This window comes from Gopherus flavomarginatus, chromosome 20 (assembly GCF_025201925.1).
Source record: "Gopherus flavomarginatus isolate rGopFla2 chromosome 20, rGopFla2.mat.asm, whole genome shotgun sequence".
Lineage (NCBI taxonomy): Eukaryota > Metazoa > Chordata > Testudines > Testudinidae > Gopherus > Gopherus flavomarginatus.
This window is the reverse complement of record NC_066636.1, coordinates 20,342,833-20,405,555: the sequence shown is the minus strand read 5'-3', so window position 1 is coordinate 20,405,555 and position 62,723 is coordinate 20,342,833. Positions and strand designations below refer to the sequence as shown.

The window sequence follows — 62,723 nt, the reverse complement described above, 5'->3', positions numbered from 1 at the left end:
GGACCTAGGGGTTACAGTGGAGTCAGTAGTGTGCCCTTGTTGCCAAGCAGGCTAACGGCATATTGGGCTACATTAGTAACAGCATTGCCAGCAGATGGAGGGAAGTGATTATTCCCCTCTATTCAACATTGGTAAGGCCTCATCTGGAGTACTGTGTCCAATTTTGGGCCCCACACTACAAGGAGGGTGTGGAAAAATTGGAAAGAGTCCAGCAGAGGGCAACAAAAATGATTAGTGGGCTGGAGCACATGACTTACGAGGAGAGGTTGAGGGAACTGGGATTGTTTAGCAGAAGAGAAGAATGAGAGGTGATTTGATAGCTGCTTTCAACTACCTGAAAGGGAGTTCCAGAGAGGCTGGATCTAGACTGTTCTCAGTGGTGGCAGATGACAGAACAAGGAGTAATGGTCTCAAGTTGCAGTGGGGGAGATTTAGGTTGGATATTATGAAAAACTTTTTCTCTAGGAGGATGGAGAAGCACTGGAATGGGTTCCCTAGGGAGGTGGTGGAATCTCCTTCCTTAGAGGTTTTTAAGGTCAGGCTTGACAAAGCCCTGGCTGGGATGATTTAGTTGGGGATTGGTCCTGCTTTGAGCAGGGGGTTGGACTAGATACCTCCTGAGGTCCCTTCCAACCCTGATATTCTATTCCTTGTCGAAGAGTCTCACAGCTCTATTAACATTAATGAATTAACATGCTCACAGCCTCCCTGGAAAGGGGGTCAGTATCACTGTCCCTATTTCACAGAGGGGAAAAGTGAGCCACTGGAAGAGGGGAAGTGATTTGGGTTAGGGTTACACAGCAAGCCAATGGCAGAACTGGAAATAGAACCCAGGAGTTCTGAGTCCCAGTCCCCTGCTTGCACAACTAGACAGACTCCCCCCTCAAACTGGGAATAGGAATCCCGATTCACAGACCCTTTGCTTTAACCACTACACAATGTTCCTTCCCTAAAGGAGTATGTTTTCAGGGCTGTCTGTCCAGTTGCCACCTGTCTTCAGTAGTCATGTAAAGCCAACCATAATAAAACCTGCGTGTTACTCTACTGATCATCTTCCGCCATTTCACACAAGGTCTCCTTCTGATACTTTCATGCTGCTGCAGAAAGGGTCTAATTTAAAAATGTGCTGAGTAACCATTCATGGTGGTGAGAACATAGGAGAGCCAGTGGGTGCCCTTGCTTGCGTCAACTGTCAACTCTTGCCAAACAAAAGGGATAGCCAGAGCATAGTGCAGAGGGACAACAATTCTTAATTCTTTCTGCTCATTCCACTGAACTATATCTAATTACAAGCCCTGAATAAAGGCTATTTGTTCCAGATCCTCTCTCTCTGCAACTCCATGGGCCCCTTTTACTATACTTCACTAAAAGACCATTTTATTTTCTACAGTGTCTTTCATATAAATCGTATCCCAGCACGCTTCACAGAGTTAAATAAATAACAGCAGAAAGATGTGAGAAAAGAGACATTTTCAGCTGAGATCAGAAAGCAAAATCGATGAAGCAGAAAGATACGGGTGGGGCTGTTCCAGATTGCGGGAGCTGTAAAGAAGGAGGGTCTTGCCCAGCATAAGAGAAGACAGAAATGGACACAGGTACTCAGGCGATAGGCATGGTATAAAGATCTAGACATATAAATTTTAGATAGCAGACTAAATACAATTTGGTTTGATTTGATTCTTAGATTCCTGTAAAATGTTCAGATACTTGATAGAACAAACACAAATGCAAACCCTATCCTGGGCACATGATTAATATATCACAACTTCTGCCACATACCCGAGCTCTCTATCTTTTCCCACACATTGACAACACTTCTGTTAGCTTGTCCTGTGGATGACATATTTTAAATGGCATCAACAGAAAAAAAAAAGAAAAGAGAACATGGCCCTCCTGCTGATTCAGCATAATCCAAATACAAGTTCATCTGTAATAATAAGAACGAGGAGTACTTGTGGCACCTTAGAGACTAACAAATATATTTGGGCATAAGCTTTCGTAGGCTAACACCGACTTCGTCGGATGCATGCAGTGCAAAATACAGTAGGAATATATATATATATATACAGAGAACATGAAAAAATGGGTGTTGCCATACCAACTATAATGAGACTAATCAATTAAGGTGGGCTATTACCAGCAGGAGAAAAAAACTTTTGTAGTGATAATTAAGATGGCATAAGTACTCCTTGTTCTTTTTGCTGATACAGACTAACATGGCTACCACTCTGTAATAATAATGATATTAATAGCATCTAGTGATGCTGCTTTCCCACTCAGCCCCACCTCTAGGGGACCCATGGCTCGTGAGGGTGTTGGAGGGTTTGGATGCTTGCGAATGAGAAAGGAGTCATTTGCTGGGGATTGATCATGGGGAGGGTAGGTCTAAATTAAGGGGGGCAGATGAAGTGGCAGATAGTGAGGGAGGTTAAGTGGGAAGAATGGAAGATCCCATGAGTGCTCCCTGCCATGATGCAGTGGGGACCAGCCTAATCATCCCCTCTCCACAGCCAAAGACTGGAATAGAACCCAGGAGTCCTGGCTGCTTGAACCCCTTGCCCTGTGCCACACTTTTCCAGAATACGTGGCCACACTACCAAAATCCTTACCCCTTGGCCAAACTCCCAGAATTCCTTGCACTTGCCCACACTCCCAAGATCCACTGCGCTAGAACAGGACTGTCCTTCTCTAGCAGGAGATATGCGGGTTCTAATTGGTTAAATCCCATAGTCCCCTCCCCTTGACAACACAACCTGGGCTGTGATTGGAGTATTATCATGTTTCTCGTCTTTTTTCCAGTGAGGCGTAATTTAACTGTCTAGATTTTTCGTTCCCCGCCCACTTTCTTCCAGACAGGCCGCTGGTTGGGCAACTAGAGAAGTCCCCGCCACCTCAATTGATAAGATGCCTTTTGATTCGTTCGCTCTTCAGTCATCATTAGCGATAAGAGTTGTGATTGGGTATAAATCTTCAAACCCCGCCCTCTCTTGGGAATACTCTCTTTTGATTCGGCTACCCTCTCATATTCTTCAACTCTCGGTAGACGAGCTTTGATTGGACCGATCACTTTCAGCCCCCGCCCACTCCTTTGGTAATCAGCTCTGTGATTGGTCAAAGTCTTCTCATTCTCCGCCTCTTCCCCGGAGCTCTGCGCTGCGATTGGCTTCTCCATCCTGCAGGGCCCGCCCTCCTCCCCAGCCCGCCCGGTGAGTGGCAGCCCTGGAGCTGCGCAGCCCCCTCCTCGGCTCAGTCGGGGCAGGCTACGGAGGCCGACAGGCGGCGGCGATGATGATGGAGTCGGTGCGCGCCCAGCGGCTGCAGCCCGGGGTGGGGACGCTGCGCTCCCTGCGCCCCGGGGTGACCGGGGCCCCCGCGGCGGCAGCCTCGGCCCCTCCGCCCCCCGCTCCTCCCCCGCTGCCGGCGGCGCCCCCGGCGCTGGTGCTGCCGCCGCCTCCTCCGGGGCTGCCGGGCCCGGGGGCCTCGCCGGGCGGAGCGGGGCCCCCGGCCGTGCTGCGCGAGGCGGTGGAGGCGGTGGTGCGCAGCTTCGCCAAGCACACGCAGGGCTACGGCCGAGGTGAGTGAGGGGAACCGGGGGTGGGGGTGCCCCGGTGTCCGCCAGCCCAGCTCGGGTGGGCAGGGCCCCTGGCACGTAGCGCTGCAGCCGGGCTGCGGGAGGGGGCTGGGACCCCCTGCCCTGGGGGAGTTAAACCCCTTGTACACAGCGCTAGGGCCCGGCTGGGTGAGGGGGGGGACTGTCCCGCTACCCCGAGCACTGGGATCCCTAATAGCTCCCCCCACACACATACAGTGGGGATCCCCAGTCCCATCACATGGATCAGGGAAGTGGATGGAGCCCCCCCACTGCAGGGCCGCCTTGTCCCTGGGTCCCGGCCCCCACAAGCAGTGTGACTGTTGAAGTGAGAAAGGGGAGCTGGGAGAGCCCCCCCACTCCGCTGTCCCTTCAGAGTGGGGACTCCCTGTGCTTGGGGATAGAGTGAAGGTGAGGAAAGAGACCCGCTGCTCCATCCTGACTTCTAACTGGGGGCTCCTGGCGCTGGGGATCCCCTTACACTTAGGGATGTATGTGGCAGAGGTGAACCAGGAGATTGGAAGTGACCAGAAGACATTGCTAATGTGTTTGCTCTTCTCTTATAATGTCTTTTTACAAAAAAAACAAAACAAAAACCACACAACTTGTTTCACTGAACTTAGGGGTCACTTGTAAGGGACAGCTCTTTTGGCAAACAGCTGATCGTTCTGTTTCACCACCTACAGTTGATAGTACTTTGCATCATGTCAGTTGCACTCTTCCCCGTTTGGTCCTTTGTTTTCGCCTGGGCTTTGCCTGGGTGCCCAGCCTGAGACACCTAAAAGGACCTGTATTTCACACCGCACTGAGTCATCTGCTGTCTGAAAATCAAGTCCCTTTAATGTGTCTCAGTTTGGTCAATTGAAATCACTAGTTTTTGAAAACGTAGGCCTGGAAAAAATAGGTACATGTCACTGTAAGACTGGCCGGGGGGCAGGAATGTTGGGGAAGGGGATTAGGTGTAGGCTCTAGAACAATTCTTTACTATGTTTGAAGATAGGTAGGTTTCAAACTCCTGGTGCTTCTGTAACTTGCTACGTAAATGTACGCCAGTTACTAATCTCCCTATCAGAGGAGTAAGGTTTTGTTTGACAGCTCTGTGTCTGTTAATGGTTGGGTCCTGAGAATGTGTAAGAGACCCTTGCTGTCTGGTTAGTGCCTGACAAAAGGCTCTTTCACACCCACAGGACAGCTATGATGGGTGTTTTGCTGGCCATACCGATGGTTTCCATTTTTCCCACCCCCTTGCTTGCATTCTAAGTGACGGTATTTTCCGTGAGAGCCCGCTCCCTGCTCAGCTTACCTGCAGCTACAGGCGATTCTTTTCACCACCACAGTGAGTGGAAGAAGTGACTAGCTGTATGTCTGCACTAAAGTGGGTTGCTGTGGGAGAGTTAACTACACCACACCCCAGCCTGAGGACGCCAAGTATTGCCTCAGATGCTCCCAATTCATATGAAAGCACTCCCAGGAAACCTCACAGCTGAGTCTCCTGCACATCCAACCTGATCCTCAAGAAATGTGGAAGCAGTAAAGATGATTCCACCTTTGTGCCAGTAAAATCTGAGGTTTAAGTATCCTTCTCCCTACCCATCTGGAGATGCTTTGCAACTGTTTTGAGTTCCCGAGTTCCGGTTATGGCGGCAGGTCCAGTAGATGCAGTTGTACACATCCTAACTGATAAATGCTTGGCAGACGTTATGTGAGTTGAATGCAATGGAACTGCTGCTATTCTGGCTCAGAAGCATTTCAGCACCATGTGGAATCACTTACTTTTCCTTATTTAATATGCGAGTCAGATATGCTATCATATACACAATACAGGGACCAGGGTCTACGCTCTACGGCAATAAACAATTGATATGACTGATGGCCAAAGCACTCTATATATGTGTGAGTGGGCTACATCTCTTCGTGTCCTGGCTTTAAGTAACAAAGCTAAGTGGGAACTGCTGCTTTTCTACTGGTTAAGTTTTGAAAAGGGAGAAAAGCTTTTGCTCCATGTAGTACTCTGTAGATTCAGTGCGTTTCTCTGGCTGGGGGGTATGTGCGCTTGGCATTTCCCATTCCCCCATGAGTGATGGTCATAAATGCTGAAAAGGGATTTTGACTGGACCTCTTGCTGCCAGTGTCAGTGTTAGAGCTTGTTGACCCAGTGTCTGCTGTTCTCAAATGTGTTAAAATTCCTTTGGCTAAGTACTGGTGTCTCTGTTCTGTCAAATCCTTTCCCAAATCCCAACAATCTTCTTCCTTTTTCATTTCAAGATGCTTGTATCTTCTCAGCCCCAAGTACTCTGCTTTGCTTCACATTCTCACTTATATGGTAAACTGTTCTGGGTGTGGGAACATGTCCTAAAGTTGTGAAGAGCCATGTATATACTCTATCACTACTAGTGCAATAGGATCTTAGGGCACTTTAAATATTAAAATAAACCTGGCAACCTCCTGGTGACATCCCTGGTTAGAGACAGGGAAACTGAGGCATAGATTGAAAACAACCCTCCAGGGTCCTACAGCAAGTCAGCAGCAAATATAACTGAGTTGTCCTAACATGATCCCTTGCTCTAATCACGACACATCATTTCTGCACTAAATTAATGTACCATTTGATTCAGTTGGCCCTCTCTCTCAGTCAAGCAGTGTCTCAAATGACTACTTTTTCTATAGTATTCTGGCTGCCACTAGGAGTCTTCAAAAAGCTGATCTTAATGATGCTTTTCACTGTCGAACCTAGTCATCAGATGTTGTGAGCGGGGCTGGGCCTGCTCATAAGTGTTAATATTTTAATGGAAAACTGGACAACTCAACATCTTCAGTTGTTTCTCTAAGGGTCACAGCCAAAATACGCATCCAACTTCTGGCTTGCAACACAGATGTTATTTTACATCCTCTTTGGATCAGAACCTCCAGTCATCACATCTTTCCTTGTGGCTTTTGATTTTTCCCGTCTGCCCACTTCTTCTCCTGTTAACTCACATGGCAGCAGCAGAACTCTGAATAGGGTGATCAGACAGGGTGAAAAATGAGAATGGGGTGGGGGGTAATAGGAGCCTATCTAAGAAAAAGACCCCAAAATCAGGACTATCCGTATAAAATCGGGACATCTGGTCACCCTAACTTTGAACAATATGAATCCACCCATTTCAAGCACGGCCTCTTAGGGGGTGAATCGGTGATGTGTTTTGAGAACTCTAGTCAGGCAAAGAGCTGAAGATTGCTACCCAGAACAAATACAAGATGGAAGTTGTCTCTCCCCCTCCTCCCCCAATCCGTATGCCACTGTAAACAAATGCGCTTGTCCGTCTGACTGGCTGAAAGATCACTCCGCTGGCTAAGCACTAATTACCTGATAAATATGCATGGTGGCGTGGCCTTCATAGCGCTGTTCAGCTGTAACTATGCTGAAAGGGAAAAGACAGATAGGAATATTCTCTGTGCATATTCAAGGAATACTGTAAGCTCTGATACTATTTTTTTTAAAAGTCTTTTTTTCCATTCACAGCAACCAGGCTTGCCGAGTTTCTCTTGCAGTTTTTTCTTGAAAGTATCTTTGCCGAGTTCCACTTATTTGTTTAACTCTCCCTTCTCTCTTTTTAAATCACCCCCATTCTCTGTTGGGCTGGAAGCACTGATTTCAGTCTGTGAGAGAGAACCTCTTGGATGCTCCTCAGCTGCCAGACCTAATGCACCAGTTGCTAACAAAGCACTCTGCAAAACAAATGAGCAGTGTGCAACATAGAAAGCAGCTTGTCTCACACTGAAAACTCAAGTCCCATGCACTGGCTAAACAGTATCTCCTTGTTACCTCCACTCAGGCGCTCAGCATCCAGTTTCTTGTCTTAACTAAATTAACAAACTTTTTATTGTTTTGAATGTTCCTAATAACAAGGGGGTGATTTCAGCCTTTCCATGATGCTTGAAGTGGCGTAATTTCAGTTTTTCATTTGTGAAGTTGCTGGTATTCGGTCATAGCTGCAAAGATTCAGTTGCCCTGTGCCAAACGGGGTGTCAAACTGTTTGTTGAATAAGGCATTGTCTCTGGCTCCCCATGGGAGATTATATGCATGATTTATCTTGTCAGTAGAAAGGGAGTCTGCTTGCCCATGTTTGAATTCCTTGCTCAGGCTGGTGTGCTGTCAGGGCTGGCCAGGAACCACATAGATTGTATATGTTTCCCTGTGACTCTCGGGTTTAAAACTGCCCCCATGTTGTGTATTTAAGGAAAAATCCATACTCCAACCTTGAAAGTGATCCAAGCCAAGTGCTCGTTATTAACTAACTCCCTGAAACACTGCATCTGAGGCAGGCGGGCAAAATGTTTTAGTAAGAAACTTTGGGTAACTATCCTGTTGGTTCCATTCTACAGGAAGCTAATGAAACTAATAACTTTAGAGGCAATAAGATAAAGTTAGTTCTCTTATCCTGAAAACTGCATGGCTGAAAACCTAAACTGTTACTCACAGCACAGTTTGTGGGCTAATAAAATGTTTAGCTGGACAGCTTGAAGTACCTAGCATGGTACTCTTTGTGTGTCACCAAACTGATCTTCCGTCTTGTCACATTCCCATGGGGGGATTTCTGTAACCAAGGGAGTCCTCTTGCTTGTTCTGTCTTTCTGTAAAAGAAACTGGAATAACTCTCTAGCAGGATTCCGCATGGAAGGGCCTAACTCTTCTTTCCAGTAGCATTTTTTGTGCACAAAATGTTGCTCTAATTCATTTTGTACATTGCTTCATTTCAAAGTGATAACTGAGGTTGGAAAAGGCCCAGAGAAGAGTAACGGAGATGGGTTAGGAGAGGATTTTCCTGCAGCTAGATTTCGCAAAACCTAGAATTATTTAGTGTAGAAAATAGCTTAGAGAGAATTTTCAGACTCAGGATTTTGATGGAAGCTGTGGGATCCCAGCAGTGGCAGGAGGAATTGCTCTAATGTTAAGGGCAGATACATTTAGAACAAATAAAAGGAAATGCTTCTTCCCTCTCAGCACCTGAAATTCAGAGCTGCAGAGAATCCTGGATAATGTTGATGACTGTAATTCCTGTGCGTATGCAAAGATAAGAGTAATTGACTCTTATGGTCCTGGCCACAAGTTTATCACCACAGAAGGTAGGAAGCAATTTTTCTGCATTGTGCAGCCCTGCACAGTTAGTTGGGTGCGTAGTGGGATTTTTGCCTTCTCTGAAGCATTGGGGTATTGTCCTTAGGCAGAGGCAGGATATCTGCTTGAATCTAGTATGGCAAATGTTCTGCTTGTTTAGGGAGTATCTAGAAGACTGTTAAAGACTGGCTCTTATCCTGAAAGGACCATAATTGCCAAAGTAAGCCAGGGTTAAAGCTTTAGACTCTGGTTTCCTGACATGAATGGAAAAAAAACAACAAAACACGTCTACTAAAAATGATATTCCTTATTTTAGTGTGTGATTCACCATTCAGTTATACCTCCTCCCATTCAGAAAGGCAGTCATGATTCTTAAATGAGGCCTCTCCATTCCCACCCAAATGTCAGTGGAATTAGGTAAGGATTGAATTGGGCAGCCCATGCCTTTTCTGAATGAGCCCTCTGTGCAGCTCCATAAAACAGTGACCACCTCAAACTGGACATGAAATGTCTGACTTAAGGGCAGGTGATTTCTTTTGGGCATCTTAGTGCTAGGGCAGGTCAGTCAGGTTATTACTGGCTCTCATTAGCCCTGCCATCTGTTTCACAGTGCCACTTAAACACTGCAGAATCTTTTGTGGTCTTAAATGTCTGAAGAATCGCATCCAGTCCGATTCCCAACACTGACAGCCCAGCTCCTTGGCCCAAGCAAGGGGCAAACACACCACTACCAATATAGATTGCCTTTAGGAAAAAGACATTGCTGATTTCTTCCCTTATTAACTCAGATCCCTTCTTTAAAATACTCTTCCAAGAGCCTTTCGGTCTTCTTACCCTACCAGCTTTCTCTGAGAGGAAAATTTCACTACCTAAAGCCTTGCCTTTTAACTCACTCACTCTATGTTTAGACTTTTGTGTCTCAAGATTAGAACCTGGGTCTAGAGGTGCTGAGCACATACAATTCTGCTTGAAGTTGACCATTCTCAGAATTGGGCTGTTAGCTCCGTGGGGAGGGACCCTGCTGTCATATTGGTACAGTTCAATGTGTGTTAATATGCAAGTGACTCTCCGTTTCTGTAGACCAGCAATCGCAAGTGGGGAGCAGTAAAACCAGTTTCTCAGGCTTAGTTTCCCGCCCTTGGTTTTTGTGGTATGAAAAGACCATTCCTTTCTCTGATATCCATCCTTAATGTTTTTTCCCCTGACTTCTATATCTTCAGTGAATGTTGTGGAAGCTCTTCAGGAGTTCTGGCAGATGAAGCAGTCACGTGGTGCTGATCTGAAAAACGGAGCCCTGGTGGTGTACGAGATGGTCCCTTCCAACAGCCCCCCTTATGTCTGCTATGTCACGTTGCCTGGGGGGAGCTGCTTTGGCAGCTTCCAGGTAGGACCACATGGCTACAGAGACTTGAGTGGCTCTAGCTACGGAGCTCGTTCTCTATAGAACTGACTGAGGGGAGTCTATCAATTCCCTCAAGTCCCCATTCTAATGGAATCGCTGTGGGGGGTGGGTGCTGGAGATTTTCTGGGAGCCCAAAACACAGAGGGATCCGGACCGATAGTAGAGGGATAAATCCAACCCAACTTAGTTCTACATGGTAAGTGCAGTGGTTGTCTTTAGCTTGAGATTTGCTTTAGCTATGTTACCCCAGGATTCCATACTCCCTACACTCACTGCAGGGAATTAATAGGGATTCTGCAAATAGTGAGGTTGCATACATGGCATCTAAGGCAATTGGCAAGTGTTAGCATAACTGTTGTATAGCAATATTTGCCTTAAGTTAAATGCCTTATTCTTTACAGGGTTAAGTAGTTGAGTACGGTTACAGTGTGAATTCTAGAGGCAATGAACTTCAGCAGAGTTTCAATCCCTAATACAGCTCTGAATTCGACCCAGTGTCTCCTCCCAAGATGCTCAGAAAAGTTTGGCAGCCAAACTAATAAGGCTTGATCAATAGCCGCTGCCTTTCCTTTGTTGCAAAGGAAAAGGTCCTATCCAAATACTTAACCAGAAAGATTAAAGTCCAAAAATCACACAGGGTTCTGATTGCGTTTCGGATTCCTTTCCTGACGTGGCTTAAGGCAGAGTTATGCTCTAGTCTTGGTTTGAAGAAGGCATCCAAAAGAAACAATTCCAGCAGCTGAGCTGCCTCCCCATCCCGCAGCATAGCCCTCGTGTTTAGAGAAGGATGGCTGTGTTTTGGTTTTAAGACAATTAATTTTGTTGGCAATCCAGCTGGTGGTATTTCCATGTCCACATAGTATGTGCTGACTTCAGTTTCCAGTTTAACTTTTTGCATTCAGTATGGCTGGGCTTGCTGTGGTTTAAAACACACTCCTAATGACTTCAGGATGTCTGAGAAAATAGCTTTCCAGCACTCCACAACAACTGCCGCTTAACAGCCATTTCGTATGTGTGGGGAGAACTTTGGAGTGTGTCGGCCTTAACTGATCTCAGCCGTCTCTGCTTTCCTGTTCTGATGGTATGTACATCTGTCCCCAGTTCTGTCCGACCAAGGCTGAAGCCAGGAGGAGCGCTGCGAAGATTGCACTAATGAATTCTGTCTTTAACGAGCACCCCTCCCGGAGGATCACTGATGAGTTCATTGAGAAGAGTGTCTCGGAAGCCTTGGCATCTTTCAACGTAAGGGCTTTGAATGTCTTGACTGTTGTAGTTGATAGGGACAGACTGGTTGGAAAGTCTCATAAATCTATGGGAAGGGAAATTTCTTTTGCATCTGGAAACCCTTATGACAGGTTTTCCAGTGATTCTTGGAATGATACAGAAATACTAAAAATAAAAATAAACTGTTACTCTAATTCTTGTTTTCTCTCAAACTGTTCCCTTCCTGGATTTAAACTCCCTTCTCCAGCTGTCCTCTCAGCCTTGCACTTGGAGTTAAATCTGCACCCAGTTAGAGCAGCAGACTTACTTTGGACTGGTGTATTGGAGAGCACCATTTAGCCCTTAATGTTTTCAGCATTCCCACTGTTGAGGGCCTGTTAACTCCAAACTTACTCTATTTCCAGGAGAAGCACTTCACGCCCTTTCCTACAATTCTGGCCAAGTTTCTTTTAAATATAAAAATGTGTCTCTTGTACAGAACTGCTTTTATTTGAGCTGAAATGAAAGACTGGCTTACTCAATGCCTGCCCATGTCTGGTACTACCAGTAACCCAAGAAAGATTGGCTCGATAGTCTCTTATTTTTCTTCTTCAGAAGATAAAGGTGAATAATAACTTGCTGGAGTATAGTGGGTTCCATGTAGTATTACTTGGAATGCCTGCAGGATGGAATTGTCAAAAGAGCCGAAGGGAACTAGGCACCAGCTCCATTGACTTTCAAGGTGATTTGTGCTCTGAATCCCATAGAGCTTTTGAAAATCTTTCCCAGATTCATGGTGATAGGGCTTGATGACAGAAAAGTGGAGCATGTGATTTAAAAACAGGAGCATTTTATTACATGGTGACTTCTCTGCCATAGATGTTACAATCAATGTAAGGTTGCCACCTATCTGGGATCCTGTGTACTTTTATAGGGATAGGCTCTGAAAAACAAGACTAACTAGGTCTGAAAGCATCAAAAAAGTTTCTCTAAGTGCATTGAGGGGGAGAGGAGGAAAATTGTTAGGGCTTTACAAGGCACTGCTCCTCCAAAATGTAACACATAACACCTTGCTGTTTCAAAAAAGGGGTCTGACTTCCTGGTGCTCACTGGGCCTGGAGCAAGATAACTCCTTTCCATTACTGAGCCTGCAGTGTTCAAGCCTGATGAACTCTTGGGGTGTGGAGCTTCTCTGATCAGCCTGTTATTGTGTGCAGCCTCATTATTTAAGCCAGGTACATTACAAAGCCGTACCTGTTTAAATACTTGGTGGTAGGCATGTTAAACTTCCTAGTGCCAAAATTATACTTTGTCAGAATGAGTTTTTACTGTGCGTTCAGACAGCACCTAATGGAACCCAAACTACTCTGTGAACCTTGAAACAATCTTACAATCCTAAATGTTACGGAAAGATAGCATCTGCTCATAGAAATGTAGCACTGGAAGGGACTTGGAAGTCAAATTCAGTCCCCTGTCTTGTGCCAAGAGCATGAAACAATTTGCAATGAAATCATGGTCAAAATTTGCATAGATTCTATGAGGCGACTGGCTAATATGCTATTCAACAAGTACAGGATACAACAGGCATGCACAATGTGAACTCTAAAACCTGTTACCTCATCAGCTACTGAAGCTAGGAAAATACTACAGAAGAACATAAGAATGGCTGTACTGGGTCAGATCAAAGGTCCATCTAGCCCAGTAACCTGTCTACCAACAGTGGCCAATGCCAGGTGCCCTAGAGGGAGTGAACCTAACACCTAACCTACTGCTGTATATCTCCTGGAAAGCTGGTATTGCTGGACTTCAGTGATGATCCTAGTGGTCCAAAAGACATTGAAATGGTCACTGGTCCCTCACACTAGATAAACATGAAGGCTTTTAAGAACTGGTTGGACAAACACCTATTAGAGATGGTCTAGGTCTGCTTAATCCTGCCTCAGCACAAGGGAATGAAGTGAATGGCCTCTTGAGGTCTCTTCCAGCCCTACATTTCTATGATTCTATAAGCCCTCATAGTTCACACACAAGTCTGTGGAAGTATGCATGAGGAAATCTGCCCAGAGTATCAGGTCACAAATACAACATTTTCTGGGTGTTCCAAGATTCCCTGCTCAAATCTCAGGTTTCGCATTGTCCACCTGAATCCAGTTAATTCCAGAGCACCTCTGAGTGCTCCTCATCTAGCTATGGTTGCTGTAAAGTATCATCATGTTTCTCCAAGATGGAGACAAGTCATTAGCTTTTGTCTTGTCCTGATCGCTTCAGTCCTGGGACGTCTCCTAGCAAGAGCACACTGTTTACTGAGAGTTGGAGGAGTTCAAAATCTCTTCCATGTTTGTAGAATCTGTGAAACATTCAAGGTGGTTAAAGTTTGCCTCCTCAAAGTACAAACAAACAAAGTCTGTGGAGCCTGAAAATGTCTGACTAATAGCAGCAGAGCCATGTGGGAACACCGCTTAGCAGCGTGCCAGCTCTATGGTTGCCTTGTTCTGTTTAGGGGTTGTAATTCTTTAATATTACTCTTTGTTGCAGGGTAATCGAGAAGAAGCCGATAACCCGAACACTGGAATTGGTGCTTTCCGTTTCATGCTGGAATCCAACAAGGGAAAATCAATGTTAGAGTTTCAGGTACTATTCATAACTTGATCCCCTGCTCCAGTCTTGATAAAAGTGTTTAAAAAAAAAAAAAATCTTCTAGTTACATCATTCAGTGCTACAGAATATACTAGGTCTGTGCATTCAGAAAGCATGTGCTGCTATGGCTTTTGTGTTGCTATACCCTTAGTGCTAGATAGGAGCTCCAGCCACAGAATCCAGACCAGGATTTTTCAAGCCTTCCAAAGTTCAACGATACCTGGATTATGCAGTGTTCTGTTTTGGGCTCCCCTTTGATTAAAACAGCTCTTGACACGCTCACATAGACCAGTATTGTGGAAGTGGTTGTGCATGCTTCATGTGCAGTGCCTTCGGTACTGGAATATATTGGTAGTGCAAGAAGCAACATGGTCTAGTGGTTAGAGGACTAGGAGTTCTGGGTTCTATTCCCAGCTCTTCCACTGATTTTCTGACCCACGTTGGGCAAGTCATTTCACCTGTTGTCATTTTCTCCTCTCTGAAGATAAATGGGCTAGCTATTTCCAATTCAAAGCACCTGAAGGTATTTGGATGAAAGGCACTATGTAAGTTTATAGAATTAGGCATACTGAAGTCTTGAAATCCTTGAGATCATCTTAGTGGATTACCTGGGGTACGTCTGAACTTGCAGATGTAATCTCCATCTTGGGTAGATATGTGCGTGCTAGCTTTGATCGAGTCAGCATGCTAAGAATAGCAATGTAGCCAATACGTCTGTTAGTCTATAAGGTGCCGCAGGACTCTGTCGCTTTTTACAGATCCAGACTAACACGGCTACCCCTCTGATAACATTGTAACCACAGTGGCACTGGTTGGTCAGGCTAGGTGCCCGAGTACGTATCTGGGGTCTTTGTTGGGACTGTAGCTTGTCCCACTGTCGTGGCTACGCTGCTGTGTGCTAGCTCAATCAGAGCTAGCGTAATGTACATTGCTTGAACTGGGAATTACATCTCCAGCTCCAGTGTAGACATCCCCTCATCTCAGTTACACCTTTAATCAATGTAGATGATGCTTTGGGAGCTGAGGCTTTTCTGGGGTTTATTCCTTGCCATTAGGAGGGAGGCTTGTGCAATGGCTCGAGCAGTGGGCATACAGAATTGGGACTCTGTTCCCAATTGTGCATCAGACTTGCTGCCACATCTTTCTGCATGTTCCCTTCTCTGTTTGATGGGGCCATCTACCTCTCAAGTATTCTGAGGTTTAATTGTTTTTTCAAGATCCTTGGGGGGGGAAGACCCTTTGTGGAAGTACAGATATTACTGTCACTGGAAACCTGAAACGGACTTTACACACTCCCCACTAGTAGCTGATTTGTCTGGATTCAGGAATATGATTCTCAGAAGGGGAGAAATAGACCCTACTTTCAGTTGCCAGATGCTCAAAGGAGCTTGCAGCTTCACGCATGTAGGCAGGCGCCTTAAGCCCGTAACTTATTTTTTATTTGGAACTCTCTGCTGTAGGGAGACTTTCCTGACACTGACTTTTTGCCCTGCTGCTCTCCCTTGAATGGTAACATTCTGTAGGCGGAGGATAAAAGTGTTTATATTAATAGCCCTGTTTACACAAACTGACGCCACATCCTGTCTAGTCCTCTGGCTGCATTGTCTGTGGGAAGCCTGACTTTCTGTGGGAGTTTATGGAATGGGGTTTGTGCGGCCATCAGAGAAACGTTTGTCCGGTTTCCATTACAACCAAGATCTGCACTATCACCAACCAGTGTCTGGTGCAATAGCTCCTGGGATGAAAATGGCATAGGAAAGCACCAACAGAGGATGTTACGGCTCAAGAGGTATCATAAAGATTTAGCAGTCTGAAGGATCTTTCCAGTCCCATCATTGGTAGTGGTCTTCTGTCTAGCTGTGCAAGGCATGGACATTGCCCTGGGCTGGTAGATCAGCCTATACAATAACATCTGTCCTTTTTAAATAGTTGTTCCATGAATGGCCCTTTTCATCTCTCGGTACTGTAGGACTTTATCAGCATGGCCTCAGCTTTAAATAAGCCTGCTGTGATCACTAATTATTTATATTGCAATAGTGCTGAAGGGCCCGGTCAGTCTGGCGTCCACTGTGGTAGGACTGGACAAATCCATAACTCGGTCCCTGCCCTGGGAAGCTTATTGTCTAAGTAGCAGTAATGGCTTCTAGGCTGTCTCACTCAAGGAGTTCAAAGCACTTCACAAACTTCCAGATGCTTCGGCTTCCTGTGAGGTGGTTAACTTATGGGTGAGGGAAAAGATCTAGAAAGATGAAGCCACTTGCCCAGGATTGCAGATAAGAGAATAGAACCGGTCTGTAAATGCCACATGGTGACCTGCAAATATAACCCTGGAGTCCTGGCTCCCAGTCGTCTGCTCTAACCACTAAGCCCTCCCTGCTGCGGGCTTAGTAACTAGATGGGCAACAATGTAAGTGGAAGGAAGGACTAATTCACTCCTGTGTATCTTCCCCAGCTTAGTCTGTCCTTTAATCATAGTCCGCCCCTCTTACCAGCCGTAGCCCTAGCACTTCTTAGCCGCTGATCTCTGAGCACTTTACGGAGGAGATCAGTATCATTATCCTTATTTTAGAGGGGGAAACTGAGGCAGCAGGAGGCAAAGTGACATGCTAGAGGTCACAGTAGGTCTCTTTTGTCCCAGTCCAGTGCCCTCCCCACTAGAGAGCACTGCCTCCTGAGGGCTCTGTAGTACAGAAAGCAGGCTTTCAGCTGTATGCTAGAGAAGCATTTTGCCTGTGTACATTGCGGTCCCTCCCTTGATTTGCCAGTTCCTTCCATTGACACTCTTGCCCTTCAAAGCTGACTGCCATTTCCCCTCACAGGAGCTGATGACCGTCTTCCAGCTGTTGCATTGGAATGGCAGCCTCAAAGCCATGCGAGAGAGGCAGTGCTCACGGCAGGTAAGGCTGGCCTGGGCACTGGCTGAGTGCTGCTTTGGTAGCAGCACTGCAGCAGCACTGCAAGTGCCTAAGGGATTCTTGGACCTTTTGCTTCGGTGCTCATCCAGACCTGTCATTCATTTCCCATTGTGTGCAACTGAGCCAGATGCTACTAACTAATGCGCATGTTCTTAGTGACTCGCCATTCATAAGCTCCCGTCATATTTCTTCCTACTAGGAGGTGCTGGCTCACTATTCGCACCGTGCTCTGGATGACGACATAAGGAACCAGATGGCCATGGACTGGGTGAACAGGGAGCAGAGCACCCCAGGAGTCCTTTCCAGAGAGCTGTCCTCGACGGAGAGGGAGCTGGATGAAGCCCGACTAGCTGGGAAAGAGCTGCGTTTCCACAAGGAGAAGAAAGACATCCTGATGCTGGCGGCTGGCCAGCTGGGGAGCATGCACTCCTCCAACTGCTAGACTCTGCACGCAAACTGTTCAGCTTCTCCATGCCTACTAACAATTCCACATTGAAGGGATCTGTACCGTATCACTTAGGGCACATAGCTGCCTCTTTTTCCAGAGTCGTGGCCCATTTGCACATTTTTTTAAGAAGATGTTTTTAAAAGTTTCTGTACAGATTTTTACCCTTTAGTATTAGCCTTTAGATTACTTTTCAGTTTTCGATCTGCTAAAGAATTCCTTCGCTTTAAAAGTGCATTTAAAAAAAAAATGCAGCCTTTCAGTGTTAACACTACTCTAAAGACCTCCGTTCAACCTAGGTACTCTACGGATGACCGTATTCAGTGGAAATGTAGCATTTCCCCAGGGAGATCTGGATTTGAAGAGATCCAGATGGCATGTTACGCAAAACTGCCTTTCCTTCTGCTTTTGCAGTCTGAGGGGTTTGGTCAAACCCCTCTTCTTTTTGAAAAGCACAGCACCTAGCAATATGTTCTGCTCCTTTGTACTAGAATTCATGCTCCAATGGAGAACACCTCAAAGCACATACATGGAGTTTCAGATCTGGGATTTTGATTTGCTCCATTATAGAAATATGGGGTCAGTCTGCAAAATTGCCATCTGCATCTGAGATCAGATTGAAAACTCCACGAAGTGTTACAGGATGGGAGGTTTAGATCTGTTTTTAGCTTCGATCTTTTCTCTCTTGTACAGAAAGAGAGTCAGCTGGCGACATATGTTCAAACTGCTTCCTTAATACCAAATTACAAGACTCTGGTGGTGTTTAAGGGATTGGCTTTGGTATTAAGGAATTGGGTTCAGCTTTTTAATTATGTCTGTACTAGAGAGAGCTCCCAGCCCTAAGAACTCTGCAGTCCCCCTCTTGAATCCCCTTTGAACTTTCATGGGATTTGCCCCTAGCCCCGCAGGAGTGGATGAGCTTGGAATGCCATTCCCTAGGCTGACTAGTAGGTGGTGCTATGAAGATGCTCGACTTCTAGGAAAGTGTACTGTCCACTTCATAAGTTACTTAGTCTCACCTAGGCTGGGGATGCCAGAGTTCTGAGGCTATCCTACCACTGTCTGGTGTCATGCTATTGCCTCCATGCTAGCAACCTGGCTTTGGGTTGCTTTTGAACACAATGTCGGACTAAACCTTTTTCAGGAAGACCTAATAAACACTTGCCAGATATTTAGAACTGGCTAACGGAAACATTGGGGGAACTGTTCCAGATGTAGCACCAAAGGCCCCGTGTTTACTACCTTGTTGACCAGAACTGTATTAACCTCTTGAAGCAGAACCTGGATCCAGCTGGTCCCCAGCAGTGAAAGGTCAGATCTGGATCCAAACCTTATGGTTCAGCCTCAACTACACTTGGTTTCTTTTGGCCAGCGTAGAGAGGTCTGAACCAAGTTATAAACAGGGCTGCACCTAGTCTATAGCACACTAACTTGTTTATAATATGGGTCAGATCCGTCTTGAGGATGCCAAGAACAGTCTCCCTACATGGTTTTCCTCCCCAAAAGGTTTAGATTACCCATGCAAAATAGTAGGCTGCAGAGGGCTGCATTTAATCTCCACTTTGGAACTTGCTCTGTTTGTTATAGTGTTGCTTGAACAAAAGATTCCTGACATGTAAATTTATATCTGCACTATTTTTTTAAACTGATAGAGCCCCGCACTTAGTATAAATATTAGCCCTGTAGTACAAGTAGCTTAAAAGCATCCTTTCAAATACCCAGATGTGTCTGTCATTCAGATTTATAGCAGAAAGGGGAAAAAATGCCAGCTGCAGAATAGCAGCACAAAAGGGAAATCCAATCGAGACAAAAACTGCATTCCCAACTCCTCTCTAGGGTCTGCTTATCCCAGGGATTGACACTGAGCTTTCCTAACAGGCTAGGCACTCAGTTGTGAACCATTTCTTAGTTACCTAACTGCCCTAAGAAAGTTGAAAGAAATCTACTGGGGTTAATCTATTTTGCCCAAGTAGAACCCTCATGGTCAGAAATAGTTTGTGGATGTCTATGTCATGGGCAGAAAAACTGCAGCTTTGTGGAGATGGGGGCAGTTGCGAGCACTGTTTTACTCAAGTCATATTTACTGAAGATGTAATCAAAGCACAACCATAGAACTGTTTGATCGTTGGCTTCTACACAGTTGTTTGGGGGGAGGGAGGCAGGGGAAGGAAGGAGTTAACACCTTGGGCACCCCTTACTTCTTCTTGGCCCTCAAATGATTCCAGTCTGCTAAATTCTCCTGTGCACACAGATGCCACTTCAATGCAAGCAGGTATTCATTGCTCTGGTTACAAACTGAAAACATTTCACTGCTTGCACCAGGGAAAAATAGGAAGTAATTGCAGCCCAGCCCATCCAAGTCCCTGGATTTCTGATCTTTGTGCATCTGTGACACATCTAATGGGCATTAGGGAGCCCATATTTCATATTTTGTTGTTTTGGGCCTTAGCCCAAACTTGCACTTTGATCAAAGATCCAGATCCATTTGGTTCTGCTGAGTTACAACTGAATATTAATGCTCAAAAAGCAAAATTGTAGCTTCTAATATTCTCAATAGAAAGTCATACTCTAGTGTTTCCCATTTATGGCAATAACTGATCTCTCAGATCATAACTACCAAACCTTTTTACCTTTTATCTACTGACTTGTTGATTTTGTAAGCCTGCTGTGCAAGGCATTTATTTGAAAGGATGTGGGACTCTTTAATCTCCTATCCTGCTTATGAGGGCTTGCTCGTGTCTGATTTTTGTAAAGGAAAAGTTTACAGTATTGGGCTCTCTCCATTAATAGCAAAGTCTGAATCTATTTTTGTGGTGACATAAATGGCACAGGAATTGATGGAGTAGGAAGCCATGGTACAGAAAGTATCTGTCAGCTATGCCCACACTGTAATGGGACTAGTTTTAAGCTTGCTCGTAGCTCAGTCATCCAAGGCCGTTGTCATTTTAGACTCTTCCTTTACAAAGTAGGGGGAAAACTGATGTTTTGTAAAACAGCCACATGGTACATTTCCAGTACTGTTTGATTTGCAACATGTAGTGTGCAATGCAATAGATTTGCTTGTAATTCAGACGAGATGTCAATCACGACCTCTTGGCTTTTCCTCTAATCAGCACTGAAGAGGTAGGAGGCCTCAGGTGGTGGGGAAGAATGGGGTAACAGTTGAGCACTTTGTGCAGTGTTTCATATTCTCAGTTCACTAGTGTAGTTCAGGTTAAATAGCCAGCTAGAGCACGACTCCTAGACAATGCAGTCTAACAAAGCAATGATTTGCTGGTGCACAAAATAATCTTCCTCATAACACTTTAAAGCCTTTTCAGTGTATAATCCAGAAGAGCTGATGGGCTCTCTTGTGGGATCTTGAGTCAAAGGCTGTCTTTTAAAAAAAACAAAAAAACAAAAATGTTCTACCACTTTGGGATCCTTGTGGATCTCTTCTCACGTTGGCTCTTGGTGTCTCACTAATTGAGACTAGTCTCTGAGGTCCCACTCTGAGAGCAGGAGCCTGCCACAGTTTTGGTATCTCCACAGAGATCACCTCTCAACTCCACTCCATCTTTCTAAGGAAGCCTCTTGCGGAGGATGTTTCAACTAGTGGCATGTGGATATTGAAGTAATGTTCTCACAAGAGGGAGATCAAGAAGCAACTGCATTATTCTTAGGCCTTCTAATGTTGTATTCTAGTCCTAACAAGCCTATGTCTGATGGTTTTTATATGTATATATATTTTTATATGCCACCTTTTTACCTGACAGTATTAATGTTTAATGCATTTATAAACTTGATTTGTAAATGGCATTTTTAGTTCTTGTGTTTTTGTTTTTGTTTTTTTCCAGGTTGGTTTTTTGGTTTCCAGACCATTACTAAGACACTTAATCATTTCCTTTCTCTAGAAACAGCAAATAGTCTTAACTTTCTGCTGACATTTCCACTTGTGTGTAGCGTTAAAATAAATCATGTGACACTGACTTGTCTAAGGATCTAATCCTGCAGATGCTTAAGACCTTGAGCACCTTCAAATGAGAGAGGTGGCGTTCACAGCGTTGGAACCTGAAGTGTGTATCTCCAGAAATGTTACTTCCAGTTTCTTCTTTATTTTAAGGCCATCTATATGTAAAATGCTACAGCGACAGTGCTTCAGTGGACACTTATTACAACAATGAGAGGGTTACTCCCATTCTGTAGGTAATCCACTTCCCTGAGCGGCAGTAGCTAGGTTGATGGAAGTATTTTTCTGTCAACCTCCCGGTGTCTACACCAGAGGTTAGGCTGCTTAACTGCATCACTCAGGGGTTTGGATTTTTCACACCCCTTACATGTAGTGATGCTGACCTAACTTTCCAGTACAGAGCAGCCCACAAATTTACTTTTTGAATAATGGACCAGATTGTACCACTTTGGCAGAGCAAGGTGGCCGAATCTAGCCCTAACTGAGAATTAACCTGTCATGGGGATGTTCTCACTTAGTCAGCTCTTGTGCTGACTGGCCACCACACTCCTTGTCCTGGTGTTGGTCAGGATGGAGTGCAGTTGTGTATAATCCATAAAGACCTCGGCCAATGGGCATAAATTAGAGTAGCCCCATAGCTGCTTTAATGTGTCAGTGGGCCAGAGCTGGCACAATTCCTCCATGAGTCTCATGGAGGCGTAAGATGCTCCCTGAGTTGGACACCTTCCTCCCACATTCCTTGGTGCAGGGCAGAATCTGGACCTAGACCTCAGTTCATCCATGTTGGATTTTTTTTTTTTTTTAAATTGGCTAATCTGAATTAGTGTTAACTCTACTGCTGACACAGGGTGGTGCTGCAGAAGTCACATTGCATTAGAAATTTCCTCACTTAGCCGAACATAGGCTGCGTTCCCTGTGAAAGCTGAATAATCAAACTCTTCCCCTTCTGAAGTCTGGCACTTCAGCTTCCAGCAAGCCCTGGAAGCTTCTGAGGGCCTGTCTGCTCCTCATTTTGGTGCTAATTACAGATCTTTTCAAGATATATATATTTTTTTGCTTATGTGAGACCTTAATCATTCTCCACTAAAACCAGAAATGCTAACTCTACTCAATCATCAGCACAGTGTTATACTCGTAAGGGATATATTTCAGATGCTTTTTGGTACCAAAAATGGCAACAAATATAACCTTGAATCAAAAGTTTGAAACAAAACAACCTATTTGTCAGAGAGTGGAGATGGATGGCAGGAGAGAGATCACTTGATCATTGCCTGTTAGGTTCACTCCCTCTGGGGCACCTGGCATTGGCCACTGTCGGCAGCCAAGATGCTGGGCTGGATGGACCCTTGGTCTGCCCCAGTATGGCCATTCTTATGTTCTTAACATAACCTTTTAAGGATTACATGGTTTCTGTGATCAAAGGCTAATTCTCTTTAATGGGACTTCTTTGCAGTAGGAGAGGCATATAAAGACTTCATACACAGCAGTGTGTTTAAAAAGGATGATATGTTAGCGTACATCAGCCTTATCCAATTCTATTCATCCATTCACACGGCGAATCTTCTTCCAGGCGAGTTAAACATCCCTAGTTTCCTCACCTGGGTTAAGGTTTGGAAAGGTCTGGGCAGGCTCTCAGACTTTCATGACCGTTGTGGAGGTAGTTTTTTATATTTATATAATAAAATCTGGCTTTATAAGTAGAGCCACGCCAGAGGATTTGCCTGTTTCTGCTAAGCTAGCAGTCAGTCTAATACTGTGAACTAGCTAGAGCTCTGGCATCTCATTGCAGACACTCCAAGAACTGATGCGGAGCTGTAGGACGTTGCCTCATGCCTTTTTCTACTGGGGTTAGAGAAGAGGATTTCCTGGGCAGGACCCAGTTTAGCTTTATTATAAATAGCAACAAGTGTCTGTGAGTGTCTTTCCTGTGCCCCTGTCCCCCCCCCCCCCTTTCTAATCACAAGTTGTCTTGAAACCTCTATCCCCTATGAGCTTCAAGAGGGAAGTTTGGCTGTTGATCTAATCTGTAGTACCAGCATTATTAATATCCTGGCTTCCTAAGCATCCAGTGTCTCTTCTTTCCTGCCTTCATGCTGTATATTCCCAATCAAACACTACAGTAAGATAAATCACCCTTCACCTGCTGTCTCTGCCTTTGTTCCATAGTATCATACAATGTTCAGTATTTCCCAAGCATTTTGTATGTATAATTTTATACAATAAAATAGATTTTTTTGAGAAGCTGGTTTCTCTTTCCTTCCTAGGGAGGAGTGCTGGATTCACAAACTCTGCAGTGTGCATTGGTCTAGAGCCCCCTAACCAGGTGCGCCATGTGCAGCAGCAGTGCGTGCATTTGAAAGCTAGCTTGAGTGTGTGCCATTTCCACTGCAAAGTGTACAAAGATCAGCAGACTGTTGGCTTCTTAACCGGCATCTCCCCTGCTCCACGTTAGTAACCAACTAAAGACAGACTCTAGCCATGGGGGTAGGAAAGACTAAACATTCCAGTCTTCCTTCTGCCTGTTTTACGGGCTGTTACTCTGGGGTCTAAGCCAGGCTGGCCTGAGCTGTAACAACTGGCAGCAGAAGCACCTGGACTGCTGGGCTTTCGTTTAAAACACTAAACATTGCAGAAGGAATGGCTCTTTTGCAGCCAAAGGGGGACCGTGAATGGCGAGAACACCTTTCAGCCTTGTGCTACCTCCAGCCGCCCTGAGCTGCTTTCCTGCTGCTGTTTATGCTCCCTGCTGGGTGCTCAGGGCATCTGAAGCCTCTTGGAATAACTCCCTTATCCCCTTTGGCTGCTTGCTAATGAGTCCCTGCTGGCTGGAGTATCTGCAGGGTGTCTGATTTTGAGTTGATACACAGTATTTCTGTTGACCTATCTTTCCTGGCACAGAGCCTGAACCCTGTTAATGTCACGCAGGCTCTGCCTTGCCATTACGTCGCTAGCTGGCAGGCGCAGGCCAGATCTCGCAGCTGCCACGTCACCCCCTCCTTACAGAAGGGCCTTTCCACAATGGGGAGTCGGGTGGCTGCAGTTCCCCAGAGGCAATACTGCCGTCTAACGTTAGCTGTTACGAGCAATGGGGCATGTGGCTCTGCAGTGGGGCAGGCCATTGCTCCTCTGGCCTGGAGCATCTCCGCTGAAGGCACTGTCAGGGTATGTCTACACTACAAATGCTACAGCGGCACACCTGCTGCTGTAGCATAGACCCCTACTACAGTGACAGAGGGTTTTTTCCCCATCGCTGTAGTAAATCCACTTCCTCAAGGCACTCACTGTAGGTAGGCTGCCAGAAGAATTCTGCTGTCGCCCTATCTTGTCTACACCAGGGTTTAGGATGGTTTAACTATGTCTCTGGGAGGGGTGAATTTTTCACCCCTCCCCAAGCAATGTACACCTATACTTTAGGTGTAGACCAGACCTAAGTCTTACTACCTCGTATCCCAGGCACTTGTAAATCAAAAGCAGTTGTCTTCTGGTTCTAGCACTCAGCTCTGTCTGAGCAGGGAGCGTAATAACTGAAGGTCGGCTCGGGGTCTTGCTAAACCAGCCTTGGTTTAAATCTTTGTGACAAGAGAATGTTTGCTTTGCATTGCTCTCATTGGCCTTGTTGAATTAGAACTGTGGGGTGGGGGGGGAGTTAAGTAGCTATCTCCAGACCACCACCTCTCTTATTTCTTTCCCTCTTCTCCCCTTGCCCTGCTTCGCACGGACATTCTGCGTGGTACTATAATCTGTGTAAATGCACCAGAACAGGAACAGCTACCCTAATCAGTGAGTACATAAAACCAAATTTTGCAAATGGTAGCTGAACTATTTTGTATTCTATTGCTCTGACCATTCTCCATGAATTAGAAATAACGCTTGATAAGGGCTGTTATGCTTGTTCCGACTCTGGTACTTTCCATTTGAGTATCTTCCAAGTGTTTTTAAAGCACTTAACAGCTTGCACTGGGCAGGTATTAGCCCAAGCTTTACAGATGGGGAAACTGAGGCAAGGAGGCATTACGGGATGGATCTAAGAGAATTGAGATCTCCTGACTGCTCATGCACTGCCGTGTCTGCTGCCACATGTAGTGTAAAGGGAGAACAGGCGAGAAGCTTTGGCTGAGAGGGGAAGCTTAAAAGAGCAACTCCTCGGCCAAAATTGAATAACGAAAAATGGGGTTCTTCTTTACTTGTGACTGCATATGGGAGTAGCATATTCCATTCATGAGGGGAGCTGCAGGGCCTAGCCTTCAGAGGAGCGGCACAGGCAGTTAGCGACCATAGCGTGGGCTGGGAGCATCAGACGCTGGAAACATTACCTTGGTTCAGTTTCCAAGTATGTGTTCTCTCTCCCAGTCTCCTTGGCTGTTGCTTCCTGCCTGTTGCTTCGTGCAGTGGCTGCATCATTTCAACTCCACGGCCTTTGGGGATAACTTATTTAGAAGAACTTGAGCAAAGCAGTTTTATGTTGCACTTTCTTGGGGGTGGGAAGGAGGCAATATATATCATAACGTACCTGCCTGCTGAAAAACCAGGTGACAAGCCGCTCCCAGTGGGACATATGGTAAACTTCCACTCTTAAAAACAGATGAAGTAGCAGCGTTTGATTCCCTAATGAGGCTTTGTTTTTAATCTGGAAAAAGGGGACAAGGCTCATCCCGCTGGCACATGGAATCAACGCTGTCCAAACCACTTGGCCTTTGTGAGCTGTTGGAGAAATGATTGTAACTTGGCAGCCCCCTATGTTAGGGATCAGATGAGATCTCCATACGTCGCTGTTTCAGACAAGAGCTGAGCCATGAAATTGGGCCAATGTACAACAGTGGGTGAAGTTTGCTTCACCTGTAAATGGCCGGTCTGAATTTAGCGAATGGCAGTAGTGATGTCATTGGTGGGGTGTGTGTGTGTGTGATCCTAGTGCCTGCTAAACTGGTGTCCCTATCAGCAGAACCCTATTGCAATTAGCACTTAGTTGTTACCTCTAACATGGGGGGGGGGGGAATTAACATTTCAAAGGTGGTAACCCCAGTGGGGGTGGGAGGAGTGGAGTGGGCCCGCGTGGGGCAGAGAGGAGAAGCCCAAGGCCCAGATGAGGGGAGAGCTGGCTGGTTGCTGTGGGAAAGCAGCTGACTATAAGTGGCCGGGGGGGGGCTTGCCTCCTGCCCTTCTCAAGAGGGCGACCACGCAGGGATGAGAAATATGGACCTTCCCAAGATGGCGTCTCCACGGGGGGAGACCAAGTGACTCTATCAAGATGGTGGGCTCCGGAGAAAACCCCGCGTGCCCTTCCCAAGATGGCGTCCCCCTCGCTATTCACATGATTGGAAGGGAACTTCCGCCGCACTTCCCGGCGTGCAGCGCGGTCCCGGCCCTGCCGGCTTCCCGTTCGCTCTGCGCCCGCCCCAGTAGCAGCCGCGGCGGCCGCACAGCGGGCAAGATGGCGGACGTGCTGGATCTTCATGAGGCGGGCGGCGAGGACTTCGCCATGGACGAGGATGGGGACGGTAATGGGGGCCCGGGCAGACGCCGGGCCGAGCCCCGCCCCGCCCCCGTTCCGAGCCCCGCCCCAGCCCCCCCCCCCCAACTGGGCTTTGTCCGGTTCCGACCCCCAGGCCCGGGCTGGTTCGGGCCCGTCCTCCCGTGTCCTGTCCCTGTCCCCACCCCCGCCCCGACAGGTTCTGACCCGGCCTCCCCCTGTGCCCGTCTCACCTGGTCCCGAGTCCTGAGATCTGTTCCCGCCCCCGACAGGTTCTGACCCGGCCTCCCCCTGTGCCCGTCTCACCCGGTTCTGAGCCCTGAGACCTGTTCCCGCCCCGACAGGTTCTGACCCGGCCTCCCCCCGTGCCCGTCTCACCCGGTTCTGAGCCCTGAGATCTGTTCCCGCCCCCGACAGGTTCTGACCCGGCCTCCCCCCGTGCCCAGCTTACCCGGTTCTGAGCCCTGAGACCCTCCCCCGCCCCGACAGGTTCTGACCCGGCCTCCCCCCGTGCCCAGCTCACCCGGTTCTGAGCCCTGAGACCCGCCCCCGCCCCGACAGGTTCTGACCCGGCCTCCCCCCGTGCCCAGCTCACCCGGTTCTGAGCCCTGAGACCCGCCCCCGCCCGGACAGGTTCTGACCCGGCCTCCCCCTGTGCCCGTCTCACCCGGTTCTGAGCCCTGAGACCTGTTCCCGCCCCGACAGGTTCTGACCCGGCCTCCCCCCGTGCCCGTCTCACCCGGTTCTGAGCCCTGAGATCTGTTCCCGCCCCGACAGGTTCTGACCCGGCCTCCCCCCGTGTCTGTCTCACCCGGTTCTGATCCCTGAGACCCTCCCCCGCCCCGACAGGTTCTGACCCGGCCTCCCCCCGTGCCCGGCTCACCCGGTTCTGAGCCCTGAGACCCTCCCCCGCCCCGACAGGTTCTGACCCGGCCTCCCCCCGTGCCCGGCTCACCCGGTTCTGAGCCCTGAGACCCACCCCCGCCCCGACAGGTTCTGACCCGGCCTCCCCCCGTGCCCGGCTCACCCGGTTCTGAGCCCTGAGACCTGTTCCCGCCCCGACAGGTTCTGACCCGGCCTCCCCCCGTGCCCAGCTCACCCGGTTCTGAGCCCTGAGACCCACCCCCGCCCCGACAGGTTCTGACCCGGCCTCCCCCCGTGCCCGGCTCACCCGGTTCTGAGCCCTGAGATCTGTTCCCGCCCCGACAGGTTCTGACCCGGCCTCCCCCCGTGTCTGTCTCACCCGGTTCTGATCCCTGAGACCCTCCCCCGCCCCGACAGGTTCTGACCCGGCCTCCCCCCGTGCCCGGCTCACCCGGTTCTGAGCCCTGAGACCCTCCCCCGCCCCGACAGGTTCTGACCCGGCCTCCCCCCGTGCCCGGCTCACCCGGTTCTGAGCCCTGAGACCTGTTCCCGCCCCGACAGGTTCTGACCCGGCCTCCCCCCGTGCCCGGCTCACCCGGTTCTGAGCCCTGAGATCTGTTCCCGCCCCGACAGGTTCTGACCCGGCCTCCCCCCGTGCCCAGCTCACCCGGTTCTGAGCCCTGAGATCTGTTCCCGCCCCCGACAGGTTCTGACCCGGCCTCCCCCTGTGCCCAGCTCACCCGGTTCTGAGCCCTGAGATCTGTTCCCGCCCCCGACAGGTTCTGACCCGGCCTCCCCCTGTGCCCAGCTCACCCGGTTCTGAGCCCTGAGATCTGTTCCCGCCCCGACAGGTTCTGACCCGGCCTCCCCCCGTGCCCAGCTCACCCGGTTCTGAGCCCTGAGATCTGTTCCCGCCCCGACAGGTTCTGACCCGGCCTCCCCCGTGCCCAGCTCACTCGGTTCTGAGCCCTGAGATCTGTTCCCGCCCCGACAGGTTCTGACCCGGCCTCCCCCTGTGCCCGTCTCACCCAGTTCTGACTCATGTTCCTCCCTGCCTTGGGGTTGTTCTGAAAGCTGCACCATCTGGGTCGAGCCTGGTTCTGATCCAGTTACATTGCCCCTCCCCCCTTCTACCCCAAATGGCCTGTTTCAGACCTCCTTCCACTTGACATTAACACATTGAACTTCTCTGCAGAAAGCATCCACAAACTGAAGGAGAAAGCAAAGAAGAGGAAAGGCCGAGGATTTGGCTCAGGTGAGGATCTTGTTGTGAACAGATGAGTTACTCTGTGAATCATGGGGAGCCTCCTGTGCTGTGTAGCTAACTGGAATGGTCTGGCTACTCACTGGAGTCGTCTTGCTGCTTCTAAACAGAAACTGCCCAGTGGCTTAAGCCCCAGGAGTGTGTTTTAGGATGAGAATCAGGACTCCTGGGTTCCATCCGGGACTCTGTCACTGACTTGCTCTGTCCTTTGGCAAGTCACTTCACTTCCCCAGTCTGTAAAATAGACCCCTCTGGCTTATATACAAGGGTGACACCACTTGACCTGGGTCACCAGGAGTCTGATTCTTATCACTGTTTTAACTATTAGGCTTGTGTCACTCTACAGAATTTTATGTGCTGTAAAGCTTAAAGGCCATGTCTACATCTAAAATTTTGCAGCGCTGGTTGTTACAGCTGTATTAGTACAGCTGTATAGGGCCAGCGCTGCAGAGTGGCCACACTTACAGCAACCAGCGCTGCAAGTGGTGTTAGATGTGGCCACACTGCAGCGCTGTTGGGCGGCTTCAAGGGGGGTTCGGGGAACGCGAGAGCAAACCGCGGCGAAGCTGGTCTCCTTTCCCGGTTTGCTCTCGCGTTCCCCGAACCCCGAGCAAGCAGGTCTCCTTCCCTGAGGTTTGCTGGGTGGTTCCGGGAACGCGAGAGCAAACCGGGAAAGGAGACCAGCTTCGCCGCGGTTTGCTCTCTCGTTCCCCGAACCCCGAGCAAGCAGGTCTCCTTCCCTGCGGTTTGCTGGGTGGTTCGGGGAACGCGAGAGCAAACCCGGGAAAGGAGACCAGCTTCGCCGCGGTTTGCTCTCGCGTTCCCCGAACAAGCAGGTCTCCTTCCCTGCGGTTTGCAGGGTGGTTCCGGGAACGCGAGAGCAAACCCGGGAAAGGAGACCAGCTTCGCCGCGGTTTGCTCTCGCGTTCCCCGAACAAGCAGGTCTCCTTCCCTGCGGTTTGCAGGGTGGTTCCGGGAACGCGAGAGCAAACCGCGGCGAAGCTGGTCTCCTTTCCCGGTTTGCTCTCGCGTTCCCGGAACCACCCAGCAAACCGCAGGGAAGGAGACCTGCTTGCTCGGGGTTCGGGGAACGAGAGAGCAAACCGCGGCGAAGCTGGTCTCCTTTCCCGGTTTGCTCTCGCGTTCCCGGAACCACCCAGCAAACCTCAGGGAAGGAGACCTGCTTGCTCGGGGTTCGGGGAACGCGAGAGCAAACCGCGGCGAAGCTGGTCTCCTTTCCCGGTTTGCTCTCGCGTTCCCGGAACCACCCAGCAAACCTCAGGGAAGGAGACCTGCTTGCTCGGGGTTCGGGGAACGCGAGAGCAAACCGGGGAAGGAGACCAGCTTGATTACCAGAGGCTTCCTCAGGTATGCTGGGATACCTGCTTATTCCACGGAGGTCAAGAAAAGCGCTGGTAAGTGTCTATATTTGATTACCAGCGCTGGATCACCAGCGCTGGATCCTCTACACCCGAGACAAAACGGGAGTACGGCCAGCGCTGCAAACAGGGAGTTGCAGCGCTGGTGGTGCCCTGCAGATGTGTACACCTCCTAAGTTGCAGCGCTGTAACTCCCTCACCAGCGCTGCAACTTTCTGATGTAGACAAGCCCAAATGCAGGAACATATGCGTGTGCCTAGCAGTGCTTAGAACAGCTAGACTACATAGTTAAATATATTTAGACTGTAAACCCTTCAGGGCAGGAATTGTGTGCAGTGCTTAGCACAATGGGGCTGCATTCTTGGCTGGTCCCTAAGCATTAGCATAATAAATGTTTCTAGTCATCTAAAAAGATCTTTGTCTGCCCCCATTGTGTGGCCAGAGGAAGGTTCGAGGGCCAGAGTACGTGAGGACTATGACAGCGTGGAACAAGATGGGGATGAACCTGGGCCTCAGAGATGTGAGTATCTGCTGGAGATGTTTGGATTAGCATGTGTGGTCACCCAGCCTCAGTTGCATGGGGTGCTTGCACAGGACATCATGCTGTGGGATTGCTTTAAAGATGGGGAGAAACCAGTCTATTCCTAGAGACAGTGAGGTGTAGTGGATAGCGCACTGGACTGGGACTCAGGAGACCTAGGTTCTATTTCCCAGCTCTGCCACTGGTCTGTGGGATCACCTTGGGCAAGTCACTTCAACTCTTTGCACTTTGATTTCCTCATCTGTAAAAAAATCTTTGCGATCAACTGATGAAAAGCACCATATACAAGCTAAGGATTATCGTTACAATGGCATGTATATTGTGTCCAGACTATCCGCACTGTGTGGATAAACAGTGATTGTCTCCAGGGCTGTCAAGCTGCCTTTTTACCGGGGCTAGATTCAGTCCTCCATCCGTTCCGCACCTGTTTTCACTTAGCCCCTTGCTGCCAATGGGTTCCAAGCTAAGCAGGGGGTCTGGCTAGGGTGTTGGGAGGATCCCTTTCCATCCTGCTTGTGTAGATGCAGGTGTTGTGTGCGCGCAGTGGGGTTTGCGTACCAAGCTGAGGCGCACACCCTGTCTTCTGTTTAATGAGCGTTGCTTTTCCCTGCATGCCGTGGCTACAGCGGTGGAGGGTTGGATTCTCTTTGTCACTGGAGTTCACGAGGAGGCCACTGAAGAGGATATTCACGACAAGTTTGCAGAGTACGGCGAGATAAAGAACATCCATTTGAATCTAGACAGAAGAACAGGCTACCTGAAGGTAGGACGGGATGGATGGTCTAGTGGTTAGGATGTTCCCCTTTTGCTCATTTCCCTCCTCTGCCACAGACTTGGTGTGTGACCTCGGGCAGGTCACTTAGGCCCAGATCCACAAAAGTATGTAGGCTCCTAACTCCCATTGGTGTCAGTAGGCGCAAGACACCTGAACACTTTTGAGGATGTGAGCCTTAGTGTCTGTGCTTCATCTGTATAATGGAGATAGCAACACTGCCCTACCTCGGGGGAGGGGAGGGGGTGAGGATAAATACCTTACAGATTGCATGGGGCTCGGATACTCTGGTAATGGGGACCAGGTAAGCTAGGGAGCCATGCAAATGAAATTACCCCCATGCAATTGGAGAGGAAAAGAAACAGAGCTGGGAGCCAGGAGCTCTGGGGTTGTGTTCCCAGCTTTGATGGGGGCAGGGTAATCTATTGGTTAGAGCAGATGGGGACTGCTTGGATTCTGAATAGCTGTGTGACCTGGGGTAGGTCCCTTCAGCTCTCGGGGCCTCTGTCTCTAAGTTGAGGAGAATACCACAAACAAAGGCCTGTGAGGCTTTAATTAATCTGCTTAGTCTTAACTAATGTGCTTTGAGCCCACCAGGGAAGCCCTACAGAAGAGGGGAGGACATATCAGTGTAATAGTTAATGCCCCCTTCTCTATTAAATCCCTTTCTAGTTAAAGCTAACAGTTCAAGGCACTAATTTGGGAAAGCTCTGTGTGTGTGTGTGTGTGTGTTTAATTGAAAATCTCTATTTACGGTAGGGCCCACTCTATTTACTCCACTTACAGCCAAGTCGGTATTTTTCCTGCCACTGTTGACAGCGTTCCTGATGCCAGCAATGGAGCTGAGTGTACTGGAGGCTCGCGATCGATTTCTGTGATCTGCTCTCAAGTCTGGCCCAGCTTCTGGCTTGTTCGCTAAGCTCCCCACTGGGCCACTCGCTGACTGAGGCTTGTCTCCTTGCACCCCACAGGGATACACTCTAGTAGAATATGAAACATACAAAGAAGCCCAGGCGGCAATGGAAGGTCTTAACGGACAGGACCTGATGGGGCAGCCAATCAGCGTGGACTGGTGCTTTGTCAGGGGGCCCCCGAAAGGAAAGAGAAGGTAAGATACTGCCAAGGTTGAGGGTTGCATCTCCGCTGACACCAGCTTGGTCCTCAGCTTGGCAGTCTCATCAGAGGTACTGAAGATTAAGTGAGTCATGGAGTCTGAGCTGGCCTCAGGCTCCCTCACAAAGGGAGACCCTCCAGGGCAGTGTGGAAAACACTTGCCTAGGGCTTTCTAGTGCTGGTAGAACGTGATGGATTGAGAGCCCTGAAGCCACTAAATAACAAACAGGATTTTAAGTTAGACCAACTGGAAATTCTTTCCCCTAGAGTGATTCTCTCCCTCTTTTACCTGGAGTTGCTGCGTGACACTCTTGAGTTCCTGCATTCAGTCCATGTGCATGCTCAGGGGCTTTCACTGTAGCCTCCGTGCTTTTCATCCAGAGACGATGGAAACTCCGTTTTGAAATTCCTGGGAACAGATTTTCCCAGAGGAAAATGGTCTTTGTGCCACAGACAAAGGAACTGCCTGAAGCAGGGCAGGAAATGTCAGAGTCTGTGCCGCCTACTTCCAGCTCTCTGGGAAACACCCTGTGGTAAAACGATGCTTTAGAGCTCCTCCGTGGTTTAGGATCCTGATGTTTCTGCTGAGGGGTGAAACTGAAGGCCTGATCTCTTGAGATCACGAAAAATTCAACAGGAATGTTAACCCTGAGCTAAATTTCCAGTGGATCATGAATAATTCTCGCCAATTGGGAATTCTGTTGGATTGTGTTCTTCAGTTCTTTAATGGTCTGAGCAGGAGGTTGGCAGTCAAGAAATCTTACTAGTCTGGACCCAGCCATTGACATGTGACTTTGGGCAAGTCATTTATGGGCTCTGTGCCTCGATTTCTGTAAAACTGGAACCCGACTTATCTACCTTTAGTGAAGTGCACTGGGATCTGTGCATGAGCTTTAAGAGAATATTTTCCTGTTGCTCTGCATTATTAAACACCTGCCGGCTTCCACTCCAGAACTGGCTGCATTTCTTTGGCAAGGAACATGGTCCTTGTGCATAGAAGTCGTCGATGGCTTTCAAATCTTTCGAGATGTTAGCTCAGGCTAGCATATATATAACTCTGTCCCTATCTGTCTGTCTTCCAGGGGCGGACGTAGGCGGAGCAGGAGTCCGGACAGGAGACGACGCTGATCTCACATTTCTCCATTTCCTTTTGATGGTTCCTAGGTGTAAATTCTCCCTGCGTAGCTCTGGAAGCAGGAAGTCTCTTGTAAGCTGTCTGTGCAGACTCCTGCCTCGATCCCTTTCTGGGTTTTTAATTGTGCTGCATTTTTACCTGTGAGTTCTTGGTCGTATTTTTGACAGCATCTGTAAAATTCTTGATTTGTATTAAAACTCTTAATCTCTTTTTGACCTCAGAAACTTCAAATGAGAGAACTCATCCAGTGATGCTGAAGGGGACTCTCATTTTGAAGGAGAAATGTTACCCATAAGTACTGAATAAAAGTCTGCTTTTTTTTTTTAAAAGCCCTCTTCTGTTGACATCTGCCCGTATCTGTAAGGGAGACCTGTGTTCCAATTGGTGGGACATCAGATGCCTCAGTTTCATTGTCAAGCAAAGTTTAGTCTTTGTCCAGCCTATGGTTAGAGCATATGGTTTTAGATTTGAATGGATAAGCACCCCCAGCACAATCAGAACTGGTGTTTATCTGGTAAACACCGGAAATGGTTTTCAGTATTGTCTGCACCCCTTGTCCAGTGCACTTTGTACAGGTAACGTCCCTGCTCCCTGGCTTGCATCAAGGGCTCGTCTAATGGAGCAGTAGTTTGGACGACAGGGAGTGTGATTCCTAAGGCACGTTAATGTGTTACGAACTAATTGGTGTGTAGAGTCTGCTGGGGCGAAACAGTACTTTGTGTACCCACAGAGACGGAACCCTGAAAAACCAGGTAGAGCTCAAAAATCACTAAAAATAACCCTCCAGAAATGAAATGAATAAACCCCAAATAAGAAAAGCCCAGCCTATAGGGCATGGAGATTTATAGGTTCTATCTAAGGTCCTCATCTGGCATCTGTCACTATAATATCTAAAAACCTTCATTGTATCTCTTTGCACAACCCTCCTGGGAGGCCGGCTGGGACTATTAGTCCTGCTATACACAGGAACTAAGTGAGCCGCACAAGCCCACACAGGAAGTTGGTGGCAGAACAGGGATATGAGCCCATGTGTCTTGGATCCTAGACTAGTGCCATAACCACTAGACTATCCTGCCTGTCAGTTGCTGGGTTACTCTGCCTGGGGCAAACAGTTTCTTTTCTACCGCGAGAGCCCATCAGTTTCCTGCTGCATTAGACTTAAAGATGGGAAAAGAGTGCGTCTACACTATGGTGAAAGATGTGGGTCAGCTGACGTTGGTTCGCAGGGCTATAAAATTGCAGTGTCGACATCCATCTCTGTTACTGAGGGTGGCTAGAACCCAGGAGTCCTGTCATCCTCCTCTGACCACTAATTCACACACTGACCGATGGGAGTTATTGAGTAAGGGGAAACACTTGGAAATGTATCAGGACCCGGCTCCTCCTTCCCTGTTTCTGGTGGGGGAGCAGAGGCTTTCTGCACTCAGGAACCAACTGGTGTATTCGGTGGGGGACAGTATCATGGAAGTGCAAACTTGGGGATCCCCTCTCAAGAGCAGGAACCCAGGTTCCTTCGTATGTGTTTGAGTGGGGACGCGGATCTGGAAAATAACAATACTCCCTAGCTTTTGTCTTCAGTAGATCTCAAAGCACTTTCCAAAGGCTTCTCCCCATTTCACAGATGGAGAAACTAAGGCATAAAGAGGGCAAAGTGACTTGCTCAAGGTCACCCAGCAGCTGAGCTGGGAATAAACCCTGGGTCTCCTGAGTCAAGGATGTGTCCACTAGGCCACACTGCTAGCAGACTTTTAGTGGCGACCTTTCCAAGGAGCAGAAGCCCACAGCAGTCCGCTCTCTGTGTCCACCTCCACCCATGCCAGCTGGGGAGCGTGCAGCCTAGCACAGCTCTGGGTAGCGAGAGACTGATGGGCACAAAGAGAGGAGATCAAGGAGAGGCCACTAGCTGAGAAAATAATCTGGATTTATTGGTGGGTGCTTGAGTGAAGGAACAATTGCCCAGTAGCCCCCACATTATGGGGGTCCCACTGGGCTCTCTCCCTTGCTGGGAAGCAGAGGTGAGTCCGGGCGTGGCAAAGATCCACTCATATGAAGCTCTCCACTATCTTCTTCCTGCACAGTTCACACCTCCCAGCAGGCAGGGCCACGTTAGCCGTCACCTCCAGTTCGTACTTGCCCGAGCCCCCCTGGTCCTCCCTGGCACTTCTGACGGGTGTGGCCGTGGTGGAGGCCCGGAAGGAGCCAATCAGCGTGGAGGCCTGCTCCTTCCTGTGGTGGGTGCAGCAGCAGACGCTCCCGATCTCCCTGCGGAAGTGCATGGTGAAGAAGCCATAGATGAGGGGGTCCAGGCAGGCGTTAAAGAGGCCGAAGAGGAAGAGGATGTGGCTGAGGGATGGAGGCACCTTCTTCCGGCTCAGCATCTCCGGGGAGAACCAGTACCAGAGGCCCAGCAGGTAGTAGGGAGTCCAGCACAGAATGAAGGTCAGCACGATGACAATGGACATCTTCAGAGTGCGCATCCTGGCCCGGGGGATGTTGTTGTAGGAGCGGCGGAGGTGGACCTCCTTGGAGGAGACTGCAGGACAGAGGGAGAAGAATGAGAGAGAGAATAAGAAGGGAGGGAACAGAGGATGAGAGGAGAGACATAGAGGGAGGGAAATTCTGCAGGGTGAAGCAGAGCACTTGGAAGTGAGCAAGGAAAGGGAGAGCAGGAGAATGAGAGCAAGAAAGAAACTGAGCAGAGGGAAGAGGGGAAATACGATGAGAAGGACAGAATGGGAAAGACAGAGGACAAAAAGAGTGAGGGTCCCCATGTTCCAAGCCAGTGTGTATGTGAGTGCTGGCACAGGTCCCTGCAGCCTCCCAGAGCTGGAGAACTGCCCAGAGGAGGGCAGCTGGGGACTGGCTGCTGGCTGCCTGGGTTAATGGGCCGTGGCAGGCCAGCCGTGGCAGTGGGTAGCGCCCAGGGGGAAGCGAGGTGTTCTGCACGGGGCACCGAGCCAGGGCCTGCCACAGCCAGAGTGTGGGGGGACATGAAGGGGACGGTTCCCTGCAGCTAAGTACTGGGGGCTGGGATTGATTTTCCCTTGGGGAGAGGCAGAGGAGGAAGACGGATGGAAAGATGTGTGGGGATGGATGGATAGGAAGAGTTGCACACTCATTGGTGTACGTGGTGCATACATGCATGTTCTCATACACACACGCGCGCTCCCACATGTGCTTGCACACACAGAGACCAGTCCCACCATGCAGACCTCCGCGGCAGTGAACATGCACGTCCATGCACGTTGGGAGCCCGCGGACAAGGGCCAGGGGACACGAGAGGCAGGCCGGGCTCACCGCAAGCTCTCTTCATCTTGCCGGAGATCTCGATGAGGATTCGGGAGTAGCACAGCACCATGATGAGCAGCGGCAGCAGGAAGAGGCAGGAGAAGGTGAACATATTGTAGAGCGTCTCCTGCCAGTGGGCCTGGAAGCTGCCCACCGTGGCGCACTGGATGAAGTAGATGGGCTGGGAGCGGCTCACTGCATGGAAGACAAACATCTGGAAGAGAGACACACCCCGCCCGGCCCGGAGAAACAGTTAGATCTCAGCACCCGTGCAGGAGCTACACCCTGGACACAGCACTGGCCACCCAGCCTCGTATTCCTGCCCATTGCACCGGTGCTCCAGCATCCCTGCCTCTGGCCCATACTGGATCCATCTAGCTAGGCCACCTCCAGTCCATACTGTATCTGACAACTAGTCCATCTAGCTCATCCTCTGCCCATCCCAGATCCATTGCCGGCAGGCTGGTGTCCTGACTGTACATCATCAAACCATTGGCCTGTCTCGTCTTATATCCCTATAGCTCAGGGGTTCTCAAACTGGGGGTTGGGACCCTACAGGGAGTCAAGAGATTATTACATGGAGGGTCATGAGCTGTCAACCTCCACCCCAAACCCTGCTTTGCCTCCAGCATTTATAATGGTGTTATATATATAAAAAAGTGTTTTTAATTTAGGGGGGGGGTTGCACTCAGAGGCTTGCTATGTGAAAGGGGTCCCTGTAAAAATAAAATAAAAAGTTTGAAAGCCACTGCTTTAGCTGATCCATCTAGTTGGGTAGCCCACATCCTGCCCATACTACATCAGGTCATTGGCCCATCCACACCACAGTGCATCAGAGGCCTGTTCTACCTAAACCAGACCCTGACAGTACCACAAATGCCATGGCAAAAGGAGGCTGCATCATGGGAAGCCTGCCCCGGGGTCCATTCCACGGTCCTCCCTACCTGCGCCATTGCCATGGTGACCTACCTGAGGTAGTGCCAGCAACACGCTCAGGGCCCAGGCCATGCACAGCATGGCCTTGTTCTTCTTCTTGGCGTCGCCCATGCTCAGTGGGTGCAAGATGGCTGCCTGGCGGTCCAGGCTGATCACCACGGTGATGAAGGCTGAGGCATACATGGCCACCAGCTTGAGGAACATGAGGGCCCGGCAGGCCAGGTCGCCCGCATACCACTGTACCGTGATGTTCCAGGCTGCGTCCAAGGGCATCACCACAAAGGTCACCAGCAGGTCGGCCGCGGCCAGGTTGACAATGAGGATGCGGATGTGCGGCCTCTTGCGGTACTTCTGGGTGACAGTCCACAGCACGGCGATGTTGAAGCAGGCGGAGGAGAGGAAGAGGACGAAGGTGATAGCCACCCGGACCTTGGCGGCGGTGGAGAAAGTGGGCAGCAGGAAGACCTCACTGGGCAGGCTGGTGTTGGCTCCACCGCCAGGCGAGAACTCCACCCCCTCCCAGGGCTGCCCACGGCTCTGGTTGACCATGGCGGGTGACCCCAGCTTGAGCAGCTCACTGACCTTCTTGTGGAAAGTGGCATTCATATCGGAGGCTTGGGCATTCCCACCCAGAATCTGCACCGGAGCTCTACAGAGATGTGAGCAGCCAGGACCCAGGGGGCCGAATCCGGCTCGTCCCCGGGAAGCCAAGCTCCTCCTACACTGTGGCAGGGCTCGGAGACCCTGAGCATATTTTGCTGCTTGGATGGAGACTCTGCTAAACTGGTGCTGCCCGGCTTCTGCTCTGGATTGAACAAGAACCACCACCTTCTGGCTCAGGGAACTTTATTCCTTCTTCACAGAGCGGCAGTTAACTCCTTCGTGGCTTGTGCTGGTGAGACTCAATAGGGATGGCTCCTTTGGCGACAAATATCCCCCAGTTACAGAAAGAGTTCGGGTTGACTCTGGCTTCCAAATCTCCACTGGGAGGAGCCGGCAGGAAACGTGGTTACCCTCTGCTTTCCCAGTGGTTCCATTAGCCCCAGAGGTGGGCCAGATTCACAGGAGTGAACAGGCACCTGGGAATCTCTGATTGGTCAGTCAGGATTGGTTCTGAGGAGGTAACGATTCTAGCTTGCATCTCATTGGCCAGCTCAATTTGGCGGCTGCCACCTCCCCAGCTGGGAGATGTGTTCCTGTAGTTAAATTCTGCTCTTAAAGAATCTGTTACTGGTGTGGGTGGAAGTTTAATACGGAGCCTCCAGGCTCTTCCGTGCCGTGGCTCCAAATGCAGGTGTTCTTGCCGTGGCTCCAAACGCGGGTGCTCTCCTTCTGGGGTGCAAATTAGGCCTTAGCCCTGGCTGTTACATGGTAAGATTGCCCCCCGAGGGCTTTTCACTCCCTGACAGCCAGCAGCATCTAACGATACAGCCTCTCTTGCACGGTATCAGTGGATGCACGTGGGTGAATTCCAGCCCACCATGGCGCTTGCAGAGCAATGCGTACTCACATCTGTATGGTGCGAGCTGTGTTTTACAGGGTGTGCATCAATCTCTCACTCCCACCCCTGGGATGCGACAGAGCAGCCGGCGGCCTGAAGATCTGGCCTCTGTTTCCAGGGATCTGTGAATGGACCAAAAGAGATGTGTGTTAGATAGCTGCTATTTTTCTACCTGCCACAAAGGGGCAAAAGGCAGGTCCAGTCTCCAAAGCCTGTTTGATTGGGCCCTCTGCAGAGGGTGCCCAACGCTGGGGGGCAGTTTATGACTCAGAAGGGTCAACGCTGCCCTTAGCTGTTGATCAGAGCTTGAGTGCCCCGTGGCAAAGCACAGGACCAGCCCTCTGGGACTGACGGTAGCAGGGGCCGCTGGTGGTTTTGGCGAGGTGGGAACTGGCATGGGATCAGCATCTCCAGGGCTGAGCAGTCCTGGGCTAGGAACTGGAGTGCCAGAGAGAACCACAGGGCCGGGCTGAGACCAGACCCTGCTCTTGTTTGTATCTATCACAGCCTCCGCTTGTCTCTTCCTTACCCTGAGGGATACTTTGGGCACAGGTGTGAGATCCACCAAACTCCTCTCACTCGGGCCGCCAGCTGGGGTCATCCTCCAGCCACTGCTAACCTGGATGGGAATGGGTGCTCTAAGGATAAAGGCTCCAGATCCTAAAGTGGCTTTCAGAGCATGGGCCTGTTCCTTGAGGACTGCTCTTCTGATGGCTAAGAAGTCACTGACCACCCTTGCCACGTCCAGATCCTGGCGATCTATAGGTGAAATCAATCCAGCATCCATTGGAGCCAAGGGACTGGCTCAGTGACAAAAGAGGCCGACAGCGGCCGGCTGGCATCGATTCCTGTTATGCCCTGGTAGTTGCAGGCTCATTAATCAATTATGGCCCTGTGTTGGGGATCTTCTGTGGCTCCCAGGGAACACAGCTCCTCCAATTCTTGCTCTGTGTCCATCCACAGCTCCCCATGCCTGCCAGCAGCATCTCAATGTCTTGCGCCCCAGCCACTGCTCCCTGGCTGCCAACAGCTCCCCATCTCTCCTGCCCCAGCATTCTCCCATGGGTGCAGCTCCTCAGAGATTAACAAACAGATGGCCCTACTCAGTGTTGGCCGGAGGTGCCAGCCTGAGCCTTGGAGACTGCAGGTCAGCCCGGGCAGCAGCAGGGCAAGACATCGCATGGGAATGGTGCCCGCACGGACTGCGAATCGGACAAACCCTGGACTCCACTAGCCATGCAAGCAGCAGTGTGGGGCCCGGCTGGTTCATGGGACTTGCAGCCTGCCTCCCTTGGAGCTGGGGGAGCAGCAGCCAGGTCGATCCGAGCCCAAAGGGGCTGCCTGTCTCCTGGCAGATTCCAAGCTGGACCCCGGTGCAGGCTTTCTGCATGCCGGCCTGCTTCTGAGCACATCCCTGTATGCCAGTCTCAGACACCTCACCCTGACCCGTCTCAGCCGCTTTATTTTGAGCTCAGCTGCGGGGAGGATTTGCGGGCGGCTGATTTATTAGTTGCTGGCAGGGAAGAATAAAGAGGAGCCAGTGATAAGAGGCAGAGGGCTGGAGCTATTTCCTGGACAAAGGAATGCAGCTGCCTCCCAGGGGCCTGGCACAGAGACCTGTCCCACATTCTCATGGCGGAGCTGTCACCAGGGGTTTCCCTAGTGGAATACCCTGGGATTTCCCTTGGAGTTCGAGCCACTAACTGGGGCATGTGTTGGGATGGGGGAGGGAGGCTGAGTTTCAGTTACACTCAGGCCCCTCTGGATGATGCTGGAGTAGAGATGGGGAGTGATGTTTCGGATGCCCCCCCCAAAAAAAAAATTGAGCTAGGCAGCTCCGTCCTCTCAGGGAGCTGTTTGACCACCAAACCCCGGCTTGCGGTGGGGATCCAGGCTACGTTTCATACATAGATATCAAAGCGCTTGACAAAGGAGGTCAAGATTATTATCCCCATTTCACACTGGGGAAACTGAGGCACAGGAAGGTAGGGGAAATTACTTGCCCACGTCATCCAGCAGGCCAGTGGCAGGGCTGGGAATTAAACCGGGTCTTCTGAGTCTCAGTATGGTGCTCTATCCCCTAGCTTATACTGCCCCACAGGGTGAGTGTGTAAAGCAGAACCCCAGCCACCCCCTCAGCTTGTAACTTGTATTCACGTGACTTGCTGGCATGTATCTTAGACCTGGTCTGCCTGAGGCAACTGCGCCAGTTTAACTACAACTGTTCCTTAAACCTGAGTCAAACCAGAGCAGGATTTGGTCTGGATGTTCTTATTTCAAGTTAACAGTCGCTTATTTCAGTTTAGCTTCAACCTGTTCCACAGTCGAGTTCAGCTAATCTGATGCCATCCTGCGCTGGGATCTGGGTGAGCCGCCAGCCGGCTCTGCCATTGTCCCGACGCTGCGGGCAGGTGCCAGCGCACCGAGGACACCTGTCATGGTAGCTCCGCCCACCTGCCTCCCTTTTGTCTCCCTTTAGTGTTTAGAAGTAGGAATTGCCCTGGACTCACCGCTGCTCAGTTCAGCAGGCATCAGGCTCCAGCACAATTCCCTTCCCAGGGCTGCTCCCCGTCCGGGTTTTCTCAGGATCATCCCTTGTTTGAGGGAGCTGTCCCAGGACATCTGGAAGGGGGCCTAGGACATTGCCAGCTGGCCAGTTTTGTAGGCTCAGGGTCACCCTAGGTGTCACGGGGTTTTTTGTACCTCAGAAGGGGAGCAACTCCCAAGTCTCCTGATTGGGATTTGGTTCTCCTGGGAGCCCCCCTCCTCCCCTGATGGGAGTGCAGCCAAGACACAGGAAAGCAGGGCAAGTATTCGGCTCCATTCTCCCAGCAGTTATACAGCTGACACCGAGCTCCTCCCTCATACCTCGCTGTAGCCACTGAGTAATGCTGGGATTGGGGGAAACAGCTGCAATCTCAGAGGGAAGGCAGTGTTTCCTAGGGGACAGCGCAATGGACTAAATCTTGGAAGACCTGGGTTCTAGTCCTGACTTTGCTAGTGACTTTGGGTAAGACACATCCCCTCTCAGTGCCTCGGTTTCCCTTGTGTATATAGATGGTCAGCTCTTTGGGGCAGGGGCTGCCTCCTGCTATATGTATGTACAGCACCTAGCACCATGGGGCCCTGATCTTGGTATGAGGCCTCTGGGTGCCACTCCAATATAAATAATAGCGACCATGGACCAATTTGGGAGGCTAATACTTTAAGCCACTAACCAGTCACAAAATTGCCTGTAGCTTCTCTTTGGCTGTTGGTGTTGGCTCGAGGCGCAGAGCCCAGCAGAGCTGCTGAGTATTTTGGCTCCAAAGGGTGTTTGAGGCTGGGGTTTTTTTTACTAGTACATGGTGCATTTTTTGCCTCATCCAGTCTGGGAGGAGGAGAACACAACAGCTGGCAAGCCTGGCTTTCTCAGCCCTGGAGAAGCTTCCTCTCCAGCCCCTGTCCTGCTCTGAACCTCCCAATGCCTTCCAGAATAGGGAGTCCGGGGAGTCAGGGCTCTTGGAGCTTCTAGTCCATGGGAGGGGAGTGGGATCTAGAACAAGGAGAGCTGGGGCATCAGGACTCCTGGGTTCTGTGCCCAGCCCTGGGAGAGGAGTGGGGTTAGAGTGGGATGGACCGCACTGACTCCCCACCTTGGGGGGCATGTCCTCAGCTCCCCCTACCCCACTCTGCCCTGAGCCACGGCCCTTCCACTCTGCTTAACGGGCCGTTGTACCCTGCGGCTCTCCAAGAGGGGAGCCCAATTCCTTGATTCCTGTGGGGGGAATAAGGGAATCTGGCAGCGGGGGCTGGAGATCTGCCCAGGATCCCCCTCTCTGTTCGGGGAGCAAGATGCCAGCTGCAAAGGAAGGAAGTCATTAAACAGTGAGGGGCACCCTGCAGCCAGCCAAGGGAGGTTGACCTTTTAACTCCTTCCCCTCCGGCAGCATTGCTGCACCTCCTTGTCTCCCCCCTCCACCCCTCTTTAGGCCCAGATCTAGCCCCGTGAGTCATACCTGCCGGAGAACCTAGCCTAGATGTGGCAAGGCTGACGGACACTTGGCCACGGCCCCTGATCGCAGCCCTGCCCCCTCCATCCCGCTGCCATCCATCTGTGTTATATGGGGAGGGGGTCAGACTAGGTCCCCATGGGCCCGTCTGGCATTGGAATCAATAACCCTATGGATCCATTATCCCTGTCCCGTCTTCTGCCCCCCGGGGGGATGACGGGCTTGGTCCAGCACAGATAGAATGACGGGATCTTTGCTGGAAAGGTCTCTGCACCCACCTCCTTGCTGTCTTTCGCTGCCACGCACTAACCCACAGCGAGCAGGGTCGGCTGGTCCCAGGAGCTAGTCTGGTCCTAAGGGCCGTTTCCCAGGGGGCTGAGTCTCTGCCGCCTGGCACCTGATGCAGCGGGGGGAAGTGGTCCCATGCTGGCCTGGCCTGGTGGTGGTTCCCCCACCGCTTGCTGTGGTGATGTAGGTGAAGGCACAGGGCGAGCCAGAGGGGATCAGTCCCCAAGGGCTTGTCCTGGTCTAATTTGAAAAGTCCCACTAGGCGATGTGGGCTCTGACGGGGAAACAAGGCCGCAACCTAGGAGATCTCACTCTCAGGGGTGATCTGATCCTATATTTCACCCCAATATTCCCCATGATCCCCCCCAATACGTAACACTCCTGCCCCGTCCCTGTTTACACACTCCAGACTCTCTCACACTCTATTCAGCTCTTTGAATCACCCCTTAGAAATAGATCTCTCCAATCAAATTTGCAGCTTGCCTCTAGCCCCCCGCCCCCAACACCTGCTCCCGCTTCCCCTGGCTCAGAGCACGGCACGATCCATTTGCCTAGCGGTGCCTCCTTCGTTTGCCCGCTCCCTCTGCCCTGTCTCAGGGCTGCCCTGCACAGCCTGCGCGGGTGGAACTTCCCTTACCATCCCTGTGCCTTTGCCGCCTCTGCAACCCTGCACAGCAGCTCGACTGCTGCAGAAAGATCCTTCCAGCGGGGGGGAGGAAGAGCGTTCCTCAAGCCCCTTGGCTTCTTCTCAGAGCTGCACCCTGGCTCCTTGGCAAAGCCCTCCTCTGCAAGGCTGGATCTCCCGTCTCTGCGTCCCGTGACACCCCGCCGGTTAATTACTCAGTGCTCCGGACCTGCTCCTCACGCTCCTGGAGGTCACTGCAGTGCCTGGTTGCCTTCTGCTGCCTTTTGTTGCTGCTTTACCCCACCCCTCCTCCACTTTCACCTCTCCCGGCTATTTAAAGGTGCACCGCTCCCCGGCCGGCTCCACGTCAGGCACCCAGCTTCACGGGGCAGGAGGCTGTTATCCCCAAGAGATGCCAGCTGAGCAGCAGCAGCTGGCTCTTGTGAGGCCGCACTAGATGGATGGAAATGTCAGGGTCCTGTAGAGGCTGAACTGGAAAGCGGCGCACAGGATATCATTTATTGATGGGCTGGCAGGGCCCTGGGCAATGAGGACATGCTTCTTGGCTCAAGGAGTTGGGAGCTAAGGGAGACACCCTGGGAATTCCCAGACTGGACCAGCATCGCCCACTGCTTCAGAGGCAGGTGCAAGAAATGCCCCAGGTGGATAGTTATGGGGCAGCATTCCCTCAGAGAGTTACAAATGAGAGGGAGTTTAGCAGGGTCCTAAATCCATCTACTCCAGGGTATAAACTAACCCCTATTATAAAGAGCACTGGGCTGTGATTCAGGAGAGATGAGTTCTATTCCTGGCTTTGTTGCTGGGGTAAGTCACGTCCCTGTTCCGTGCCTCAGTTTCCCCATCTAGAAGGCAGTGATAAGAATACTGTCCTCCTTTGTAAAGTGCTTTGACAAACGCTAGATAAGGGCTCTTCACTTTCCCCCCAAAGAGATTTTTCTGCAGCGGCTACATCGTTGTGCAGGATCGTTGTTAACATTTGGTCTTTTCCTTACATTCCCAGCTCCTGGAGTCATGTAATGATGTGAGACTGTGTTGTGACATACAACATGAGCTTTTGTTAAAACATACTGGTTTCTAGCTGTGAATGTTGCAGAGAAAAGTTCGCAAGCCTGACCCTTAAATGCTCCAAATCCGGAAGCTGAATTAAAAAGGCGGCTAGTGATGATGATGACTGATGATGATTTTTTTTTAGGGGTCCTGAATCATGATGTTGGAATGTCTGAAGCTGGTGATGTGACTGCAGCATTCTCTTCACCTGTCTCTGCTGGTCAAAAAATAGGTAATGCATGTTTGGGGGAAAGGTTTTGAACATTTCAAAATCTGGCTGTTTTTTTAAAAAAGAAACGATTGTTCATTTGATGGAAATCTGGCACAGAAACTTCCCTTGACATTTCAGGCATATCTTTTTCTAGGATATTTTCAGTTTCGAAAAGGGGTGAGGAGGTTAGATTTTATTCTTTCCTGTCTCTCCACACCCCCATCCCCCGCCTCCATTTAGTGCTCATAAATGAAGATGGAGGAAGGGAAAACTGCATTATTTTTTTTTGTTCTGGAGATTTGTCCAGAAAAAAATTGAGAAGTGAAAAAAAAAAATTGCAAACTGTTTCACTTTTGTAAAAAGGCCATTTTTAAAAAATGAAAATTTGGTTTTGTTTGTAAAATTGCAGCCAGGTGTCCTCAGAAGCAGCTGGCCCCAGGCACCGGGTATTGGGTCAGATGCACCATTCATCTGACAGCTTCTCTCTTAGAATTTCTCTTATTTTCCATTGGCTTTTTAAAAAGTGTTTTTATTTTTAATAGTGAAGTTGGGGGCTGCACAGTCACATAGGCAGGCTATTTTATTATTATGTATTGTTTGTGTGACCATAGCACGTAGGACTCATGGGCTGGGCCCCTTTACGCTAGGTGCTGTACAATCACGGCAGAAAAAGATGGCCCCTATTTAGGAGCTGCCAATTCTTGCACAGTGCTAGCCTGGGACCAGGCTACAGAGGGGTCATGCTAGTGGCTGACGCAGCAAGTTCGCTCCCCCTAGGCCCTATGCTGCCAGTCATGCTGGCTAATTCGTCGGCTGAGCACCACCACAGCCCAGGGAGGGGTTAGCAGAAGAATTCAAGCTCAAAGAAGCTGCATATTTGTCAGAGGGAGGGTAACTCACGGTTGGATTCCCAAAGGACACGGTGGATTGGCCGGCACTTGGAGGCTTTAACTCAGGACCAGGTGACTGCCTATGAGAAATCCACGAGCCATGGGGCTTGACACAGGAATCGCTGGGAGAGGTTCTCAGGCAGCAGGTCAGACTGGATGATCTGCTGAGCCCTACTGGCCTTAAAGCCAGGATGTTTCAAAGGGGACGCTGTGGACACAGCCAGCGGCAGCCAGCCTCGGAGCCCAGCTTGACAGACTGGGGATCTGCTAAAAACAGCTGTCTAGCCAGATCTTTGAAGTACAACCTATGCTCCTAAGCGGGAACTCAAGATGCAGCATCTGCCCAGCTGCGTGAGCCTGTCAGCCTGGAGGCTTGCTGCCAGGGGCTGGGGAGATGTACCCTTAAAGCTCAAGGAACTGTTAGATCACTTAGTCTGATCTGCATAGCACAGGCGTTGAACTGCACCCACTTACCCTCTGGGGAGCCCATCGGGAGGGTTAGACTGAAGCATTTCGGTCCTTGGGAGGCTAAACAGTCACATACCCACATTTGAACCAGCAACCTACAGCCCAAAGGATCCTACTCCCCTGAGCTACCAAGCAAAGCTTGCCATAGCCTGCTGCTGACCCCATTTCTCCCTATTGGCGCTCAGTGCTGTCTTAATTAGCATGATGGATTTTTTTCAGCTGGGCCCTTTGGCGCTCGTTCCTGGCAGATTAAACCGCCCATGTTAGCATCTGCAGCCAATCTTCCTGTCCGCAAGCATTGTGGGATGCGGGACTCTCTCCGATCAGCTGTCTGGAAGAGGCCAGAGAACCTGAACGTGCTAAGACAAATGGTTCATGACTCTTTGCCCTTCAGTACCACAGTCTCAAAGTACTTTACAAACACTGCCTCATGCTCTTAGCATCATCCCCAGTTCTTAAATCTGGGGAAACTGAGGCACAGAGAGTTGGCGTCCCATTCAGCACATCAGCGGCAGATCTGAGACCAGAACTTAGGATTCCTAGGCTCCTGATCTAAGCAACTGATCACATGCTCTTCCAGAACTTGTGGTAAAATTCAGGACTCCTGACTCCCAATCCAGCCTTTTTTCCCCTTTCTTAGAACCTGACCTTGGAGCATCAAAGCACTTAACAAAATGTTAAGTAATTGGGACTCTCATCCCAGCCACTTGGTGAGGTGTCTAAGGGACAGCTTCACCCACCACTGAAATGCAGCCACCTCTGGGATGGGGTGTGGCAGCTATTTAATGTCACCCAGCAACACTGCACAAGCATTTAGGACTGAAAGGAAGACGAAGGCTGCGTCCAGTTGAAAGGTGAATGGCACGTGGCCAGGATAATGGGGGTTAACGCCCTTTATTATGGGATGAGCTGTGGGAGTTTGAATAAGCAAGAACTTGGTGCACTGAAATGGACATCTCTTCCTCAGCTCTTCTCTGAAAGGATCTATAGAAGGGCAAAGTCTTTGTATAAATTTGCATTGACTTGAAAGCCGGTGACGTGACTGGCACAAACCCTGCAGCCATAATAAAAAGAATCGGCTATTGATAGCATGTAAAACACTGCCAATCGGTTCTAACTTGGCACTGGCATCCCTGGCTGCATTCTAACCAATGCATTCAGAGCCAGGGGGAAGGGAGATCATATGGGTGGGTGTGTTGGGTCCTGCTTTCTGAGCTAGGCTGCCTGGGTGCTGTTCCTAGCTCTGGGGCAAGTTCCTTTTTGTTTTCCCTATGTCTGTCTCCTCTGGTGAGACTGTAGGCGCTTTGCGGCAGGGACTGTCTCTCGCCAGGTGGCTGTACAGGGCCTGGATCTCGTTTGCGGCAGGGCTGTAGTAATGTCTGGCGTGTGCCCCCTGCTAACGCATGGCGCTTGTTCAGAATGTCTAAGGCCAGATGGGACCCTCCTGATCATCACATCTGATCTGCTTAACCCAGGCCAGAGAACCTCCCCTATTGATTCCCGCACCAAGCCCATGGCTTCGGCTTCAGCCAGAGCATCTCGTCAAATGAGGCACCCAGTTGTGATTTAAAGACGTGCCGTGACGGGGAATCCACCACGTCCCTTGCCCAGGCGTCTGATGGTTAAATGTTAAACATTTGTAGGTGCCGCTATTAAATCAGCCCGTGATCTCATAGCACTTTACAAAGCTGGCTGAATAGCATTACCTCCCTTGTCCAGATGGGGAAACTGAGGCATAGAACCCTGCCTGTGTGGTTATATGGCAGAGCTCCCCGCCTTAGTAAACAGTCTCCATCTTCTCCCCTTGAGTCAGGCAGCCTCCTGCTGAGATCTCTGTCCCCTCCCCTGCAATACAGCTGCTTAGAGGCTGGATTATAGGGTCATGTTCTGGCCCATTGTCAGCCACTCAGTTTTCCTGACAGACTCCATTTCCAGTGCCCACAGTGTCACATCTGCAGCTGCCTTGGCCGCTGGGGCCGCTGGACACAATCGGGCGCAGCTCACCAGTGATGTGAGTTTGGTGGGTCTCTCTCGCCCGGCCCCACTTCTGCACATGCCCCAAACTGCTGCGCCTATAGCTCCAGCTGTGCAATCTCTCCTCAGAGGGCCCAGGAGCGAAGGAGGCTGCAGGCTGGGAATGAGGCTGCATCAGCGCAGCGAGGGGGTCGGGGAGGAAATCCCAGGATTGGATTAAGAGGGAAACAGCAGGTTAGGGCAGCCTAGGAGTGAAGGGGTGTGGGGCTGTGAGTCAGGATTGAGGGGCAGTGAGAGAGAAAACTGGATTTCTCCCCCTCACCTCAGCAGCGAAAGGTGCCAGAGCTCCACCTGCTCCACCGTGTGGCTCTGAAAAGAGAGAGCTGGGCCAGCGCCAAGGGAATTGCAGCTGTGTTTCCCAAACTGGTGCTTTGGAAGATACAAGGTCTCGTGCAGTGAACATGGGACTTGAAGTCCACCCACAGAGCTGGACGTGATCTAGAGCCCAGCAATGTGATCTGGAGCAGGGGACTGGGCACCAGGACTCCTGGGTTCTGCTGTTGGAGCTGGAAGGGAGTGTGATCACTAGCTGTGGTGCCTACGAGCCCAGTCATGGACCAAGACCCGACAGTGCTAGGTGCTGTATAGATGGAACAGAAAGCCAGTCCCTGCCCCCCACAGAGCTTCTCTTTTTGGGTCAGAGCAGAGGGCTGGGGTCCAGGACTCCTGGGTTCTATTTCCAGATCGGGCAGGGAGCGGAGCGATGGCTGAGCGAAGGGTTCGTGTCTCTGTCCCGGCAGCTGGATGGTCTGGTTCCTGGGTGGGTTCCAGAACAGAACAGCTCGAAGAAAATGTCTGAAACATGGCACAGAAAGGAGGCCAGGAGTGCAGAGGTGAGGCCCGTCTGCTGGCTCTGGGTTTCCCCCTTAGCTCTGCACTGGCACCTATCCTGTTAGCAATGTCTGTAGCTTCACGGCGCTCAGTAGCCTGGGCCCAGCGTATCTCAAAGAGCCTGAAATGCTGAGCGGGGGGCTGGAGTTGCCAGTTCTGCTCTGCAGGCCCCAGGGGCACTGGAACAGTGTGTGTAGTGGGGGTGCTGAGAGCCATTGAATCAAACTGTAAATCCCGTATAGGATGGAAACCACTTCAAGTCAGGGGGTGCGGCAGCCCCCCAGCACCCCTAGTCCCAGCACCTATGGCAGGCCCAGTGGAACTTTCTACCAGCAGGGAAAGCTCTTGTGGAAGATGGAGCTTTCCCAGGGGCCGGTCCCAGACTATGGGACTGACCCTTCTGGGGAAGAAAGATTGTCCCAAACCTCACCTCCCCCAGCTCCAACAGCCCTAGGGTGCTCCTCTGACCAGCCTTTACTAATATAAACACAGAGCAGTGCACTGAAAACAAGAGAGACCCTACCAAAAACACTCCTTTGCACACATAATTTTTCCCCTGCCTCAGTTTCCTCAGGGATAATTCTCTCCTCCCTTCCTCTGTTTACACCAGACCATGGTCTATTGGTCAGAGAAGGGGGCTGGGAGCCAGGACTCATCCAGGTTTTTTTTCTGGCTCACTGTGTGGCCCTGGGGAAGTCCCCTCATTACTCTGGTACTGCAGAAGTGTCACCCCAGGGGTGGATTTAGCCTAAGAGGCCTCAGTTTCCCCATCTGAAAAATGAGGATGAAATTTACCCACCTTCCCACACTACAGCAAAGTGCTGACTTCTGTGTATCGACTTCCAAGCCCTCACATATTCATTATGGAAACAATCCCCCTAGATAAGCCAGGGTCAGCCTGGCGGCCAGTCCCCAATCTCCATAACAGGCAGAACTGAACTCCTGGATCCAAGCAGCCCCCATGTGGGAAAGCTCCTGTCTCAGCCCTCTCAGTTAGTCTCTGCCCCGAACCAATTAATTCTGTGTCAGGTCATTCTTATCAAGCAGCTGTGAGTCCCGTGAGTCCTGTTCCCTAATGGATCCCACATCAATGGCTGTTCATAATGAGGGTTTAAATCCCCTTCCATCGACACCGGGTTCTTGGCAAGAGCTAATGTACCAAGTCGGGGGGGGAGGTGTTTGTGTGGCTGCTAAGCTGTATTGATGAGATGAAATAGTGGTGGATTTCAGTGTAATGGCAATATGCACATGAATGTATCCCCCCATCATGGACAACTTAGCGCAGGCCAGAGCCAGCGTCCTAGATTCAGACATCACGACCTACGGGAAAGCTCCGATCCCCATCTAAGTCCGGAGAACTTGTGACACTCCTTAGCAATTGATGTCCTTTCTGCCGCGGCTCAGCTGCTGTCTGTGAAGGTCTCTTAGTGGCCAGGGCTGGTGGAGTCCTCCCCAAATGGGCCTGACTTCAAATGTGGGGAGGGGGGATGGGAAAATCTGAGATGCCAACAATAGGGTTGCATTGAAACCATGAACGGTGTTCGGGATGTAGCAACCCCGGTTAGAGCCACCAGATGGCAGCATGACTCAAAGAGCGAGGAATGGTGTGGCAGGGCCTTACTGGTCCTGGACGGGACATGCAGTGATGGGAGGAGTGGGCACGGATTTTATGTGGGTGCCTTGGTCTCCCTGTGCCCACCGAGCCAGTCAGGGCTTGCTGTAGGAGCCCCAGATGGACAACACCAATCAATGCTGACATTCGTGCGGTAACATCCATTCCATTTGGCAGACACCAAAAGGCAGCCACCTCTGGGGTGGAATGTGGCAGCTCTTTAACAGCCTCCCAGCCATGTGGCCCAGGGATCACTCCCCCAGTGTTGAAATGCAGCTGCCTCTGGGGTGGAATGCGTCAGGTGCTTAGTTGTGTTCACCAACAAGAGGTGAGGATTTAGGGCAGAAAATGAAAAAGAATCCTGCATACAAATGAAACAGCAGGAGGGGTTTTTGGAGGCCGAACAGTAGCGTAGCTGGTGGGATTCAGTGAAAGCAGCTGCTTCTGCTCAGGCCGACAGGCGCAGAAGCGGCGCCTGCTGGCCGGAGGAGCCAGAGGGCAACAGCAGCAGCCTGGCGCGGAAGCAGTGCCTGTCGGACGGCGCTGCCTGCCACAGGGCCAGAGGAGCCGTGGGGCGGCAGGCCGGCTCAGAAGCTGCGCCTGCCAGACGGCGCTACCCACTGCACAGCCAGAGGAGCCGTAGGGCGGCAGGCCGGCGCGGAAGCGAGTGGGGGGGCGGTCCGGTCCGGGGGCATGGCCAGAGGGGGGGAGCCAAGGGGGCATAGCCAGAGGGGAGTGTCTTTTTTATGTTTTTTGCTCCCCTTACCCTGAAAACCTGGCTACGCCCCTGAGGCCGAATGGAATTATCCAAGCTGGAATCAGGACAGGGTGCCAGGCAACTTACCTCTCAGGCATAGTGTCTTGGGTTTATCAGCCTCAGACAATCCGGGCCTTCGCTTTGTGCCTCATTCTAGGGGTATGCACGGCTGTTACAGCAGGACAGCTGTGTGTCGACACTTCTTACATCCACAGAAGGGGCTTTCCTGTCGGTGTGGTCAACCCACCTCTCCATGAGGCTGATAGCATCCTGGGTCTCCCATCCAAGTACCAAGGAGGAGAGCCCCTGCCTAGCAGAGCCAGTGAGGTCTGGCTATAGGGAATGTCTCTGCTAGGCAGGCGGAAGGGAGCGGGGATCCAGGCAGAGACAGAAGCCCTGCATTGTCCTCTCTGCCTCTTGCTCTTGGGTTCATAGAATATCAAGGTTGGAAGGGACCTCAGGAGGTATCTAGTCCAGCCCCCTGCTCAAAGATTTTTTGCCCCAAATCCCTAAATGGCCCCCTCAAGGACTGAACTCACAACCCTGGGTTTAGCAGGCTAGTGCTCAAACCACTGAGCTTTCCCTCCCCCCAGCCTGCTGCCAAGTGGGTTGTGCATTAGGGAGCAGCATCGCAGGCATGGACGAAGCAAGAGAGGCGCTTCTCCATCTCCATCTCACATTGCAGGTCTTCTGCCAGGAACAGAGACTTTTCAGTGAGGGCTGGATCGTTCTACGATGGGGGGGAGGGGTTGGTTTTTTTTTTGGGGGGGGCTTTTAGTTCCCCAAAACTCTGCTATGCAGAGTCCCTCGGGGTTGCTGCAGCGTGTTGCAGAGGAGGTGCACACACTGCACTCTCCTTCTCACACAGGTGTTTGGAGACACAGTACACAGGGATCCCACATCTACCTATGCCAGCTGTGATAATGGCTTGGGGAACCAGCATGCTTCAGGGCCTAAGTGGGACACATGCCGGGGTCAGCCAGGATTTGCCTTTTATCCCCATGTGTATAGCTGTGTATGGTGGGCCAAGGGCAATTTAAACCTTCCTCTGAAACAGTGTCCCGGAGGCAGGGACACTGGCCTGGATGCACCAGTGATGGGGGTCTAGTGTGGCAGGTGGAGTGATGTTTGAGTAGAGGGAGCAGTGCTCTGATTCCGTGCAGCATGAGAGAGGATACAGGAATTGATGGACCAGTTATCTGAGCCAGTGCAGGGAGGAGATGCGGGGGGGGGTCTAAGGATTGGTCGGGTTTGATCTGGTGCAGCAGGCGGAGGGATACAGGAATAGACGGACTGGTTATCTTATCTGGCATAGGGAAGAAACAGGAGGATACTGATGGACCAAGGAATCCGGTGGCACCTTAAAGACTAACAGATTTATTTGGGCATAAGCTTTCGTGGGTAAAAATCCCACTTCTTCAGGTGGTGCATCTGAAGAAGTGGGGTTTTTGATGCCATTGGACTTCTTGTTGTTTTTGTGGGTACAGATTAACACGGCTGCCCCTTGAAACTTGACACGGATGGACCAGTGGCCTTCCCAAAACCTTCTGTTCCAATACCAGGCCACTAGGTGGCAGAATAACCCCCACCCCCAGCCCCAAGAAGACGCGGGTGCGAGCCAGACTGAGCGATGTTGGGCTTTTATTGACTGCTAGGTAAAGACCAAGAGACCCCCGACACTCCCGGCTGGGAGAGCAGCTGGGGCAGGCTGGAATTGCTTCTCCCAACCGAGTTCTTTTCCGTTCCCATCTCTTCTCCTCACCCGCCACGCCCCAGTGGGGACAGGAGCACCCTGGCCAGCCCAAAGGAAGAGCGCAGCGGGGAGGGGTGTGGGCTGGGGGTGGAGGAAGGAGATCAGACACCACCCAAGGCAGAGACAGCAGGCGGCCTCGTCAGCGCAAATCTCACCACCTTTGGGGTGGAAGGGTGACCACACTCACAAACATGACTTACTTTGGCTCAGAGGGGTTGCCCCCCCACCTCGTACACTAAATTGGGGAGAGTCTTGTGTTCTAGAGCAGAGATGGTAGGTGTTCACACATTAGCTACTCAATCCTATGGATGGGTCAGAGTCATTAGCCCTATGGTGCATGTGGGGAAACCGAGGCACCAAGCAGGGCCGCAGCTCTTCAAAGGTTATGCAGTGAGTCAGCGGCAGAGCCAGGTGTCCTGATGCCCAGTTCCCTGCTCTAACCACTAGATAAGACTCCCCTTGGGGCATTGGGATGATCACTCGGGCATCCTGACACCAACTTCCTCTGCTCTAACCATTAGGCAGCACTCCCTTGTGGGATGGGGAGGTGGACCCAGGAATCCTGCCATCCTGCCTAGCTCAGAGGCGGGTCTGAGAGCCGAGGGATCAGCAGAGCATATGAATATGCACAGCAGAGTGTGTGAGTCCTCTGCCTGCCTCTGGCCCTTTGGCAATATTATCCAGCGATTGGCTGAACTGACAGCTGGACCCTGTACTAACCTAGCACACAGCCCATCGCAGCTGCAGGGGCCTGTGCATATTCACCCAGCTCTGTTTCTAACAGGGAGAACTCACTGTACGCTTCGCCTGTGGACTTTCAGCCCACGGGGCCCCGGAAGCTCCTACACAAGCTCTGTGCAGAGGAGTCGCTTCCCCCAGCCCCAAAAGGCGACGCTGCACATGGGCCTTCAGGGATGGCCTGAACACTGTGGGCCTGATTCCTGGTATTCATCAATGAGCCCCGGTCACTTTTGTCCTGGCCACGGTTTTGACCTGCGTTGGTCACATGCTTCCTCTTTGCATCCTGCCCTAAATGGCTGCACAGAGTTGCTGCTGCGCTGCTCCCCAGAACTGGCAGCATTTCAGCCTGGGCAGGATGAGGATTTCTGTCTATATTGCAAATAGTGTTGAGATCTAGTGGGATGAAATGGAAAATCATTTGCCCCTGCTGATAAGCCAGGCACTGTGTTATTTCTGATTGTCCCTCGCATGACATGGCAGGAGCTCTGGTGGTGACTGGAGCTTGTGTCTGCTGAGATAATAACCCCACATACCTGAGGGAGAGGGGGTATTTTCAAAGGGCCTTGTGGTTATTTAGGTGCCTAATTCCCCTTGAAAGCCAGTGGGAATTAGGTGCCTTGTCAGGAACTTCTGGAAATCTCACCCTTCGTGTAAAGGATTTAAAGCTGGACTGAAGCATATGTCTGGATCCAAGCTTCCTCCTGAGTCAGCACCTGCTTGGATTGGTTTTTTTAGCTCAACTCTGACAAGGACAGAGACCGTGTTCCTGGGCATCTACCTGCCTGGGGCTGAAATGGTCCCTGGAAGCAGCAGCTGGTGCCTGGATTCTCACCCCAATTGATTTCCTCTGGGTGTCACCAGCACTGGGATGGGATGAGTTAGCTGCCCACCCCAACAGTGCTCTGAGGCCTGACCTGCCAGATGTAATTCTCTGGCTAGCTCTGTACTTACATGCCCCCACATCACCACTGTGTCTGGGCAGCTGCAGAAACCAGCTTAGATTATTAGGGTTGGAAGGGACCTCAGGAGATCATCTAGTCCAACCCCCTGCTCAAAGCCAGGCCAATCCCTGACTAAATCTCTAAATGGCCCCCTCAAGGATTGAGCTCACAACCCTGGGTTTAGCAGGCCAATTCTTAAACCACTGAACTATCCCTCCCTCCTGCATTAAGCAGGTTCTGATCCATAATAGCACCCACACTGCAGCTTCTCTCCCCACCTGCGGCACAATGGGATTTCACTCTGGTCTCATGCCTCCCGCTCTAAGCGCCGGAGCTTGGATGAGAACCCAGGCTTCCTGCCTCCGCTTCATCTGCTCTAACCATAAGGCTACATTTCCTCCTAGGACTGGGAATGGAGCTCAGGAGTCCTGACTCCCACCCCCCAGGGAAAGGGGAACAGAGCCCCAGGAGGACACGAAGGCAGAGGGCGACTCCTGGAATGGAGTTAGGGCAGTGCTCCCGCATGGACAGCTGGGAATCAGGAGGACTGGTGAGCATAGTTACACACATCTGTCTGTGGTTTGCAAGACAACCAGGGGGAGTCACGACCTACCTGCCCTTCCCACATTGCTAAATGCAGACCCGGCTAGACAGATCTATAACCACCATCCCCCTGGCATCTGTGCAGCCCCAGAACCAACCTCGGGCTCCCTCTAGGGAAGGGTAAGTGGGGGCAGGGTTCTGCTATGGAAAAGACTGAGAATCTCTGAGCCTGGATTGTCGGGGAGGATGCAGCTCAGAGACACACGCAGGGACTGGATTATGGGAAAAGGTTAAATTGATCATGTCACAATATGCATAGGATGTAGAGACCTCCTGGTTGGCCACAGTGGTTGGGATGCCACACAATGCTCAGGAATATTCCCCACGGGCTACTTGATAAAGGAGTAAAAATGCCCCTGGAAATTGTTTCAGTCAAACATCCCCTCGTCCGTCGGGTTTTGATTTAGCAAAACCCAAAGGGACCAGCCACCTGGTTTCATCCAGAACTGTACAGGTGGGGGGATGAGCTGAGAAACGGACCCAGTTCTGCTTCGTTATCTGCAACTGATTTAAAGCAAAACCTTCTCTGTGGCTGCCTTTAATACACCCAAGGTGGGGACGGAGGGGTCAAGGAGTCACACACACACATGCACACAATATACCCAAGGCGGGAATGGAGAGGTCACACATACACACACAAGTTCCTTTTGTCCATACAGACCACTGTTGCTCACACTGAGGCTTGGAGTCACAAGTCACTCTTTAATGCGTCTCCTGCGGCTCTCTGCAGCACATGATATTAAAACACTGGGTGATTTAATTATTAACCAGTCAAAGTTATTAACCAATCAGGAGGCTTTTACCATGTTACTAACCAATTGTCGTTGATAAAATAATAATACTCGGTCAGTCATTTTGCTGTGCAAATGAAATATATATAGTAAGTGAAACAATGAATTCACACTCCTGTGGCTCTGCTGGTCGCTAATTTGACTCCTGAGCCACGGAGGTCTGAGTATCACTGATCTAGAACCTACTACCTAAAAGCTATAAGACAACCCCTGGCTAGGAAACCACCGCCCAGCAGTTTGTGCATTTGGCCAGCAGGGGGCAGCATTCTGCTAATGTCACCATAGGCACTGGGAAAGGGGCGTGGTACTGGGTGGGAGGCCCTGGGGCAGGCTTGTTCCAAGAGCCTTGCTTCTTAAAGGGTTAATAAGCTGTGTGTGGTTACAGATTCATCAAGGGATCTGTCCAGGCCTGCTAGAAATGCATGTGTGTGTTCCAGGTGTGACAGCTGCTATTTTGGGCGATATCAGGGCTTGAACCAGGGACTTCCAGAGCTAAAAGCGGGAGCTGCAGCCTGAACTAAAGATGATACCTGGGAGGCGGCGGGGGGCGGGGGGGGGGGGAGGGGGAGGAGAGGGAGCTACAGCTGCTGGGGATTTCCCATCCTCAGACAAAACTTGCGATTTCAAAAATTTTCTCATCCCAAATTGAAACCAAATTCCAAATCTCAACATTTTTTTTTTTTTTTGCAAACCCAGTTCCCAAAAATCTTTTTCGCTAATATTTTGTTTGGGTAAATCTGAAACATTTCATTTCAATTTTGACCTTTTAAACGTTAAAGCTAGCAAATAAGCTACGCTGCCAAAGGAAAACATCATTCTGAGCTGAGAAACGGAAACGTTTCGTTCCGAGGCTGACGAAAAGGGACATTTTGACATTTTCAAAACGTTTTCATCTCCATTTTTTCTAACTGAAAAATTCAGCAGAATTGACACATTCCCATGGGACATTTCGGTTTTGATGAATCGGCGCTTTCTGATGGCAAATCGTTTTCTGGAATAAGTCCCACCCAGCATTAGTCCTTAGCTGGGGCTGTAGCAGAAAGGTCCTCTGTGAATCAGACACAGATGGGGCCTGTAATGGACACTCACCAGTGGCTTATAGCCACACATATACTGGAGACAGATGTGCTCAAAGCAGTTTTGATAACCTCTGAAATCGCAACGTGAATTGGTTCCAAATTTCACAGTTGAACTCCCAGCTTCTAACCTGCTGACTGAAAACCCCAGATCCAACCCTACAAGTGTCCCAGATACAGATCTGAAACCATACTCACATCATGCTGTATGTTCTCTGACATACACAGCCAGAGAGGGCATTTGCCCTAGTTGAGGAAGGCCCCATGTATCTGCAGCAAACTAGCCCCCAAATCCTGCCGCAAAAGGCCCCAAATCATGCAGAAAACTGGAAATCCCAAACAGCATCAGATACACTGAAATAATAAGGTTTCTATGAAACTAAACAGAGCAGTGGCTAACACAATCAGCATGGGATAAAGTGTGCTAGCTAATCCTCTGGCCAATTTAATCAGATGCTGCCCCTGCCATTTTAAGCTCAAATTCTCAGCTGATGTCAGTCAAAAGAGGCATCAATTTACACTAGCCAAGAATATGGCCCTTCATTTTCAATGTGCTGCAGAATTTTGTAACAAAAAAGGCATAAGTGCTAAGCAGGAGCAATCGGGAGAGGGGGTGGGGTGGCAGTTGGGGACTTTTGGCATCTGGGGATTTAATTGGGAGTTGTGAGAAAAGCACAATACAATGCAACATTTCTGCTAAAATCAGCAGTGGAATAGTTAACAATGTTGTTGTCTGTTTGGTAGTCAGTAGGTTTCAGAGTCAACACCCATTTGGCATCAAGGGGTTCACATCTAGAATGATCATTGTAGGCTGTCTAAAGACTAGGTCAGGCCACATGGCACCAGATACATGTCAATCAGGGCTACAAGCGTATTTCTGCGAACAGAAAAGGAAGCACAGCCAGGGAGTGGGTTCTGCAGAGTAGCAGATACATGGGGCCCTGATTACAGTCTCCTTGTGCTTATAGGGAGACCTGTGCAAATGTTAACTCCCTTAGTTAACTTGGACTTTGCAGCATCACTCAGGGAAGTGCAAGGAAACCTGAGCACTCTGCAGATTCATAGCTTGGTAACTAGGGGCCAGATCTTCCCGCTGGGAGTCAGGCACCTAAAGACCTTTGAGGACTTGGGGTTTGTTTGCACCACTGCAGTTGTGCAATGCACAATGACAATGCACAATTCCACAGCTTCCCCTGGTGGAAAAGCAGGGTAACCCACGCCAGTGCACTGGGTCTGCACTGTAGGGTTGGCAATGGGTGTCTATGCCTATTTACACTCAGTGCCCTCACTCCCCCCTGAAATGGTTTCCCTGCTGCATCAGTGATGCTCTGCTCAATCCTGCACCTTGTGCCTAGAGGGTTTATTCCAGCCCTCCCACTAATGTTTGGGGGTAACTTCTTGTGCGTCCCCAGTCATATTGCTTTGTCTAGGGGTGCGGCTCTGCCAGAGACCGAATGCTAAATAAATAACAAATAGGACGTAGCATTTCTAGAGCACGTCTGATCTCCAAGTGCTTTACAGACACAGGTCGGTATCATTCCCTCCGTTTGCCAGGTGGGGGAGACTGAGGCACGGGGAGGGAGCGTCACTAGTCCACAGTTACCCAGTGAATCAGTGGCAGAGACAGGCAGAGAACCCGAGAGTCGTTAGCGCCCAGTCCTCTGACCACTAGACAACACTCCCCCTCCTGGAGCTGGGAACAGAGCCCCGTGCCTAAAGTGTGTCTGTTTTTAAGTGCTCCCATCTGAGACGCCTCGAAGGGGCCTGGTTTCCAGTGGGCATTCCAAATCACTAGCCTTTTTGCAAACGTAGCCCCAGGTCTCCTTTTACTGCTCCTGCCAGACAACGCTGCCCCCTCAGAGGTGGGGCGCGAACCCAGGAGTCCCGACGGCATTCACACTAATCAATAGGATATTGCAGGGAGCAGCAGGTGGGGTGCAAGGCCACCGGGGGCGGGGTGTGTGTGCCTGTCTTTAGGATCGCCGCCGCTGCCTTCCAGGTCGGAGAGCCACGCAAACCGAGCAGGGCTGCCTTCGGCTTTGAACCTGGATCAGGCACAAACCGCTGCCGGAAATTGGAAGATGCTCCGGCTGGCCACGTTCCTGATCTTGAACCCAAATCGACCCTTTCATTCCCTTTTTCCTTCCCCTCCTCTGCATCTCCAGGCCGTGCCTGGCAGGACTGGAGGGACGGGACCCACGCGCCTCCCCTCTGGTTTCCTGACTGGCACATGGGAGCAGCCGTTAGAAGCTGTCACCGTCCCACCCCCAGCATAGGCCAGGTTTCCCAGCGCTCTGTGGCCATGTGGCACAGTCACGGGCGGTAATGCTTCAGGGCGTTCCGCTGCCAGACCGCAACATCCAGGCCTCCACCGAAGGGACCCAGTGCCATCCAGAAGTTGGTCGCGTGGGGATCCTGGCCCACTGGAATGCTCCTGTTCTGGTCAGATTCCCTGGACCTGGGCGCGGCCCGTCGCTAGGATAGATACACAGCAAGGCAGAGGATACACAGCAACCCAGACACAATGGGCTCGGCACCCAGAATGGGGTGGGAGAGATGGGATGGGGGGTGTCTCCAGCTCCTCCCCACTCCAGGAGCAACAAATGGGATGGGGATAGAATAAATCTAGGCCTCTTTTCCTTTCCCTTGTTGAGGCTTCTGTCCCTTTAAGTGGCTGGGTCGCCCTGGGCCACCAGGTTCTGGAAATTGACCAGCTGTTTGATCTGTTCCGTCTGCATAGAATGCCTTCTGAACAGCTTCTTCTTTGCCTTGGGGGAGCTGGGGGCCATGGGGACGAGCCCCCTGTGCACGGGCGAGGGGGGCCGGCCGTTGGCCCGGATGTCAGGGATGGGAGGGTGGGGGTTGATGTTGAGTGGGGGCAGGAAGCCAGGCCGGGTGTGGGCAATGTGATCCAGGAGGAAGGTCCCCGATCCTCTCCTCTCCAGCAGCCCCGGGGAGCGACGCCGCCCTGTCATGGGGGACACGGCGCTGGGGATGCTTTCTAGGGACTCCCGGGAGGAGCTGGCTGGCAGGGTCAGGGGGGAGGCATTGTATTTCCTTCTCTCCAGGGAGATGCGGCCTGAATCCGGGGAGCCGGGGATGGAGTCCGGGCAGAGGTGCGCGTCCGACTCGCAGTGCTCCATGCGGGCCAGCTTATGGTGGGCCACGCCCCGCAGACCGGGCGCTGGGCCACCCCCGCTCTCCTGGGCCTCGGGGGCTGTGTTGCGCCGTGACAGAGGCTGGTGGAGGTGGCCGAAATGAACCTTCTCGGCCCAGGATGCCTCCAGACCTGGGGCCTCTTCCCCAGAGCCGTGGGGGGCAAACATCTTGAAACCGGGGGGCTCCTGGCCCTCGATGCTGTGCCTTCGTGACAGCACGGACCTCTTGGTGATGCTCAAGCCGTTCATCTCAGCCGTGATCCTCTCCTCCGGCGTCCGGGCCTTCTCTGGATGGGAGGCGGCCAAGGCGGAGGGCGCCACCAGCCCCCATGGCTCCGAGTTGAGTCTCTTGAGTTGCCTGGGCCGGCCCTTGGGCAGCGTGGCTGCCGGCGGCTGCTCCGCGGAAGCCTCGGCCTCCAGCCCCTTAGGAAGAGGCGGCGGGGGGCAGGTCAGACGGGTGGCCATGGTGAAGTTGAAGACGTCCCTCGCCTCCTCCTTCTCGCTGGCCCCGGGTGACTGGGTGGTCTTGACTTCGATGTCAGAGGGTGACATGCACAGGGCAGGCGACTTCTCCTCTAGGCCTGGGGAGGGAGGTGAGTTCAAGTACTGCTTGGTCTTCTTGGTGCCCGAGGGGGACGTGTCGGTGGTGATGATGATCACCTCCTTTCCCTTGGCCTTGCAGGCGTCCAGCAGCACCTGCAAGGTCTCCCGGTCGCCCCGGTTGATGGCGTACACCAGGGCTGATGCCCCCGCGTAGTCCCTGGCACTGGGGTCGGCCCCGTGCTCCAGCAGGACCGAAGCCACCGAGGGCCCAGCCCGGTCGGCGCAGGCGTGCATCAGGGCCGTCTTACCCATCTTGTCGGGGATGTTGGGGTCGGCGCCATTCTCCAGCAGGTAGCGCACCATGCGGGGCTTGTTGTGCGGGTCGTCGTAGTGGGCCAGGCAGGCAGCGATCAGCGGCGTCTCGCCCTGCGCATTGCCCTCGTTGATGTAGGCCCCGCCTTCCAACAAGAGGCGAGTGAGGCGGAACTTGCCCTGCCACACGGCCTTCAGCAGGGCATTCCCCTCTGCGTGCAGCATGGCGGCTGGGTCGTTCATTGCCAGGCGGGGCCTGGGGCCAGGCGGTCTCGTGAGGGCAAGCCGGGGCTGTGGGCAGCGGGTCGGGGCATTGCACAGGCAGAGCACCTCCCTGGACAGAGAGAGAGAGAGAGAGGGAGAGCACATCATGAAATCTTACCCTGCTCCAGCATCGTTCATCGCCAAGCAACCCCTTCACCACTGAGCTGCTACCTCTGGGCTGCAACGCAGCAGCAGGTTAACAGTCGCACAGCCGGGCTTCACAGTGACCATGCAGCCGGTGCTGAAATGCAGCCTGCTCTGGT

General features: G+C 51.0%; 4 protein-coding genes and 1 long non-coding RNA gene across 6 annotated transcripts in view; 3 read left to right on the top strand and 2 right to left on the bottom strand.

Moving 5' to 3' along the window:
- The first annotated feature begins 3,219 nt into the window (after positions 1-3,219).
- Positions 3,220-21,088, top strand: LIX1L (limb and CNS expressed 1 like). Its single transcript, XM_050930885.1, has 6 exons — positions 3,220-3,574; positions 9,909-10,072; positions 11,192-11,332; positions 13,829-13,924; positions 16,750-16,827; positions 17,045-21,088. The coding sequence occupies exons 1-6, from the start codon at positions 3,286-3,288 to the stop codon at positions 17,285-17,287; spliced, it is 1,011 nt and encodes a 336-aa protein (XP_050786842.1). The 5' UTR covers positions 3,220-3,285; the 3' UTR covers positions 17,288-21,088.
- Positions 21,089-26,645: 5,557 nt separating this feature from the next.
- RBM8A (RNA binding motif protein 8A) lies at positions 26,646-45,651 on the top strand. 2 transcript variants are annotated; one of them, XM_050930889.1, is made up of 6 exons: positions 26,646-26,737; positions 28,769-28,828; positions 30,659-30,736; positions 31,384-31,520; positions 32,501-32,637; positions 45,621-45,651. In XM_050930889.1, exons 1-6 carry the CDS (start codon positions 26,671-26,673, stop codon positions 45,634-45,636), a joined length of 495 nt encoding a protein of 164 aa, XP_050786846.1. In that variant the 5' UTR covers positions 26,646-26,670; the 3' UTR covers positions 45,637-45,651. The 2 variants fall into 2 exon arrangements, with proteins under 2 accessions (XP_050786846.1, XP_050786845.1); XM_050930888.1 differs by lacking the exon at positions 45,621-45,651 and adding an exon at positions 33,725-34,099.
- On the top strand, positions 26,971-28,179 carry LOC127038312 (uncharacterized). Its single transcript, XR_007770618.1, has 3 exons — positions 26,971-27,126; positions 27,559-27,774; positions 27,991-28,179. It is a non-coding gene; the product is annotated as an uncharacterized LOC127038312 (long non-coding RNA).
- LOC127038311 (gonadotropin-releasing hormone II receptor-like) lies at positions 35,350-39,243 on the bottom strand. Its single transcript, XM_050930890.1, has 3 exons — positions 38,035-39,243; positions 37,075-37,279; positions 35,350-36,310 (listed from the first exon to the last, which is right to left on the bottom strand). Exons 1-3 carry the CDS (start codon positions 38,605-38,607, stop codon positions 35,820-35,822), a joined length of 1,269 nt encoding a protein of 422 aa, XP_050786847.1. The 5' UTR covers positions 38,608-39,243; the 3' UTR covers positions 35,350-35,819.
- A 12,008-nt stretch (positions 45,652-57,659) lies between the features above and the next one.
- The window catches only part of ANKRD34A (ankyrin repeat domain 34A), a 12,911-nt gene continuing 7,847 nt past the window's right edge, over positions 57,660-62,723 (bottom strand). Inside the window, exon 2 of the mRNA XM_050930877.1 lies at positions 57,660-62,530. Coding sequence (XP_050786834.1) covers positions 60,850-62,439 — 1,590 coding nt within the window. The 5' untranslated portion in view covers positions 62,440-62,530 and the 3' untranslated portion in view covers positions 57,660-60,849. The remainder of the gene's footprint in view (positions 62,531-62,723) is intronic.

Bases quoted from the DNA above. Each gene is read 5' to 3' on its own strand.
- LIX1L (XM_050930885.1), top strand. From the start codon at position 3,286: ATGATGATGGAGTCGGTGCGCGCCCAGCGGCTGCAGCCCGGGGTGGGG. The intron at 3,575-9,908 runs GTGAGTGAGGGG...CTATATCTTCAG, and splicing joins CACGCAGGGCTACGGCCGAG to TGAATGTTGTGGAAGCTCTT. The intron at 11,333-13,828 runs GTAAGGGCTTTG...TCTTTGTTGCAG, and splicing joins AAGCCTTGGCATCTTTCAAC to GGTAATCGAGAAGAAGCCGA.
- RBM8A (XM_050930888.1), top strand. From the start codon at position 26,671: ATGGCGGACGTGCTGGATCTTCATGAGGCGGGCGGCGAGGACTTCGCC. The intron at 30,737-31,383 runs GTGAGTATCTGC...CCGTGGCTACAG, and splicing joins TGAACCTGGGCCTCAGAGAT to CGGTGGAGGGTTGGATTCTC. The intron at 31,521-32,500 runs GTAGGACGGGAT...TGCACCCCACAG, and splicing joins GAAGAACAGGCTACCTGAAG to GGATACACTCTAGTAGAATA.
- LOC127038311 (XM_050930890.1), bottom strand. From the start codon at position 38,607: ATGAATGCCACTTTCCACAAGAAGGTCAGTGAGCTGCTCAAGCTGGGG. The intron at 37,280-38,034 runs GTAGGTCACCAT...TCTCTCTTCCAG, and splicing joins TGTTGCTGGCACTACCTCAG to ATGTTTGTCTTCCATGCAGT. The intron at 36,311-37,074 runs GTGAGCCCGGCC...TCTGTCCTGCAG, and splicing joins CAAGATGAAGAGAGCTTGCG to TCTCCTCCAAGGAGGTCCAC.